Raw genomic sequence first — 64,482 nt, forward strand, 5'->3', positions numbered from 1 at the left:
GTCGGTTTCAGTACAAAATGATTGCAAAACGTTATTCTTTTCCTTTTGAATTTTTCTTCTTTCTCCTTTGCCAACAATCACTTTATTACGTTTTATATTCCTTTGTTTAGTTTTAATTTCAATTATCTAGTACATGTTTCTTAGAGAGTTTCTGGATGATTCTTCATGTGTCATTGTCAATTTTTCATGAAGAGCATTATTTTATGCTTTGCTTTTTCTTTACCACCATACCAACTTTCTTCCCCCTTTTCTAATTCCTTTAATCCACTCCAAATTCTTTTCATCTTACCACGTGTTTTTATATCCTTTAAAGATAGGAAAATCAAGCCTTTTTCAAGTTGATATCTCAATAGGTTATTATCGTAGGAAAACCAACTCATATTTGCTAAGAATGTCTTTGAAAACAATGTCTTCGATCAATTAAAAGTTTGATATATTGTATCGAGAAAAGAAGTTATATTAATCATAATGAGTTTTGGAAATACTCCTTATGTAAAATATTGAAAAATGGACACTCTTCTTAAGTGTGGTGAATGCACTTGTAAGACCTAACTTAACCATAAATGTTGATATTGCAAAGTTAGACGACTTCCCCCAAATTCAAACGTAGGACGTAATTGCATGTTTTATTAGTCGGATTGTGTTGTTTTCTCTTTTCCCTTTCTCTATTGTGAGCCGTCACAAAACCCTAACTTCTTCTCCTTCATAAATACCCTCCTTTAAAAAAAAAACCCAAATTCTCTTTTTTGCATATTTTTTTATTTTTTTGAAGAAAGGTGCATATTTTCTATAAAACTCATAAAAAATATGGGTTATCTTAACAAATCATTATATTTAATATTCTAATTTAGGGTATATCTTGTATTTTGAAGATTTTCTATCTCTGTTAATATATACCATTTTATTGTTAAAAAAATATATTCTAATTTAAATGTGGAAAGGGGATTTTGTTCGTTTTAAGGGCCAACTATTAGTATTCGGACACATGCACGATGGACAAAAGGATAAGTTAAAAACACAACAACAACAACAACAAAAATGGTAGGAAAAAAGAGCAAGATATATAGGTGTGTTATTTGGCCACTAGCAAGACAGAATATGAGGTGGTGATTTCTTTTCTGATTATCAATTTATGCTCTTACCTTTTTAGCTATTCTTTCCTGTTTTATATCGGCAAAATTTCACTTGCACTCCTTTAAATCTCACCTTATTTTTGGATTGGTCTTTAAGCTTTTTTATTTATCATTTATGTTACATTATACTCATACTTTTACTCATAGTTTTAAAACTGGATCTATCATCGATCCAATAAAGTTACTGGGTCATTGGTTCAACAACAGGGCATAATTCTAAAAATCGGCTCGATGATCAACTTAGTAAGGGTATTGAGTCACTGAATCACTAGTCCCACTGAGTCATTGGTCAAACCACGTGATTGAACCAGATTAAATCGAATGATCCGTTCCTATAACTCGGTCTTTTTTTTTTTTGTTACACTATAACTCGGTCTCTATAAAAAAAAGTATTATTATCATTTTTTTGAAATAAAAAATATATCATTATTGAATTCCATTAAACATGATGATTCGGTGATTAAAAATATTAAACACTTATAAAATGACTCAAATGATTTAATCTACAAATTTATAAATAAATAAAATCACCTTATATTTAGCTACATTTTCATATATATTTATATGATATAATATTTTTTTTAACGAAAAATAACATAATATATATAGTATTAGACATGAACAGGTAGATGATGTAGCGGTTTAACAATCAGTATTGGACAACTATATATGTACATGATTTGATTTCTGCTACTCAGATTTTTCAATTTTTTCGAATTTTTCTTCAAAGATCCAAAAGTCAAAGTAGTTAAACAGTTTAATTGCATAGTTAACTGCTCATTAACAAGAGTTGAAAACCGGTTGAGTCACCGGTTTAAGCGGTTCTCATCAGTCTAAAAACATGGCCGATCCATAATGCGGCTCAAACCGGTGTACCCTCCAGTTCCCAGTCGGACAAGCCGGTCCGAACTGGTTTTTAAAACTATGTCACGGGGTGTAATGTTTCATTTCTTAAAGAGAGAGAAATATAGACAACTTTTTCAATTGCATAAAACTTTTCAATTCGAACTTAGTTCAAATTCTTTTAAATTACGCTTCTAAGATTTTTACCAAGTTTTACAAATTAAGCGGTGAAATTAACAATATACTTTATTAAAACCTTTACAAAATCAAGAATTTCTAAATGACAATTTTGAAGGAAAATCCTAAATCTAGACTCTGACTATGATCCGGACTCTGATAACACCTTAAAATTGCCTATACCGACGAAAATAAAAATTAGCATAGGGTGAGATATTGATTATCTCAGCGAGCTTCCAAAAAAGAGATAAAGATAATCTTACCTTTGAACAAGAGTTTCAATTTAAAACATAAACATAACTAAGAACTAATTACAACAAATGATTAAACTCAAGATAACTGATATTTTGATAACTTAATTAATTAGGTTACCGAACGTGGGAAAATGTTCGGTAACCTAACCTATTCTTAACTTTATGGTAAGGCGGAGCTATATTGACTCCGGTAAACGGTGCTCCGTTTACCCCTTCTTACATGTCCCTTATAGACAGATAATCCACCTAGCTAGAATGAATCCCAGGGTCGGCCTTAGGTCATAGGCCGTGGGTGCGACGACCTAGGGTCCTTACAGGCCAAATTTTTTTTATGGAGGGGGTGTATGTAGAAATATTTTGTTTATAGGGTATAAATAGCAAAATTCACATAAAGACCCCAAATATTGACATGATGAAGGGCTTGGCTAAAATCTGTTTATGTTTTTTGCCCTTTTGGGGAGATTTGTTATATGTACCCCCGTATAGCACAAAGATTTCTATATACACCCTCCCTGTAAAAAAATTTGGTTGTTCTTAATAATGTGCCAAAAAAATTCGACTAAAATATGCTTTTGGTCCCTGCAAATATGACAAGTTTGATTTTTGGTCCTTGGTAAAAAAATATTTTGAAATCCGTCCCTGCAAAATTTTTTGTTTATCCTAATATGGGCGATGAACATGCTGATAAATGCATTGAAGAAAACTTTGCAGCATGGTTAAAAAGAATATGTAAGTATATTTTGAATACTTTTCAGCATATTGATTACATACATATTATTTTTTACGCGTTCTTTTAGTAACACTCTTATTGTTGGGTGATTTTTGAATAGGTTGACAATCCTTCAAATAATGTGCTAGATCCAAATATACATGCTTTAGCATGGGGTCCTTTAAGAATTGTAAAAACGTGGCCTATTTACTTTGTGAATGGCTTCAAATTTCACACGAAAGCACATTCAATTGGAAAGTCTACTATGAATTGTGGAGTGTGTGTTAAAGGTACGGGCTATGGTGACTATGAAAATGACTTTTATGGTCAACTTGAAGAAATAGTTCAAATTGAATATCCTGGAATACCACTGAAGAAGGTCGTGTTGTTTAAATATGAGTGGTTTGATCCTACAATTGATAGAGGAACAAGGCTTAATAAACAATATGGAATCATTCAAATTCGAAATAATCGACATTATGGAAAGTATGATCCATTTATTGTTGCAGATAAGGCAATTCAAGTTTATTTTGCTCCACATCCAATATGCTCTAGGATTAATGCAGATTGGTGGTTTGTAGTCAAAACAAAGGCAAGAGGTGTGATCGAGGATCAACAAGTTGATGACTCTGCATATCAAGAGGATTTTCTGGATCAAAATATGGCTGGCATCTCAGCTGACATAGATTTGCCTGCAACTTTACTAGATGTTGAGGGAAGATTTGATGAGGTTGATGACCATGAGTTTCTAGTTAATGATGCCATGGACAAGGATGATGATGATGATGAGGAGGAGGAGGCGGAGGAAGAAGAAGAAGAAGAGATGATGGATAGTGGTTGGTGAGCGAGACAATGATGAAGGGTTTAGGGATCAAAGTGATAATAAGGAATGAATTTGTTTATGTTAATATTTCTAATAATTTTTTTACTATGTTCTGCCTTGATGTTTTACTATGTCCAGCCTTGATATGTACATTATGTCAATTGTTTTTCCGGTGTGGTTTTATTGTTAGTGCTGGTCTAATTGCCTTGGTTTGTTGGGTCTGTTTTGCTTGGGAGTTAATCAAATTGTTGTTTTAGATGTCTGGAAAAGGTACTAATAGAGGTGGAAGGACTTTATCCTCTCGAGGCCGATACTCAACTGGTAGAGGGAGAATTGTTGTTCAAGTTACACCTACTATACCATCTCCATTAAATCAATCATTATCACCTGCATAACTTACGCTATCACAACACATAAACACTATACCATCAGCATCACCATCACCAACTCAAACCCCAACACTAACTCCGACCCCATTAGCTACTATACCTCAAAATCCAACTCCGAACACATCAACTACCATACCTCAAAATTCTGAACAAACTTTGCCACACACTCAATCATCTACCATTGAACCTGATGATGATGAAGGAATTGAGCAAGAAGGCATTGAAGAAATAGAGCCGTATGGAAATGAGTAAGTTAAATATTATACTTCTGAGAAATTAATTTTTTTTTTGTTTGTAGAAAATAATTGATGCATGTATATTAACAATTTGTATTAACAGGTTCAATCCATCATCTGCTATTCGTTTCTTGACGAACTCCATAAGAGCAAATTGGATTGGTTTTGTCCTACATGGGGACATGCATCTCTTGACCATAAGTTGTTATGGTTTACTGAATTTAAGATAATAGTTATATAATTAGTAATATATTTCTTTAAGAAGAATACTTAGCTACAACGCTCTATCATATTTTGGTAGCTAAGATGAATATTAGTGTAGAACAGTACAAACAATGCACAAAGTACTTTATCTAAGTGTTTTTTTCATTAGTTAGATGTAATTTACTAAACAATTAAAGACTCTTGAAATTTTTGAATTTCTAACATGTTAATTGGGTGCAATTTTGTAGAAGTATTGTAAATGGCATCCTAAATATGATGCTAAGATTCGACGATTTTTGAAAACAAGGGAGAAGCTAGATTCAGAGGTATGATGTTTCAAGAGAGGAAAAATTATGCAGAAAATTCTGAATACAAGACAAAGTACATCCCTGAACCAGTATGGAATCAATTAATACATTATTGGGCATCCGATAAAAATTTTAAGAATTTATCAGTGGCAAACATTGCAAATCGTGCTTCAACTCAAGGCCATTCATACTGCTGGTTCTATATCTATGGGTGAGAAGGAACGTAGGATGGTAAGACACGTGATATTTTCTCATTAATTTGTGAAAAACATATTGAAAATTTTCTCATTCAAGTTATGGAAAAAACGTAGGAGAATGAAACAGAAGTCAAGCCTCCAGTGGAGGAGGTATTTGCTATTTTCCATATCATAAAGGATAAGAAATGGGTTGATAGTAGAGCTGAGCATGCCTATGTAAGTAGCTCTTTAGCATTACATATTTATCTATAATTTAGTTATGATAATAGAACTGCGAAAGGCAGAAAGCTGGCCACCACACCTGGTATCAAACAGATCTGCTAACAAAGCAGCCTGCGCACGACAACTAGCCGAACCAAAACCAGACTTATCTATAATTTTACTAAAATTACAGATTTTAATTGGTTGTTAGTTAAATGACTAACATAATTCAAAATTGCAGGGAGCTTTTAAGAAGAGAAAAGCAGAGCTTTTGGAAATATCTATGTCTCAAAATCAAGAGAAATAAGGATTGTCTTCTGAAAGCCATAATAATATGCCAGATGACTTGACTATTTGGAAGGAAGTAGCTCCTAAAGGTAAAAAAGGAAAATTATATGGTTTAGGTTCTATAGGAACAAATACTTCGAAGTATACTATTGGTTCATGCTCGAATGCCTTTAAGGAAAAAAACATGGAACAAGAGCTATTAAAATGGAAAGAAAAGGTAAAAGAGCAAGAACGTATAAACCAAGAGCAAAAACAAAAATTGGAGCAACAACAAAAAAGAATTGAGTCAAATGAAAGCATGCTTGCAACTTTATTTGAAAAGTTGAATATGCAATTACCTCCAAACTTTGCTTGTGCGACACCTATGCAAGATGAACCAAATGATGTTGGTGAAGCCTCTAATGAAAATAATGATGATAATTTTGGATTTGAATGATAAGTTTGGCCCAACTTATTTTCTGTTGTTCAACTGTTTTGTGGTTGTTGCTGCCAGTTTCTCTTTTTTTTTAATGAATTATGTGTTTGACTGCTGCTGTCTTGTATTTGGCTTTGTCATGGGAGTTCCTTTTGGTTGGAGTTATGTTTCCAAACCTGTTTACCTTGTTTTTTTGGCTATTTCCTTTTGGTTGGAGTTATGTTGTCTCCCCTATCCCTGCTAGTGCACTTCATTGTGTTACTTTTATTGTTGAGTACTGACTAATGAACAATTTAGTCATGTTAGTTTGTGATATACTGTGTTAGAACATTGAGCACTTATATAAATCTAGTTTATATAATTTTGTTTCAGACAATGAGCATTTGTTTACTCTTGAATTTTTATTTATTTTTATTAGATTTAGTATGTATTATTGAATATCAATTTTACATATTGGAATTTATCCCAAACTCATTAAAAAATATGAATTGTGGCAATTTTGTAAAATAAAAAAAAAATTATAACCACGATTGAAAAGCGTGGAAAATATTTTAAAGCAATTTAAATCCGTCCGAAAATCGTTTGAAAATTTATCTAGAATCCGTCTCAAAATCGTAGGAAATTAAATTCAATTCCGTCTGAAATCCGTAGGAAATTAAATTCAGTTCTGTCCGAAATTAAATTAAATTCCATCCGAAATCTGTTTGAAATTTAGTCCAATATCCCACAACTGTGTTTGTGCGAAAACCGTACGAAATCCGTCTGAAAATACGATTTGCGATGCGGCTTTTTCGGACAACGCCCAATCTGTCCGAATTCCGTCCGAAAATGCATTTCCGTCCGAATTCCGTGGGAAAGTTCCGTAAATCCTGTCCCAAAACCGTCCGAAATTTCGTCCGAAAATGACCTTTTTTTAGTAGTGGAAACTGGAAGTATCCATTCATTCTTATTGTCCTTGAAGTTCTTTTCTGGTTTCTACACGTGGTCAGACGAAGAAAAAACTGTACTCAGATCCTTTGATGGAGAACACAATAGAAGACAACAAATATGACGCGGAGTCTCGGTCTCTCAGGTTCTTCTGAAGTCTGAAGGTCTTCCGAGTCTGATGGGGTCTTCTGATTCTGGCTAGGTCTTCTGATTTTGATGATCTCCACATAGTCTGATGATGTCAATCTTCAACTTCTGAGAGGCGTCTTTTTCTTCTAATTCAATATGTTGACTTCTGGTTGACCTTTCTCCAGATCTTCTACCATAATCTTTTAAGCTTCTGTTAGTGCTTTTGATGCTTTAATACATGTTTAATCTCTTGATGGATATATTATATGATCCTGCACACTTTTTTTTTTTGAAGAGACTAAAATGAAATATATTACGACAACTTTTGGCCCTCCTAGTACAAGATGTACCCAGGAAGAAACACCAAAAAACAGAGAATATCAGTCAAATTTACAAGGCATCACCAAATGGCAAAAAAGTAACCAAAAGAACAAAAACCAAAATTAACCTATACCAAGAATGGTAAACGGATTGAGCCACCATCCATGATAGTTGAAGGAAAGAGAAGCGTTCCTCACCTTCACCCACCTAAAAGATACCGCCTTAATCTTGTCCACCACCTGAGAAATAGATTTATCCAATGCATTGAAAATTCTATTGTTTCGTGCTTTCCATAATTCCCACGTTGTTGCAAACCAAATAACTTGTAATAACGATTGCCTGGTCCTCGCAGCACCCCCAATATGACTAAATTGAAAAAAATGATCCACCACATTAACAGGCATAACCGTAGAAACACCAATCCACCTGTAAATATGGTTCCAAACACAGCCATAGAAACTACAATGTAAAAATAAGTGTGAAGATGTTTCTACCAAGCCGCAACCTCCTACACAAGATTGAGCCTCAACATCAAGGATTTGACGACGAAAGAGATTGTCTTTGGTAGGCAGTCTATCTCGGAACAAACGCCACGCAAAAAGCAGGACCTTCAAAGGAACGTCCTTATGCCGAACGAAGGGTAGCGGAACCGCAGAATTAATAACTTGTAGGCACTAAGAACAGTGTAACTAGAAGAAGAATCCAATCTCCACAACCATCTATCATTCCGAGTAACCTGCAAGTTAATGTTTTCAAGTAAAAGTCTAAGTTCTTCTACCAACTCCTCCTCCCAAGCAAACAATCTACGTCTCCAAATCCACGCTCCACCATCTAACCCCCACCCTAAACCACACATAGCCGCAACTGTTTCCTCCTTCAACATCGACAGATCAAATAAACGCCTAAATCTGACCCTTAACGACACACCACCCACCCAAACATCAGTCCAAAAAAGAGTATTAAAATCGTCGCCAACGGAGCGGCTAACATGACTAGTGAACCAAAAATCATCACGCACCATGCAAATGTCCCTCCACCATAAGGAGCCATCGCGGCCCCCTTGGCATATGCGCCCCTCCTCCACACCATAACGAGCCGACAACACCCGATACCACAAGTTATCCCTATCCACCAGCAACCTCCAACACCACTTCCCTAATAAAGCACTATTAAACTCCCTAATTCTCCTTACCCTCAAACCACCAACCTTCTGACTCCGACAAACAGAATGCCAATCAACCCAACTAACTTTTCTGTGGTCTACACTACCCCCCCCCCCCCCCCCCCCCCCCCAAAAAAAAGAAATTATTTAAAATAGATTCAATAGAGGAGACAATACCTAATGGAGCTTTGAAAAAAGAAAGAGCATATACCGGCAGAGATGACAGGATAGACTTCAACAAAACCAGATGACCTCCTAGAGACAAGTACCTCGATCTCCAACCCAACAGTCTAGAGTTTATCCGATCAATAAGAGGATCCCAAAACGACAAACGACGTGCATTACCACCAATAGGCATACCAAGATACAAGAATGGAATAGACCAACCTTACAATTTAAGACTAATGATGCCTCAGCCAACCAAGAACCAGAAACGTTTACCCCAACCAACATACTTTTAGAAAAATTCACCTTCAAACCAGACAAATCTTCAAAGAGAAAAAGAGCCGCGCGCATGGATCGAATATTGGCCCAAGATTTTACTCCCAAAATTAATGTGTCGTCAGCAAATTGCAGGTGCGACACTGCCATGTTGTCACGCCTTCCCACTTTGTAACCAGTAAAAAGATTATTGACAGACAACGATTCCATCAACATATGAAACCCCTCAGCAGCTAGCAAAAACAACATAGGCGAAAGAGGATCACCTTGTCTCAATCCCCTTTCAAAAAAGAATTCATCTGTTGGAGACCCATTTACTAAGACTGAAGCAGAAGCAGTCCCAACACACTCCTTAATCCATTTGCGCCACAAAGTCGGAAACCCCATCTTCATCATAACTTCCTCCAAATAATTCCAATCAAGGGAGTCATAAGCTTTTTCGAAATCAACCTTAAAAAGAATCAGCTCCTTCTTACATCTTTTAGCTTCATCAACTACCTCATTCGCCACCAAAATCCCATCAAGAATTTGTCTTCCTCTAATAAAAGCTGACTGTGTATCCGAAATAACGGAGCCAATTACAGAACGCAACCTATAATTAGCAAGAACCTTCGCCAATATTTTGTATAAACTACCAACCATAGATATCGAACGAAAATCATTAAGGCATTGAGGGTTATCAACCTTAGGAATAAGCGCAATAAAAGTACTATTTATTCCTTTGGTCAATTTTCCGTTCCTATGAAAATCCACCAGAAAACGCATCACATCCTCCTTCAGCATGTCCCAAAACTCCTTAATAAAACCGAAAGTAATTCCATCTGGCCCCGGACATTTGAAGTTGTCGCACTCCGATACAGCATCCTTAACCTCATCAATCGAAAACGGCATGATCAAGGTTGTCCCTTCACGATGAGATAACAACCGAAATTGCAACCCATCCATACTAGGACGAGTGACGTTACATGATTTAAAATGGGATGAAAAATGAGAAAAAACCGCAGCACGGACATTGTCAACCCCTTCGACTAACACGCCATCAACAAGAAAAAACGGGATGGAATTTCTTCGTCTACGACAAGACATAATCCCATGAAAAAACTTTGAGTTCGCGTCCCCTTCTTGTAACCACTGCAAACGCGACTGTTGCCAACAAATACTAGCATTAACCCTTGAAAGAGAGAACAACTCCTCCGAAAAACCATGCAACTCCGCTATCTCCTCCTCCAACAAGACCGAATTCTCACCCTTTAACTCAATAGCTGAAATTCGGTCTTTTAAAATTGTAATACGAGACGGAATATTTTTTGAGTGACGCTGATGCCATTCTTTTAAAGATAATTTAATCAGTTTCAATTTTTCTTTTAGGACGTAACCACCCCAACCTTCTACCAGAAAAGAACTCCACTTTTCTCGAACAAAAGAATTATATCCTGTGAATTTCTCCCAACATTTCAACATACGAACCGGTTGAGGTCCCCAATTATCATCATCAATACATAATTGCAACGGACAATGATCAGACAAGCCTCTAGCTGAAGCCACCTGAAAACAATTTGGTCACGTCAAACACCACCTTTCCGATAAGAGGAATCGATCTATACGGCTCATAGACTTCCCATCCCCCCGATACCACGTGAACCTGCGACCCTGGAGTGGTAAATCCACCAAACAAGAATCCTCAATTAACCGGTTAAAAGACACGCTAGCAGCTGATGTCACGCTAACTCCCACACTTCTACGTTCCTCCACATACCGAACAACATTAAAATCCCCACACACACATACATTATGATCATACAAAGATGTCAACCGAACAACCAAAGACTCCCACAGAATCTGTTGACGATTAGCAGCACAAGGGGCATAAACATTAAAAATAGTAAACTCATCTCCTGACTTCACAAAGCGGCCTTGAATTCCTAAAACATGTTCAAAGAAAATCGTAGACCACACCTCAACCTCCTTGCTGTCCCATAGCGTTAATAAACCTCCGGAAGCTCCCACCGAAGGTTGATAAGAGAAATTAAAATGAGTGTTGTTCCAAAGAGAATTACACACCATATTATTACATACTTCCAACTTTGTTTCTTGAATGCATAGAATTAACGGGCATTTCTCCCTCACCATCTGACTAACCTCCCTCTTTTTTTCAACTCCACCTAATCCCCTAACATTCCAAGAAATTATCTTCATAACAAACGCCACACACCACAGCCACTCCACCCCCCACCACCTCCCAACCGCTACTCAACCTAAACCCCTCTCCCATCACCCTCTTTATAATTTCTTCCCACCCTTGACAACACATCAAACATATTATTTTTGTTCCCTTCAAAATTCAAACCCACTGTCTTGCCTATTCCTCGAACATCATCTGCCTTTACCTTATCATTGCCATGAACAACCAACCAATTAGACCAGTCATTATTATTTACAGATGCTTGGGATCCACTTTGAGGAGATTTATCAGAGAAAGAAACAATCCCTTGAGAGCCACCAGCCACCTTCTTCCTCTTCTTAGTAGTCTTACGTAAAGCGCGAAGCACTTCCTTTCTATCAGCGTCAGGGAGACGCGCAATATGTTTCAACCGACGGGCACAGTGACGCAAGTAACCCCCACCCTTCTTGTTTGAAACTCTTGGGGCAGCAACACGACCTTTGCTATTAACTTTTGTTGGAATTGAAAAAGTTGTCCCTCCTTCTATTCTCTTATGTCTATCGATCCAAGCTAAACTCCACGGACCAGCCTGTAAATTCTGAGTTCTGCCTAGAGGACAGGAGGAAGATCGCTTCACCACACGCTTATCAACACTAGGAAAGAAGCGCTGCACATCAACATCCCCTTCATCGCCAAGAACCTTGTTTTTAAGAGCTGAACCATCAGGATCAGGCGCTAAATTCAACACAGAAGGCGAATCCTCATTACCTTCCCGGACATGCACAAAAACGGGAGAAGGATTAGGTGAAGTCTGCTGTTCAGTCATCCCCCCCATAGTTGCGGACTTGTTCAGCATTTCAGGAGCAGCTTCAGACATTTTAGCCCGCGAAAGACCTGCTGAATTTTGTATTTCTCATATAAATGATGCAAAAGTTGCTCAACATCGCCGCTATTTGCCATTTCCTCCATGCCGACATCATGGTTTGAGACATCATCAGCATGTGACACATCATCATCACTCAAACAAGCATCCTCCCCCAAAGAAAACCCACCTTCCTCAACAATTTGAAAATCAAAAAATTCACCATCCACCAATAATGTTGCAGATGTTTTAATAACATTTAAAGAAGATGTTGAAATTAAGACGCGCGCATAATCAAGCCGCCCTTTATCGAGTGTCATGTCATCAAGTCTCAACAAGCGTCCGCAATCATAAACACATAATTTGAAGAAATCCAAATTCCAAGCGTGCAAAGGTACTCCATAAATCCAGACCCAAGCTCCCCTTTCACGAACCACAAAATTCTTATTCCATTTAATCGGCGGCGTGAAGAAATTGTCAAAAAATTCAGCAGCTTGTGCAATAATACCGCGTACATCCTCATCGTTATCTGTTGTTAAGAACACTTTATCTGAACCCAACGGTATAATATTCAGTTTATCAAACCCTGCATCAAAAATCCGACGTTGAACCACTGGAATAGCATCTCCGTTCAACACTGATACCACCACACCTCGACTAGCCCATGCTACATCATGTTCTGTGGAAAAATACTTTGGGACATACCCCTTATTAGCACCCTTCACCTCTACAGCCACCTTCCCACCACCATCTAATTTCTTCCCTTTGGCACCACCTAAGACTCCTCCGTCCACCACCTGAACCATCACACCCTCTGAATTTTTAACACCCTCACCAGCACCATTGCCCTCCTCCTTACCTCCTACGCCCTTCCTAGCCTTACTCTTTTCTCCCTCATACTTCTTAATACCAATGTTCATTTTTTCTCCCTCTACCCTCTCCCTACGTTCACCTCTATTGTTACCAAATCTGTCGAAACTAGCTTCCTTAGCAACCACCCTCCAATCACCAAACCACACATTGTTCAACGCCTTCAATAATTTATGTACATCTCTAACCTTTCCGTAACGCACAAAACCAAAAACACCACCGTTCACATTACGTTTCCGCGCCAAATACACATCTTCCATTAATCCACATACCTCAAAACCTTGTCTCAATTCAACATAAGTAATATCATGAGGAACATTGGTGAAATAAAACGAAACGAAAGCATTATTCATCGTTTGTAGTTTATCGTGCTGCCCTGGTTGTTGCTTCTGAGGACCTGGATTGCGTGTCAGCTGTCTCTGTTGCGAATTCCCAGCAATATGTGATACAAAATCTTGTTGATCGCGAGGGTCATGCAAAATTGAACGCGGTTCCAGTACATGAGCATCTGCATAAGTCAAGCGATCATGAACCCTAGGTCTGTCATGTTTAACGTACTGCACCGTAACCCTTCCATCCTGCGATAACTCCTGATTGCCAAAATCAAAATCTTCATCTGTTACAAAACCGTGATCAGAATCATCCCAAACCCTAACCCTAGGCTGTCCCTGTCGACGATCCCTCGAACCTTCATGCCGCTGATCCTCCCGAAGCCTGTCCCGTTGTCTATCCACCTGTACCTGCGCTTTCCCCTTCCGCGGTCTCACATCAGACCAATCACCCCTATTCCCCCCCTTTTGTGGCACCCTGCTTGGCCCCCGACCCCCCTGTAGTACCTTACTTCCGGTGAAGGTGAATACCGACGTGACTTGCCTCTTTGAAGGCGAGGATAGTCACCACTCTCCCTCTCCAGACCACGCTCTCTCTCTCTCTCTCCCTCTCATTACATATGCTTTTTAAGAATTATTTTTTATTCGGAAAACCCAAATTTTAGTTTGATCCCGCACACTTGAATAGGTATTAGTATATCCAATCGTTCTTCAATACTTTGTTATCCTCAAAACCTTAGAGGAATTGTACAAACCACTTTTGTTCCAACAAATATCATTTTTTTTAAAAGAAAAATCTACATATTATATTAATATGGGAAATATTAATAGATATGCAAAATATAATTCATTTCCTGTCAACAAAAGATAGCTATACTTTTAAAAAAATAATATATACCTATATAAATATTAATATACATATTACATGTTAGTTTTTTAGCTTTTAAGCGGTTGAGTCATAGATTCAATCTAATTTAATCTGGTTAAAATATCTATAAAATTAATTTTAAGAGCAAGTCATCTAACTGAGTTATTCGATTTACTCCGATTCAGTATACAGTTCAACTAATAACCTAGTGGTTCGACCGTTAATCCAGTAACTCAATATCCCTGTAAGGCGATGATCAAAGCGAATTTTAAAACTATGATTGGAGTGATACCATAGGAGGTTTTCTATGGTAGGAGATATACGGCCCCTTTCCTTGGTTTGAAAATTAAGATAGTCATGTGTTAAGACAAACCAAATGTTACATACTGACCACCAAAAATGTTAAGATAATTCAAGAAAAGGAAGGAAACCTTGTGCTGTCATGGCAAGTGAATGAAATAAAACATGAGAAAAATGTAGAGTTGGAAGAAAAGCTACCATGACAAAATAATTAAATTGAAACTATGTTATGATGTTTAAACAATGGAGTGGCACGATGAAGCCACAAAATTTAAAATTATTTTACGCCGCAAAAATCAAAATTGACTTCGTAGCAACTACAATGATGACAATCACAACGATCACAACCGCCATTCAAAACCATGATTACATGATAGGTTTACAAAATTATTGTTGTGATAGTAAGCATTTATTTTTTATGATTTGTAATAAAATAAAATAAAGAACAAGTTTATGATTGGTTTTCTAATCTGTATTTGGAGTTTGTGTAAATGACCACTTAGATTGCTTTTTGTGTCAACCCTCAAATCACAGGGGAATGATTCCTGGTAATTTCAAATTCGATCGAAATATAAGTAAAATTGGATTAAAAATTATTGCATCCGTGAATTAAATATAAATTTTCTGAACTATATATTCGTCTTAGAAGAAATTCGTTAACCACTTTAATCTATCATTTATCATAATTACTCATTGACATAAGGGATTGAAATACACTTTTACTTAAGTAATGTTTAATGGACACCCTATCAACTCATTCTACACCTCGGGTGAACCTCACATTCTCACTCTCTTTGTTTTGTTCCTTAGAAGATATGAATATGACCCCACATTAGATGTAAAATGAATGGATGAATAAGGTCTCCACAAACAATTACTTTATTTTTTTGTACTTTTTTTAGTTGTTGATACAAAGGATTGGAGTACACTTTTACTTTCACGTAAAAGTAAGTTTTTCACAAGGTAAATTAACTTCATATGTGCGTTTAAGTTCCTTTCCTCCTTCATCACATACATGGCATGACACATTAAACAAACTAAGAGATACATACATATATATTTACCATCTTTGTATGGTTACATTTTTTTTGGTATATTTTTATATGATTAGTTATTAATATTCATCATATATGCATGCAACAGCTTAGCTGCCCTGCAGCCACCGTACAAACAAGATCATCTGCTCTTCTGCACCTCCCTCCCTCCCTCTCCCTCTCTCTCTCTCTCTCTCTCTCTCTCTCTCTCTCTCTCTCTCTCTCTCTAAAAACATTTTTATCTTTATCAAATTACCGTCCTCTCCCTAAAAATAAACCCATTGATGAATCAAATCATCTGCCCTAACATTCCCACACACAACAAAAAACCTCACTCTCATTCATCCATATATATCTCACTTTCTCTATATAAACCAAAACAAACTATCACACTTTTCACTCCTTCCACTCCAAACAACACTTTTCACATTTTTCACTCATTCCTCCATATGTCTTTCACTACTCTCTCTTTCCCTCCAATCATGCAAGTGTTGAAACCAACAACACAAATGGAGGCAGCACAACCACCACCACCTTCTCCCTTCAAGCTCAACACACCACCCTGCGAAACGGTGTTCCACCTGACTTCCTCCAACGCAGTGGTGATCTTCAGCATGAGCAGCTGCTGCATGTCGACAGTGGCCAAACAATTCCTCATCAGCCTTGGTGTGGCTCCCACTGTTGTGGAACTGGATAAGCAGGCTGATGGGCCTGCCATCCGGGGTTTCTTGCACCAACTTGCAGCTGGGACTGGGACTGACCAGCCTGTTCCGGCTGTCTTTATCGGCGGTAAGTTCGTTGGCGGTGTACAGACTCTCATGACTAATCACCTCAATGGAACTTTAATTCCTCTTCTTAAGGAAGTTGGAGCTCTTTGGCTCTAAAATGGGGGATGATATGATTTTCTTAGAAAATCATCTAGTTTTATATGAAAGTTATATATTTAGTTGAATATTAAAGCAATGAGTTAAGGTGTACCAAAAGTCATGTTTAGGTATTTCTAAGTTCTAACTTTTAATGCATATTTGCACTTATGTTTTTAAGCATTGCAAAACAAAGATGTGGCGAAATTTACTATAGTTCATTTTATATTTTACCAGCAAATATATGATAGGTCAATTTCTTTCTAGTTTTGAAATTGATTTTTATAAATACAATTAGCTAGCTAGGTGCTAAATTATGTGTGTTAAAAGAAAATGTAACAATGTTTAATTGATATAGTTAAAATGAACAACAAAAGTAATAAAAAAAAACTTGTTTTTCATGCAACAGCTAAACACTCTGAGCTAATTTAAAGAATTTATTATGGTCATCGGATTTTGGTTTTGAACATGTGCACCAAATTATCTATATTAACTTTTGCAAATTTAAAGCAAATTTGATTTGGTGTTTGAATTGTATGCAATAACAATGCTTTTTAGTGATTTATTTATATATATAAAAAAAAAAAAAAACATGAAAACATTGAAGTGTGAACAAATTTATAGCTGTGTGCACTATATTTGTTCTCTTTATTTATGTCGAAGATATTAAAATAAACACTAATTTTAAGTAAATAAATAGTGATGTGCATTTTGTACCCAAAAAAAATAGTGATGTGCATTTATATGATTTTTACCATAGATCATAATTAGTATATTATAGTTATTCTCATTTTTATTTAGAAGATATAAAAAAAAAACTAAATTTATCTAATTGATTAGTGACACAATTATCTCAAAAATGAATTGTACGCTTCAACGACATTCTTTCTTGACTCATTTCGAAAAAATAATATACCAGTGATTAAGTGACACACATTTATCTCGTTTATGATTTTTATAATAAATTATATAATTAAAATATTATAATTATTATCATTTATATTTAGAAAATATAAAAAATTAAATTTAATCAATTGACTAATGATAATCAATTTTTTTTCTTTCTAAATAATGATAATCAATTATCTTGTGTATGAGTTATACCGTCTAAGGAACTGATTAAATAAGTTATAATAATTTAATATGATATACAAAGATGAAAGTTTCACTTACTTTGTGAGTTAGATAAAAGAAGGGCATAGTTTTTTTTTTGGGAAGAAGGGCATAGATGGTTTGTTGATAATTATAAGTTTTGTAAGATAAACAAATAAAATTGATCTTTATAGCCTCAAATAATAAAATGTGTCACAAGTTGAGGGGAAAATTAGAAGGATACAATAGTATTATTAGTGAGAATTTGGTTTCTCAAGTTTTATAGGGGATATCACAAGGATTTCCTAGTATATCACCTAAAATAAAAATCGAGAAACATATAATTAGCATAATAGGTTTTATTTGAACTAGACCATTGACCCGTGCTAACGCACGTGTCATTTAAAAAAGATAATATTCACTGAAAAAATAAGACATTGTAGTTCGCGTGAATCTAAAAAATTTTGTGAATCAAAGCAAAATGTCAATACCAAAGACTTTGTTATTGTTCCATAATTCTAGTACGTAGTTCCTGTTACTTTAAAATAACATATAATTTTAGTTTATTTGCACCAAAAAATTACTTTAGAGATGTGGATGAAATCTCTTAGTTACTTGAATGAAAGAAATTAGGATTAGGAATTTAGTTTGTTTCCACCCAAAACATATTTTAGAGATGTGGATGAAATCCCATACTTATTTGAATGAGAGAAATAAGGATTTTAGTTTGTTTCCACCAAAAAGTTACTTTAGAGATGTGGATGAAATCTCTTGGTTACTTGATGAGAGAAATTAGGATTAGGATTTTAGTTTGTTTCCACCTAAAAAATATTTTAGAGATGTGGATGAAATCTTTAGTAGTTACTTGAATGAGAGGAATTAGGATTTTTAGTTTGTTTCCACCCAAAACATATTTTAGAGATGTGGATGAAATCCTGTAATTATTTGAATGAGAGAAATAAGGATTTTAGTTTGTTTCCACCAAAAAGTTACTTTAGAGATGTGGATGAAATTTCTTAGTTACTTGAATGAGAGAAATTATGATTAGGATTTTAGTTTGATTCCACCCGAAACATATTTTAGAGATTAGGATTAGTAATTGTTAGTAATAATGTTACTAAAAGTGTCACCAAAAGGTAGTAATTGTTACTAATAATGTTACTAAAAGCTATGCTACTAAAATGCTTCAATAACACATCAATGCTACTAAATATAGTTTGAGGAGCACAAACACAAATATATAAATTAAAAAACAAAGCAAGCAAGGCTAAATTATTTATGAAATTCAAGGGACATTTGCTAAATTCAAAGACAAAAAAATAGATGCTTCCAAAACTCTAAGAAACTAAAACTTAAAATTCAAAGTGGAAAGGTGTTGCACAATTTATCTAAACATGGACTAATTGTAAATAACATCAGGGTAGATGGTATCATGTGACCCAACCATCGGAGCACCCCCTCTGATCTTCACACCTTCACGGAGCCTGCGAGCTTCCACAAACCTATTCCAACGCCGTCCTATCTTGAAGTGTTCATAAGGAAAAGTTGCAAAAGTTAGCTCACACACCCATAAGTTACAGCAATCGTCGATAATATTCACAGTTGTCTTGTCTGTATCAAGCATCTGCGGAACATTGCCGGTGTAAAGTAGAATCTGCAAAATTAAAAATCCAAGTAACTTATATCAACTAAACGGAAAAGGAATAAAAGAAGTTAAGGTGGACACGAAAAGTGTATCATACCATGCAACCTTTAGTAACATCATACTCAGTTAATTTTTTTTCGAAATCAAGAACCATGTCAGTGATATTGTGACGATAAGCGAGAAGAGATGTTATTGGGGGGAGATAGTCATCGAAAGTTGCTTGCAAATTCATCTTGTCAAGAAGGAAATGCATAAGGGGATCAAAAACCGGGTAGGGGATACTCTTGTGAAACCTATCAGTCAACTGTATATCAAACTGTCCGTCACCAACAAAAACCAAGGTAATTCAGGCACCAAGATCGATTCTGTAAAAGTCACAAATCGCTTTCCATCCCTTTGTGAGAAAAAATGCTCTGTTTACTCTGTCGACCAATACTTCAAACTTGTTGGACTTAGGATCAGTCAATATTGCATAGCACCCAATTTGATCTCCAAAATCACCGCCAAACATGTTTGGCAAGCATACTGCACCCTAAAAAAATAACAAACAAAAACATCACAAACGTTCATAAAATAGAATGCAAATAATTAAGAATAGGTATATTTTGCAAAAAACACATACAACATCAATGTCATATTCAACGATATATGATCTGTATTTCAGTCTCAGCTTGTTGATTGCTTTGTCAAGATCGGAAAGAGGGTTTTTCACCAACAGACCTACAAAAGATTAAAAGGGATTGAAAGAATGATTTATACTTTACAACATCAAGGAATAAGAGCAAAAGTCTATATATTTAGTATCAACCAGAGTGGAATGAAGATATTGTTATCAGTGAGGCAGTGGTATGACAGCAAAGTCTGAATGTTTCTGGAAGCCATGTTGATTAAGAAATTTCGGTTTAAGAGAAATGTATGGTTTTAGAAAGAGATTTCGGTTTAGGAGAAAGGATTAAAATATATTGGTGAGGGTTTGGAGGAGGGGAGTTAGGAGATATGGTTAATGGAAATCAATTAGATAGGTTTTAGGAGGAGTGAAGTTAGGAAATCATGGTTAGGCTTTGAAGGAGGGGAATTAGAGAATATGGTTAGGTTTTGAAGGAGGGAAAAGTTGCTAAAATATTAGGTTAAAATTAGGGCAACAAAGCTTTGTTTAGGAATAAGAAGACAAGAATAATCTGATGGCATGTTGATTAATGAGCTTGAATAACAGTTGTAAAGTAATATTTTTTTTGACATTTTAGAATGTGAAAATTGAAAATCAAAGAGAGAACCCTAGAAAGTTCTTAAATAATTAACCTTGGCGTTTAGTTTTAACGGAAAATGAGGCAAAAATTTAGAAGAACCGTTAACACTAGGCATGCAGATTGTACTGTGAAACAAACAAAACCCTAGTGATGTCATATTTATGTCCGTTAGTCCGTACTAGTAAATAATATGTCAGGGAAAGGACATGTGTGATGTGTTCTTTCTGTATCATAGTCTTCATATGTAACTAATTAATAACATGCGGATTGCAAAGTGAACTAGTGTTACATATATCTAGAGTTTTATGTACCATGTATATATGATGAAGGATTCTAATGATTATGTTGTTAAGAGTCCCACATCGATTAGGAGTTGGTCTGACAATTTGTTTATAAGTGGGGGGCAATCTTCACCTCATAAGTCGGTTTTATGGGGTTGTGTTAGGCCCAACCACGATTTCTAAGTTGGTAGCAGAGTCTCTTCACGATTCTTGGGCCACCTATTATCGAACCACCCGTCATTTATGTTCATACTTCAGATGTGTAATCCTGAGCGTGACGGGTGTTAAGAGTCCACATCGGTTATGCAGCCTTAGGCAAATTGCATGGGGTTAATTAATTCTCTAGCACCATGAATTATTAATGGCAAAAAGTATTCTGGTGACTGTTTAGTGAGACAATATCTGCACAGAAAATGTCACTGATTTTTGTTGTAATCAATGATTACAAATTTGTGTCTGATTTTGGGAGGGTATGCTTTCAGTTTTTTATGTTTCTTTATTTTGGGAAATATATATGGAGGGTGAAATCATGAACAAGATATGAAATTTGACCAGTGATTCTTATTTCCATTCATGGAAATTGTAACACATGCCAGACACATGTGATGTGAACGTGACCTTTTTTAAGGAAAATTCAAATCTCTTCATTCTTCATCTTTGACTGCCAGTGGTATACTTGTTGTGTAGGGTATTGTTCATTTCATATTTTTTCGGAATTTCCACATTTTTTTTAAGAAACTATCTCTAACACTTGTTAATTGTTATATACATTTTTTTTTTTTATAATTTTATACATTATTCAAAAAATTAGAGTGTGACCAATATATATCTGTAGATTGAATTTGATTTCTAGTTCCTTTTTATTTTGGTATTTCTTATGTTAAGGCTACATATTTTTAAATGCATCTTGAAATAAAAGTTATTTCAAAGTTATTATAAACTTTTATTATTAAAAATGGAACCGTTGTGATATTCCAAAGAGTTTCATCCTTTAAATCAACTTGTCGCTAATATTTAAATTCTTTGAATATGCTACGAGATGTTATATAGAGACACCTTTTGCAATCATCCATATTTTGATGAGATTAAAATTATTTACAAAGAGGCACAATGCTAACTCTTTTTTTTTTACAATTGTCTTTTTTTTAGTTTTAAAGCTAAGTAAGTAATAAGTACACAAAAGAAAAGAGGCACAATTGTCTAATTAAAAATGTAGGCAAAGGCAATTACGTAGAGGCACCATGCAAGCTAATCAATTTTTACAAAAGGTTACCTAGAGCTCTTAGATTATTGCTCAAAAATTAATAGAGCTAACTTTTGCATAAAAAGTGATAGGTTACTTCGATAAATCTTTGACTTGTATTTCTAAGACAAAATAACTCTTTATGCATACTTAACCAATGTATTTATAACACTTGTTAGCATGATATTTTTTAATTTAGAAAAAAAAAGTAATAATCACTATGTAATAAATAATAGGGTTAAAGGTGTTTTACCCCCTGTAATAAAGGTCATTTCCGGTTTCCCCCTATAAAATATCTTTTTTGATTTACCCCCTGTAAAAAATAATTTCGACGAAAAATTTACAGAAGGTAAATAAAAAATATATATTTTATAGGGAGAAAACCAGAAATAACCCCTATAAATATGTTGCAAATTTTGTTTTTGCCCAAACTTTATAATCCTGGCTCCACAAGCAAAAGGGTGCGATATCAAGAGTGCTTTCGAACATCAGGGTTGGTTGTCTTATTTTGAAATGTTCAATGATCATGCGTATACAAATCTAGTATACTTCTGGGTAATGACTGAAGTTGTTGATTTTTATGAAGCCGGTAGGGAATTAAAGCTCAAGTAGAAAGAGTCTAAAGCTAACAAAGGGAAAAGTCATCAGGAGCTGGATTTGAAAGAGTTTTATAGACTAATTTCTAAAATGTCTTTTCAAAGTATTCTTTTAAAGGATAAAATATCTACATGATGATTCCATTGAATGCATGTGTGAAGTAATAAAACAGAATGCATGTCACTACAAGAAACATTGAAGTTAGCTAGGAATTATACCGAGGAATTAAGTTTCCTCGCTAGCGACATTGCATACCGAGGAAAATTTCCTAGGTAAGCTTCTTTGACCGTTTGACCACTTTAAAGCTTTCAGCATGTGTGTTAGCGAGGAAATAGAGGTGTTACCGAGGAAATATTTCCTAGGTAAACACATGGTACAAAATGCAACAGCTTTTTGCAGGTAAAGGTAACATGGCAGCTGTATTTTCACGTTGGAGAGTGAAAAAGCCCAGCAGATGCAATTGATATTAGCAGGTGAACGTTGAAATGCATTGTTGGGTTATTTAATTGGCTTTATGTGTGTGTGTGTGTGTGTGTGTGTGTGTGTGTGTGTGTGTGTGTGTGTGTGTGTGTGTATATATATATATGTCTTTGAACACTTCTCTATTACATTTTCCATTCCATATTTTTGACACTTCTCACTACAATTTTATTTTCCATCTCTACTATTCAACAATTGCTCTTGCATGTGTTTTTTCTTCATATAAGGTAACTATTTTCTTAATTGATTTCAACTTTTATATTTATAAATAAAATGTTAATGTAATATATGTTATATTATTTTTTGCAGTTAATATTTAGTTCCATTTCCTATTACAAGTTGTTGTTGCTGCTGGCTACTACTTTTTCGATCTGCATTGTCATCAAATTATATTATTTGAGGTTAGTTTTTCTTATTTATTTAAAATTATAAGTAAAAATATTGTTGGGATTAACATTTAAACTGTTTGTTAATATCTATTAAAAGATGTTAGTAAAATTGTTGTTTTTTTTTTAAGGAAGTTAAATTGTTGTCTTAGTTATTGATAAAAATATCAGTTTTTTTTTAGCAAAGATAAAAATATTAGTTAGTAAAAATAATGTTAGGTTAGTAATTATTTTAGTTATTTTTGCTGGAGTTTTTTTTCTTCTAGTTTTTTTTATTTAATGTTAGAACAGTTAGTCCCTATAAAAATAATTAATATTTTAAGTTTCGTTCCTATAAAATTTTAATGATAATTTTAGTTCTTCAAAAAATTATAAATTTTAATAATCCTTATTTTTAGAACTTTTTAAAAAAATAGATATTTTTAGTCCTCCAAAGTAATCCTTATAAAAAGCAAACAGTGGTCATATTAGGTGAGTCATCAAAGCTATAACAGTATAGAAATGTTGGTTAGTAAAAAAGCTAATTTCTAAGGAATTGGGTTGTTAATTAAAAAGAAATATATTCTTATAGAAAATATAAATTAATTTGAATTAATGTGAATGATGCAGAAGATTATAATTTTTAATAATAGTCATTATTTTGAAAACTTTTTACAAAAAATAGATATTTTTGGTCCTCCAAAATAATCCTTATAAAAAACAAATAGTGGTCATATTAGGTGAGTCATCGTAGCGAGAACAGTATAGAAATGTTGGTTAGTAAAAAAGCTAATTTCTAAGGAATTAGGTTGTTAATTAAAAAGAAATATATTCTTATAGAAAATATAAATTAATTTGAATTAATGTCAATGATGCAGAAGATGGATCAGTATATTCTTCATCGAAGTTGGATGTACGATAGAAAAAGACCGGGAAAAAGGACACTTAAAGCTCAATTTAAGGAAGGAATTCGTGAATTTGTTGCTTTCGCCATGTCGCAAGATATTTTTAGAAGTGAGGGAGGGATTAGATGTCCGTGTCTTAAATGCACGTGTAGGTTGATTCAGAGCCCAAAAGATGTCATATAACATTTAGAGGATGTTGGTTTTATGGAGGATTATTATCTGTGGAGACATCATGGTGAACAAGAGCCGGATGAGTTTGATGTTAATATGCAGGCTTCAAGCAGTGGAGCACATACATAGTGTGAAAACTTTGGCCTCATGGAAGATATGGTCGGTGACGCTCTCGGGGTGAATTTGTCTTACAATGAGGGCATTGAAGAGGAAATAATCCCGAATGAGAAGACGTTGAAGTTTTACTCAATTATAAAAAAAGTAAATGAACCGTTGTTTGAAGGGTCGTCTCAGTCGAAGTTATCCATGTGTGTGAGGCTTTTAGCTGGAAAGTCAAATTGAAATGTACCCGAAGAATGTGCGGAGTACTACACAAAAATGATGAGGGATTCGACTCCTGTACCAGAAAATTTACCATTAAGTTATTATGAAGCTAAGCAATTGGTGATGAAGTTGGGATTGGAAGAAAAAAAGATTGATTGTTGTGTTAACGGGTGCATGTTGTTTTACGACAATGAATTTGGTAAGACTGATGGCTCGTTGGAGGAGTGTAAATTTCGCAATTCACCAAGGTATGGAGTGAGTGGCGATGATGTTGATCGTAAGAAGAAACGAGTCGCAATCAAGTCAATGTTTTACCTGCCAATAATACCAAGACTGAAGAGATTGTTTGCATCAATGCACACGGCTGGTCATATGACGTGGCATTATTACAATAAAACTGATTCAGAGGTGATGTGACATCCTTGTGACGGAGTGGCGTGGTAGCACTTTGATAAGGTACATCCTGATTTTGCAAACGATCCACGTAATGTGAGACTTGGATTATGCTCTGATGGATTTACTGCGTATAACACAGCGTCGGTTAGGCCTTATTCTTGTTGGCCAATAATTGTTACCCCATATAATCTTCCTTCTGAAATGTGCATGACAAAACCTTACATGTTCTTGAGTTGTATTGTACCAGGACCGTCGAACCCAACTGACAGTATTGATGTGTTTTTAGAATCCTTAGTTGATGATTTGAGAAGGTTGTGGGTTGGTGAAGTGACATACGATATTGCAAAGAAGGAGAATTTCACATTGAGGGCAGCTTTAATGTGGACTATTAACGACTTTCCTGCATATGGCATGTTGTCTGGATGGTCGACTCATGGTAGATTAGCTTGTCCTCATTGCATGAAAGATACAAAGGCATTTTACTTGATAAATGGACGAAAGAATTCGTGGTTTGACTGTCATCGTTGCTTCACACCAGACGATCATGAATTCCGGAGGAAGAGGAATCAGTTTAGGAAAGACACGATTGAAAAAGATGGTCCACCTCCTAAGATAACATCAAATGAAATATTCCGTAGATTCAGCGCTCTATGGAGATTTCCAGATGTTGGCCAAAGAGTCAGATACGAAGGATACGGTGTAGAACACAATTGGACCAAAAGAAGTATTTTTTTGGATCTCCCTTCTGGAAAGACAATTTACTAAGACATAATCTGGATGTTATGCACATTGAAAAGAATTTTTGTGACAATATAGTTAACACAGTGATGAATGTCTCTAGTAAAACAAAAGATAACGAGAAGGCTAGAATGGATTTGCCAGAGTATTGTAAGAGACCAGATATGGAGTCAAAACTTCTTCCAAATGGAAAATATCTGAAACCCAAGGCTGTTTATAGTTTAACCAGTGCTGAAGCGAAATCTGTTTGTCAGTGGTTAAAAGAATTGAGGATGCCAGATGGATATTCTTCTAACTTGTCAAGGTGTGCCGACGTTGAAAATGGAAGATTGCGCGGGATGAAAAGTCATGATGATCATGTTTTCTTGGAGCGCTTCTCTACCACAAAAAAGAGCTTTAATATCGCCCATTTAATAGCACTTACATAAAAAGTGCTATCAAAGCACTAGAACAGAGCCCCTAGAATAGCACTTTGAGGAAAAATGCTATTAATGCAATTAATGCGGAACATTATGTTAGCACTTTTATGGAAAACGGTATTAATGCCATTAACGCTGAACATTATGTTAGCACTTTTATCGAAAACGCTATTAATGCCAATAGCCAAAAATAGCGACTCTGATGTACCAAGTGCTATAATAAAAAGATTAATTGAATAAAATCTATCATATCTTGGTGTCGAACCTGTGACCCCCTAGTTTGCTAATTAGTAATAAAGAAATAATATAAATGAACGTAAAAAAAATGAGATCAAAATTAAAATTAGAAAAAAAACACAGTCAATCCATCTCTACCTCATTCTTCATCGTGTTCCACTCCTCTTTCTCTACATATCGTCGATATCAAACCTCCCATCCCTCCCATGGATTTCATCCATAATTCTGCGTCGAACCTTGGGTCTTCGTTCCTACCCATCCATCGCCTTCTTTTTCACAACCACCGCCTTCACCCCTTTCTTTCTCTTTGATCCTTCTTTCTCCAAAACCCCTTTTTTCTTTCTGCTAGGGTTAGGAATTTTACTCCTTCCTGCTCCACGTATCTTAATTTCAATAAAATATTCCAAATCTCTAGTTGAAGAATCTTCTTCTCGATGACCTCATTCTTCATTACGGATCTCTATCTACGGGTATCCACAAGAAGAGAAAATGCAAAATTCAATTAAGGTTTTTTTTTTCCCTCGCTCTAATTTAGCTTATTCATTTGTTTTTGCTTGTTTGTATTGGTATCGGTGTGTCTCTGTGTTATTGGAAGTTTTTCTTCCAATTTTTATGGTTAAATTTCACTAAAAACACTTTAAAGTTGTTAGCACTTTTATATGCTTTAAGGAGGCAATCAACTCTCTCATTTTTATCTGTAGTTTGGTTACTCACCGATTGATGACTAGGTTTTGTTGTATTTTGTTTTTTTATAGAGTTTGTTTGTTTTTATTATTTGTAGTTGTTATTGAGTGGGTACTTCTTTGGAGATGAAATGATATATTCACATGTAGTCAATTGTGATTGACAAAAGTATAAGATTATCCTTCAAAAAAAAAAAAATATAAGATTAGTTCAATTTTTTTTTACGATCCAAATTCAAGTCTAATTATGTGAATCTTGTAGTTTATTTCTTTTTGGAAAGGATCATTCATAATTTAACTAGTGATTATATTGTTTGGTTAATTGATACTCCTTTAATGTATGTTTGTGTTTACAGAGATATTATTACATTATAAATTTATATATGCTCATAAGAGTGTGTTTACGAGTTGAATTTTAGAGGGTTTAGTCTATATGTTCATATATATATTTGATTTGATACTTTATAAAAATTGAAAGAACATCATGATAAATGAGCATATATTATCATGTTACTTTTTTTTTTTTTAATCAAATATATATCATAAGCTTAGCCCTTCGAAGCCTTCCCCTACAAAAACAAAACTTGCAAACACACTCTAAGTGTATTACTTATATTATGTGCCTTCAATTTTCAATGAGCATATATTTGATTTCTATAAATGCAAGTCATATATTCTTAGTCAATTTCCTAATGAAACAAATGAACCTTCACATATTCCTACGTGTTAATTTTCTATCTCTGTACAAACTCAGTCTAGTATGATTGAAAGCCAATGAAAGAAAAATAGATATATATTAAAAATAGCTGAATGCAGAACAAAATATTCTCATAGGAAAACATCTCAAGCTCCCTCACTACTGTATTCCTTTGATTTGAAGTGTTTCTTGATATCTCTTTGCATTGGATTTTGGTATGCAACGTGTGTTCTTCAAGCATATATTGGAGTTTGGCAAGTTTTCCTATTGTATGTGTAGTACAGGTTGGACTAAGTGTTTGAGGCATATTATCTTGTAATATGATTGGAGGTTTTGAGCTAGTACATACAAATATTTATTCCACTTCAAGTATGTATGTTGAGATTTGGTTTTGGTGAGGTTATATCCTACTATAAAATTTACTCAAATGCAACAAGGTTATTTGACCTTATCCCTCACTCATGAATAGGTTTCATGAAGTTGTTGATTAGCTTTTGTTCAATTGTTTCTTGTTTTTTTTTTTTTTTGAAACTAAAAGAATTTTGTCAATGTACAATTGGTGTGAAATGGCCGATGGATTATCCTCCAACCAAACATTATCTAAAATAATATGAGCCTCTTAGGCCAAAATGTGAGCAGCCTGGTTCCCTTCTCTCCTAATGTGTTGAACTTTCATATCCTCAAACAAATGCTTCTTGTCTGAATCCAAAATGACTGCGAAAACAACAATCGATGGGACAAAGAATATTACATCTAATTCCCCCTTTGCTTAAACTTTCTCTAACAGGGATGATTTTGTTAAAGAATCTTCCACACAAGTGTTTTTTGTCTAGGAGTGTTATTGGTTAACCAAATTTTGTCCCAAAGTTTATTATGATGATCTGAACTTGAAGGGCATGTGCTAGTTTGCCTCTCCCAATTTTTTATCTCATAATATCCACTCTTAACAGAGTATTTACCATCCTTTGTGTAGTTCCACATAATTAGTATTGGTTATGGGGATTTTTAAAATAGCTTCCTGATCTATAGGATTAACAATCCTATTAATGAGAGTTTGGTTCCAACAATTTGATTCTAAGTCTATTAGGTCCCTAACTAGCAAAACACCTACTGTCATGTTATTTGGGGTTAGGAGTTTAGAACTGTTTAGACTAGGAATCCAATTATCTTCCCATACATTGATGGGCTTTTCATTCCCCACGATCCAGCAACAACCTTTCTCTAGGATCCATTTAGCATGATATATACTTCTCCATATGTTCAATTGTTTCAAATGCTCTAAAATTCCATATTATTTATAACACTGATTTTTGTGTTTTCAGCCCCTATTAAAACTCAATGTCGATGACATGATTGTTTGATGTAATTGAATTTACTCTCTAGATGTGTTTAGTTCATCGACCCTTTGTCAAGTTAGCTGCACATTTTACTAGACTATGCAATACCTTTGTCTTTGATGGTTAGTTGAACATATGAATTACATACTATTGTTGGTTTAATGTTTTCTAAATTGTATTCAGGTATTGTTGGCTCTTGAGAGGATTGAACAAGATTTTGAGCTAACACACGATGTATTTCAACATGCTCATTGGGGTACTGTTGTGATTACTTCCTCTTCCTATCTTTGTTTGCGACTACATGTTTTTAAAGTTTAGGTTTTTGTTTTTCACAATTCATGATGACTGATATCTTCTTGTATATTTGTGTTACGTTACATGATAGACCGTTTTCTAGCCTTAGGATCAAATTTCTCATATGTTATCTCATGTTTGAACTTTGAACAATTGACATACACCTTTTAGCAAAAAAAAGGTTTTCATGGTATCAAATGAATATAAGAAAAATGAATAATGAAAATTAAGTGCTTATGTGTGTTCCTACTATCTCAATTTAGAGAAATGATTCAGGTAAGAAAATTAGATAAGCGGGATCCCAAAATGCTATCAGAATGAATCAAATGCTATGAGAATGATAATCTGTAAAAGGAAATTTTTATTTGGTTATACCCAAAATACAGTGTTTTATACAATGCTTGTTGAACTTTGTGTAGGAATGTTAAATTTGTAGTGAACATATATTGTTCTAATATAAATTTAGTGTGTATCTATGTGCTTATGTTTTCAATTTGTTCTCAATATACTTATATTCTTGATGTTGTTCTTATAATTAAAATTGAATGATACTTCATGCAGTACATAAAGATTAAATGTATACTTATATTCTTGATGTTGTTCTTATAATTAAAAGTGAATGATACTTCATGCAGTACATAAAGATTAAATGTATACTGTGATTATGATTAAAGATTAAATGTATGTTTTTATTGAATTGACTTTATAGTTAAAAAAGTGAGTATATGTAGAGTATAAGTTTTTCTTTTCCTTCCATGACACAGGTGGAACAATTGGGAAAAAGCTTATGTCTGAAGTTGATAAAGAAATTATTGATCTTTAAAGGTGTCATTTGATATTTGTTAAGAACACTCCAAGTGTAAAAAATCATATACAGGATTGATTTATACTGTTTTGAGGTTTTTATTCAATTTTCGGATAATAATTGATTGATCATTTATTATAATTTTGTGGTACAGTTTGGTTGATCATTTCTTATATTTCAAGAAACTTTTATTTCATGAAAGATGTAATTTTCATACTTGTTATTGGAATTAGAGTTGTATTTAGTTGTTAGGATCTTTTATAATGGTTATGTTTTTTTTTAAGGATTTATAATGAATATGTTGAATAATTTGTATAATGTTTTTTATGTTTAACGAAATTCCTTTTATAAAAATAATTTTTTTTTTTTAAAAAAAGGAGGCTTATGATAGCACTTTCTAACATGCTGCTATTAAAGACAGGGTCTGTAATAGCCCTCTTTTAAAAGAAACGCTATCAAATCTTGTTAGAATTATCTGTGTTAGTCATGGAAAACGTGGGCTATGATGGCACTTTTAGCGAAGGCGCTATTAATGACAGGGTTTCAATAGCGCTTTAAATGTGCTATTATAAGTGCTGTACTTACAATAGCGGGGGATTTAATAGCACTTTTAAGTGCTATTGAAGGTCAAAAAAAGTGCTATTAAATCCCTTTTTTGGTGTAGTTTCCAATTGCGTTTTCTTCATTGCCTAACCATGTTATAAATCCGTTGATTGAAATTAGTCAATTTTTCAGAGACTTGTGTGCTTCAACATTGAGGAAGGATGAACTTATTAAAATGGATCATAATATTCCTATCATTCTCTGTAAATTGGAGCAAGTTTTTCCCCCAGGTTTCTTTGATTCTATGGAGCATCTAGTGGTACATCTCGCGTACGAAGCTTGGCTCGGTGGACCTGTTCAATACAGGTGGATGTATCCTTTTGAAAGGTTCATGGGCTATTCAAAGCGAACGGTGAAGAACAATTCAAGGGTTGAAGGATCAATAGTTGCAGCTTATTGTGCTTGTGAAGCTTTGAATTTTTGTTCTCATTAGTTCAATCACTTGATGTTGACACCAATAAGTGTTAGAAATGAAGTTATTGCCGAAAATGAATGGAGTCCGTCAACCTTATCAGTCTTTCGTCTTCTCGGTAGTCCTTCTGGGTCAGGGAAAAAATACTGGATGAACGATGCAGAGTTACGGTCGGCCGAAGTTCATGTGTTGATTAATTGTCAAGAAGTTGGACCAACCTTCATTACTTTCAAGTATTAAATGTTGGGGAGATATACACTAGTTTTCTAAGATGGTTTAAAGATCAAGTGTTAAATGTTGAGCCCAATATGCATATATTACACTTGAGAGGATTAGCTGATGGTCCGCATAGACGTGTAAAAAAATGGCACACTTACTTTGTCAATGGATTTAAATTTCATACCGAATCATGGACGATAGGCAAAAAAACAATTAACAGTGGTGTTTACGCATATGTTGAACAAGACAACAAAGTTGTGTTATTTTATTGTGAGTGGTTTGACCCGAGGAATGGGACAAAAATTGATCCAAAGTACAAAACCGTTGACATAAGAATGGACAGAAGATATAATGCATTTGACTCGTTCATCTTGGCAAGCAAAGTTACTCAAGTGTATTATGTCCCATATCCTTCTCATCACCGGCGTAAACAAGGATGGTGTGCTGCTATCAAGACAAAATCAAGGGGTCAAATTGAAACAGATGACATAATTTCAAATATTGAAGTAGCTTACCAAGACAATGAAATGACACATGTTCCAGAGGTGATTGAAGTCGACCCAGTTACAAATTCGATCGACAAAGAAGTTAATGGTCAAGAAATTGACGCTCACATGTTGTTTAATGACACTGAAGAGTCAAGCAGCTCTGAAGACAATTTGGAAGAAGCAAATAACCCTGAAGACTATTTAATGTAATGTAACTATTTTATCATTTTAAGTTTTATAATGATACATATTATAACTATTTTATCATTTAATGAAACTATTTATAATTAGTAATAAAAAACAAAAAAGAAAATAAGAAAATTATTTATAATTTTTATTAGGGAAATAGTCACTTTGGTCCCTGAATGAGTGATGAGTAGTCACAATAGTCCTTGGTTGTGCACTTTGTTAGTCAAAATAGTCTTTGATATTAAAATATTTCGTTAATATTGTCATGTTAGTTCTTCAATAGACTTAGTTATTGTCATATTGGTCCTTATACATACTTACTTATTGTCATTTTAGTCCTTATATCAAAATAGATATTGTGAGTATTAAGGGATTATTTAAGCTTTATGGACTATTTTGACTAACAAAGTGGACAATCAAGGACTATTTTGAAATTTTGATACGTCGAAGGACTATTGTGACTACTTGCTATACACTCAAGGACCAAAGTGACTGTTATCCATTTTTATTATAATAAAAAAAAAGGAAAAAAAATATTAGAAAACAAAGAACAATTTTAGCCGGGAATTCTCCCGCTGAAATGAAAAGACCAATTATTTTAATTAGTTTATAATAAATAAAAAAAATAAGAAAGGTTAAAATAAGAGGATATTAGAAGTCACGCATTTGGATTCCACTTGTGTACCATTAAGGTACCAATGGTATATACCATTGACCAATTATAGTGTATCACCTACCAATGTTACTTTATAAATGTTTTATTTGATATACTTTTTTATAGGATGTGTAACACCCCGTTACCCCAAAAGCAATAAAATAACATATAAACATCAGAGTAATTCCACAACGGGCATGCTACATTGCAAATTCAAAATTCTTAAATAGAAAATAAAACTATTTAATTCAACATCATTCATAACTTCAATAATTATGCAGCGGAAAGTTTTGCATTTCAATAACAACCACAACGATTTAAATCTCCAACAATATCCTGGCATTAAGCCTAAACAACAAAAGTCAACCAACAAAGGGCCACATCATCAAGTTCCAAAAATTGATACATAGGAGGAAAACAACAATAAAATAATATAAATGTTCCCATCCCACGTATCAGAGCCCTAGACACGACAATGAGCCACCACCAACTACTCAGGATTACCTGCAAGTTACCCATAGGAAGGGCAACGTTTTCAAGCAGAAGGGGTGAGATTCACAACAATAAATATAGATATTAAAATCATCAATTGAATCTAACACCCTAATCAACAACACATTATCTTGTAAACATATATATATGTATAAGTCACAAGCAACAACAACATCATCAATACACCATAATTACAGTGAATATAAATATATAACACATATTCAACACCAACATCATCTATCAGATAACAACTGAAATCAACCACCAAGACTCATGCAAATGACATGACCACTGCTAAGACACCATCTTAGACTTCTTAATGAAATGCAATTATGCATGTGGTACCAATCAGGACCGGAGCCCTCACCGCTTTTGAATGGTTAAAGCATTCATCAGGACCGAAGCCCTCACCGCTGTTGAGCAACTAGTACTCCAGGACCGAAGCCCTCACCGCTGTTTTATGCATATGCAATGGACCTACTTGTGTATATCTACATACAACTGACCATGCAATGCAACTCCATGTGACTCCAATTAATACAACATGTATGATTAATAATTAAAACATACAATGCATTCCTCATCATCAATCAACATCCAACAGAGATTCAACCATTCAGAATGATGCACAATTAAATAAAATTATGCTTAAACAACAACACTTAAACCTTATCATCCAAGCAAGCAAAACCGCACTCAAAACTGCACAGCTCGCCTCGCGAGCACATCTGCTCGCCATGGCGAGTTCACAAAAACACTAGCTCGCCATGGCGAGTTCAAGGCGAACTCGAGGCGAGTGAAAATCAGGTACTCTCGGGAAAAAGTGACATTTCCCCACTCAAACTCCAATTCTAAGCTCCCTATTCATCTTTTTAACCCAAAACTTTCACCATTCATCATTAATATCATCTAGGTACCTTAAACCGTCCCCAAAACATCTTATAACAACTTTTCAAAAATCAAGTTTTAATCTGGGCTACTCGCCATGGCGAGCTATGAAGTTGCTCACTCGCCATGGCGAGCACAGCTACTCGCGAGGCGAGCGATGAACTTCTGTACGGGCAGAAAACTGGTTTTACCCAAAAATCCCATTTTTCTTCCAATCACTCCCCAAATCAGTTTACAGATGCAAATTAACTTTCTGTATGCACTTAGAACCTATTTCTAACATCAAATTCATGCTTACAACTTCAAAACTACAATTTCATCATAACACCCAAAATCCCCAATTTCTACCAAAACCTGTTAAACTCAAAATCAGACTTTAAATTCTACACCATTGAAGTAAACCCCACCCTTACCTTAATTCAGAATGAAAAATGCACAGCAAAAAGGGTTCCTCTGGTTCTTCTCTCTTGCTCCTGGTTTTCTCTTCCTTGGCTTGGTTTCACGTAAAACTGTTTCTGACTCCCACTTTCTATTTTCTTAACTTCCCACTTAAGAGTAACTCCCTCCTAATTACACTTAACTCCCCCAAATTCCTAATAACTCCAATTAATTCCCCAAACACCAAAATAATTAATATTTCATACTTATTCTAATTATTATTAAATAAACCATATAGTAAAATAATACCATATAAATCACCCAAAATCACACATATAAATATAAGCATATGCATATACTCCACATAAATCACCAAACCATCATATATAAATATAAATATACTCCACATACTTTAAAATTAATTAAATAAATAACTAGGGCGTTACAGGATGTGCCACGTGACACATTCTAATTGGACAATGGTATATACCATTATGATACAGAAGTGCTATCCCACGCATTTGGGGTTTACACACAAACTCAGGAAGAAAAACACAGAAAAGGAAAACTAGAAAGACATGCATATGGGTTTTTCAATCCTTTGCTGTTCAAAGGATCGGAAGGGTTAATTGTTCATCTCATTTTGGTAATTTCGTTCAAAGTCTTTGCTCGTTTTCTCATTCTATCGTTCTCGTTCTGAAGAAAAGCCTTTGCTGAGTCAATCGGTGAGTTCAATCTTGCTCAATCCTTTAGTTTACTGATACCTATTATGTACTTATTATTTAGGGTTAAATTCTTTTTGGGTAATGGGTTAATTTTTCATTTATTAATATTTGGGGATTTTATTTTTATTTTGTTTTATTGTAATGAATCTGGTTATACGTACCATAAATGAATCTCAAGCAAAGCCTTTATCTCAATCCTTTGTTTTATTGTAATGAATCTCAAGCAAAGCCTTTGTTTTATTTTGTTTTATTTGGGGATTTGCTAAATGAGTTTTATGATATGTCCACTGTTTGTTTGAGATTAATAGGACTAATATGCTTCTAGATGTGTAGAACTTAGCAACTGAGATCTTCATGAAAATAATTATTATTCTTTACCCAAAAAACTTGGTAAGTTCAATGCTAAATGAGATTAATAATTGATTTGCTAAATGAGTTTTATGCTATGTCCACTGTTTGTTTGACATTAATGACATAAATTGCTATAAAATTTATCATTAAAATAGGATTAAATTGTTGAACGAGTCACTCTATTGTTGAATGAGTCATTGTTTTATCTTATTTATGTTTCTGATTTTTTTTTTTGTTTGTTCCTATCCTCTTGCACACGTTTAGGATGTGCTTAGGCTGTGCTGTTAGTGTGTTACTTAGTTCCTATTTTGTAGCCAGTTAGTTGTAGTCCTAAGTCTATAAACTTGGCCTTTTTCAGTTTTCATTGAATAAGAGAAACACTTATTTTTCCCTTCCAAAACAGTTTCTGTGTTTAACACAAATTAGTGTTGGAAGGATGAAACTGGCAGCGTTATTAATAATACTAATCATTGAAGGACTATTTTGATATCACTGTTAAGTGGAGAAGAAATTTGAGGCATGTATATTTTTGGAGAACCAAATTAAGTGTCTTGTTACTTTAATGTAGGAATTTATATAGATTTTAGCCAGTATCTGTTTTTCATTTCTTTTGGCAGGGGAGGTAGTTGTTGATTGAATTGATATTTTACCTATTGGATGAATGATTAATGTTAAAATCATGTTTGTTGAAATGTGTTGGAATTCTTAAATTAGAGTAATGATGCTTTTGAATTCATGAGAAAATGATTGATGACTTGAAAATATTTTAGTCCATAATTGATACTGTAAACTCCTTCATTGTATTATGACAGCTATATCTAGGAAAGAAGATAAGGGCAAGAAGGTTGCTTCATCAGAGCCTATTAAAAAAAATTCAAAGTATACAATTGCAGAGGAAGTGGAGCCAATTTGGGCAAGAAGGTCAGAGGGCATTGTTATTCGTGAGCCTAGTAGTGATGGTCGACCTCCACACAGATCTCCTTCGCCGACATATCCACCTCCAGACACTGCTCATTCCACGACATGTCCACCTGCCCATCGTGATACTACTCCATCTCCTACTATACCTGGAGTTTCTCCTAGTATAACTGGAGTTTCTTTCACTCGAGTTACTATGTCTGGTGTTAATCCTCCACTCTATACACACTCACCAAGACATACCACTCCAATCTCTGCAAGGTCTCCTGCTCCATCTCCTAGTATACATGGAGTTACCATGTCAGGTGTTAATCCTCCACTCTACACACACTCACTAAGACATACTACCACCCCCATCTCTGCAAGGCCTCCTACTCCATCTCCTAGTATAAATGGAGTTTCATTCCCTTGAGGAACTGTGTCTAGTGTTACTCCTCCACTACATACACACTCACCAGGATATAATAATACTCATTTCTCTGCAAGACCTCCTACATTATCATCAGATCTTTTACCAGATGTCCGTTTTTTAGAATTTCTTAGTATTAATGGAATATTTATACCAGTACCTGAGGTGCAACAAGAACAAGAACAAGAGCAACAACAACACTGTGAGCAAGAACATCAAAGCCAACAACAAGAAAGGGAAGCAGCACAACAAAGACGAGAACGGAAGAATATTGCTGAAGACCGTTCTTATCGCCCTCATTGGATGGCCGAAGACCATTGGCGTGCCTTGTTGTCCTATTGGGCTGCAAATGATAGATATAAAAAGCGCTCCACGGCTAATAAAAGGAATAGAGCAAGTTCTAGACAAGCTCGCCACACACAAGGTTCTGTTACTAGTGCAACCCACGCGAGACATATGGTAAAAATATATTAACTTTGTACATGTTTTTATACGTATATATTTAATTATTCAATTATTCAGGTTATGTAATTAATTAACTTTTTGTGATAAATTAGGCAAAAGATCTTGGAAGAGATCCCTAGTAGACGAGCTTCATCGAGAAAACCATATTATACATGGTACAGATGTCTACGTTGATGATCGCTCCTATAATACACAGGTGAATTTATACTTTGATACTATATGCAATACATTAAATTCTGCATTGTTTGTTACTATATATGAAAACATGGCAAGTTTCTTTTGCACTGCATCACATTGTGGGTACTGCCACAAACATCTTAATTCCAAATAACCTATATATGTCGCTGTTAGTGTCTCTGTAGTTATTGGTGCAGTTTTCTTCATAGTCGTTACTGTAACAGATGTCGTTGTCGTCATTAACGTCGACTGTCACTACCTACTTTTAATGATACTACTTTGCTGGATTTTCTTTTTAAGCTTTGTGTTGAATATTTAAGCTCTGCAGAGCATCAAGTTATCATTGTGTTGAATTTTTTATTTAATTTAGTCTCATTTCTTTTGATTAAAAAGGATATGTTCTCTTGACAAAAAAAAAGAGAGATAATCTAAATAGGAAGCAATTTTACCATTCTTTGTATCTCTCATCAATATGGCGTTATTTTTTGATTTGGAATTCTAGTACTGTTGTGTATTGTGGCTGTTCTGGTTTGGAGTGTTTGTGTTGTTTGGTTTTGCAGTTAAGAGTTATTAAGCAATTTCCGTTTATTATTTATGTATACAGGTAGCTTTTCGGGAGGAGGTACGACTATTCTTGGAAGAGTCACGAGAATATTCGACCTATGAAGAATTGCCTGATGCGATCAAGCTGGAACTTTGGAGGAAGGTATCAGGACCCGGGACAAAGCATAAGTGGTATGGTCTTGGTCGGTATGCTCCCCTCATGGAGCATGGATCTGTAATCAATGAGTCTTCATTTGGAGAAGGGTCTTCAAGTAACCTGGAAACGTTGCCTCCTCATGTGATTGCCCAGATAAAACATTTGACACAGGAGTTGCAGGCTCGTAAGCTAATGGAGCAAGAGTTGCGGGACAAGATGGAACGGGACGCTGAGCAATATAGAGCATTTCAAGAAAGCGTTGATCGACGGTTTGAGGAATTGATCGCAAGCACATAAAGGCGACTTGGTGTTGAAGAAAATGGTTCAGATGAGTCAAACAATCCCAACATTGAGGAGGATGAAAGTGATGACACCAATTAAATATGATGCTTCAGATGAGAAGAATATTTTGACTACTTTATTTAAATATGATGCTTTAGATAGTTTTAGGCTAGTTTTGTGGACTATGTGAATGCTGCAGTTTGATATTGCAGCAGCTATGTTCTTCTGTTTTGGCTGTTGTTGATGCTGCAGTAGCAGTTATTAGGTTTTGTTTTGGCTGGTGGATCTGTGTTCGATTTTGATGCAGGGATATGCTATTGTAGCCCTTTGTGTATATTCCTCGCATCATTATTGGGTCTTGTTTTTGGGGTTTTGGTGTACAGCTTATATACGGTCCTTTTTGTACTTTCTTCCGCGAGTTGCGGGTGTGTCTTACACCCTCTCGTCGATGAATATATTTTCCGTTTATTTGGATATTTGAAATGTAAAATAATATTTAAAATTATTATTTAATTAACATAATTTTAGGGGAAAATTTGTATATTTTTTGGGTTTTTTTTTATTTTTTAGTAGTTTTCCGAGGAATATTTCCTAGGAAACAAAAATTAAATATCCTAAATTTTTCAAAAATTTTTGTTTCAAATAAAAAAAAAATTGGCAAAACTTTTAAATTTTTGGCGCAATATTTTGAATTTTGAATTTTATTTTTAATTGTTTCAAAATATTTTAAATTTTGTTTTTTATTTTTAATTGTCACATCGACTGAACAATGACAGTGGTGGCAGGTTTTTTGCAGGAACGTTTCCTAGGAAATTTTCCTAGGTGTTTTCCTAGCTAACAACTTCCTCGAAAAATCCTCGAAAATTTCCTAGGCACAACTTTAAATATACCTAGGAAGTGTTTCTTCGAAAACTTTCTAGGAAAGCCTGCATACCTAGGAATTTGGCTTCTATTCCTAGGAAATGTTTCCTAGCTAACTGTTGTATAAAATGCTACGAAGACCTGCAAAACAAGATCAATAAGAAAGATCTGAGACGTGCTGGACGCACTGTCCTCAAGGATTTTCCGCGTGTAAAACGCTAACCCTTCCAAGATATAACAGACCCTTCCCGGCAAACCGAGGATTCAGAACTGACAAGAGATATGAGACAGGTAGTGTAACCAGAAAGAAAGATGGAAGTGTGAAAGGGATATGTTTTGTTGTTTACGTGAGTTGTGTTTTTTCCTGTGTTTTAATATGTGCTCCTCCAAACAATTTATATAGGCCATTTCCAATAACAAACTGCTGAGCATAATAAAACGTGGGATGTACACATACTCGGCACTGCCACTTCTTGGCATAAAAATAGGGATACTAGTAAAACTAATTTATTGTGCACGTTATAGTGATGTCAAGACCAAGTAAAACCAATGCAAAGTAATTGAAAAGGAAGTTCCACAAATCATGGCAACCTGATATTCTGCCAAATCAACTTCTTAGGAATAAGTCAACAAGGCTAATTTTCTTAATAAAATTAGTTAAACCATTTTTATAATAAATAAAAAATGAATAACTTTTGAAATATCTCAAATATACAACACTAACTTCATTATTTCTTGTAGTGTGTGTAAAGTAATAAAACAATTTAAAAATTTATAAGTGTTATGATGTGACAACACCATTGTATTTATGTGTAAAATGATTTTTTTTTTTTTGAAAGATTATGTGTAAAATGATTGTATAGTGACAAGATTTACTAATTAAATTCTATCTAAAAGTATTTTATATTATTAGTACATACAAAATTAATGATTGTTCAAAAAAAATAAAAATTAAAGAGTTGTGTTATTTGAACATCCATATATGTGACAACTTTTATGACAACCAAAATTTTACAAATGAAATAAGGTGAGGTAGTGGCACAAAAATCAAAGCAATAGAGAGAAAGTAAAAAGATAATATGAATATGAGAAAGAAAGTTATCACTAAAGTTGTAAAAAAATGGTTCTTAAAATATCATTTCTCAAATTAAATCCATCAAATCAAAACATTTCGAATTTACTAAGAACACCAAATATCAACTAACTTCTAACGACTATACATCAACCGTATTTAATTATGTCGATGGCTTGGCTCAATAGTAACCAATAACGCGGATACGAAAGTCCATCAAATTTGGCCAACCTTTTTCTCAATAAATATAAGGGTGTCCAAAATTGACTTTGTTTCCTTGCACATTCTTTTTTTCCTTAGTTTTTAAGTTTTGAATTGGATTATTTGTCAAAGAAAAAAAGTTTTGAATTGCATTAATAATTTTATTTTGAATTAATCTCCGACAACAAGTTTTGAAGGAAATGTGGTCAATTTTTTTGGGTTACTATGATATTTACTAGTACGAAGTTTTTACTGACGTTTAACAATGATTAATCTCCGTCAAAAATCTGTGGAGTATACTATGTAGTTTCTTCTCTTTCAATCAGATTTTTTTCATATTTATGAGTCGAAAATCGAATCTCTGATCACATGCTTAAGAATCCAAATCTCTTATCACTTGGATCAATCCATTGTTGGTAAATCTTTAAATTACTCTTCTTCTTTTTTTAATTTTAATTCATTTTTTAGTGTGCTTTTATGTTTTCTTTGTAAAAATTATGAGATCCGGAAGCATAAGTATTCTGGTGATTTATATTTTATCATATTGTTTGTAGAAATTTGTCGTTGTATGCTATTAACTTGGGTCATATGAGTTTTTGTTCATAGATTTACCCTTTACGTTTTTAGCGATGTTGATTCTAATGTATTCTATCAATTTGAATGAATAAATATCGTTTTGTTTATGTAAAAAACAAAACAATAAAATGGTTATTATTATTGTATGCTTTATGAGATAAATATCGTAAAGTAGTGTAGTTTAATGGTTATTATTATTGAGTTCAAGTATGCTCCATTTAGCCAATGCTCCATTTACTCCATTTAGCCTACAAATGCATGACATGTGGCAAAATAATAATCAAGGGTTGAGATCAGCGGCGAAGCTAGCAATATTTTTATGAGGTGGCCACATATAATTTTTTTTAAAAACATTAACAATGAATTTAACCATAAACAAAAACAATTCACAATAAATAGTACTTATATAAAATGTACTTCATAAAATACACTTAAAGCAATAAGAAGGAATTATACCAAAAATGCAAAAGCAACGGATTTTACAAAAAAAAAAAAAAAAAAGCAACAACAGAACAAATGATTGCACGTAAAAATCGACAATGGAAGAAATTAAAATTGATAGTAGCTATTTACGAAAGTCGAACTTGGCGATCCTTCAAAGACTCAAATTCATCTATAACTGCTTATGAATTTAAGTGACTTGCAATGTCTTTTTCAATGTAAATAAAGCATTGTTTCCTTTCATTTGTCCAATATGTTTACTAATAAATTAATAATATTATAATTTTAATATAACAATACTAATAGGATGGATGTTGGGACTATATGATATATGATTGGAACTAATAGTTACAGATTAAAATTTGTTGCTATTGTAATATTTTCTTTGTTTAATAAAAAATGATATTATTAGGGATAGATTCTTCAATTTCTGCGAAACATGATCAAGTAATTCAAAGTTCAACTGAAAAGTAATCAAAATCAGACAAAATTATTTAAACTAAAGTCGAACATGGGGTAGCCAAATATATATTATTAGGGGTAGCCAAATATAATAATATACCTACTACTCATTCAATAATTTTTTTTTTGGGGTAGCCATTGCTACCCCTTGGCTATACTAGGAATTCGCCCCTGGTTGAGATTAAAAGTTGAAATTTAAGGGTGTTTTAATTATAAAAGAATCCAGCATCACCCCTTTGCAATTCACGGTCTCTTTTCCTTCCACTGCCACCGGACGCCGCCCTGCACTACCCTTCTGTTTTATCTTTTGGAATTTCAGAATTGGAAACTCTTAAATGAAATTGGTGGCCGCATGAGGAAGGTGGGAAGAGGAAGAAGGAAGGAAAAAGGATTGTGTATGGTGTACTTATTTTGTTAATTTTTAATCTCAAACCTTGATTACTATTTTGCCACATGCCATGCCATTTGTAAGCTAAATAAATAGAGCATTGACTAAATAGAGCATACCTGAAAGTCACAAAGGTACTAAGAACCACTACACCACTTCTATTTGTTGCGATAAATTGTTGATTAATATTGATTATATCTTATTTCAAAATACCATATACTAAAACTACACCATTTCCATTCACATTCGAACTTGTATTTTGTTTTTTTTTTTGCATAATTTGTATTTTGCCATTTTTTTTAATAACTTGTATTTTGTCTTTCTTAGAAAAAAAAAAAAGAAACATGTATTTTTTTTTTTTGGAGAAGCTAAAATGAAATTATAAAACCAACCAAAAAGCAGTTCCGAAGCACAAGGTGTGCCTAGAAACTACTACAAAAATACAATGTATGTACACAAAAACAGAAAACACAAACCAAAACAATTAGCCTATCCCAGACAAGCTAAAGGGCTAGACCACCACATCTGGGTGCCAAACACAAACACGGCATTTTTAGCCTTCAGCCACCCTAGAGATAACAATTTGATCTTATCTAACAGACGAGAAATAGGTGTTACAATATTATTAAACAACCAGTTGTTACGCTCATTCCACACAAACCACGAACACAATAACCAAATAAGTTGCATTAAAGAGCGTATAGCTTTACCGCCACCTGTCATATGCATAAACTGCACCAAATGATCGGAAATATTATTAGAATCCACCCCATCGAATCCAATCCACTCACGGGCCTGCTGTCATAATGCCGCACTCACTGTGCACGAAAGAAAAAGATGTTGTGTTGTCTCCACGTGGCCGCATCCTGACACACACACAATGTCTGATGCTGCAATAGCACCGCGCATAGCCGGGTTAGCTTTTGTTGGTAAGCGGTCTCTAATGAGTCTACAGGCAAATATCGAGACCTTCAGCGGAACCTGTTTATACCACACCAATTCGAGAGACGTGTCCACCTGAGAAGTATCACAACTAAGTAACAAGTCATAGGCGCCTCGCACAACATATCCATTAGCAATGTCTGGAAGACAAACCCATTTATCTGAAATGTTTGAAACCAACACAACATCAAATAAATATAAACCTTCAGTGGTTCGACCAATGATCCAATGTCTCAATATCCCTTCTGAGTCGATGACCGAACCTAGTTTTAAAATTATGCCTGAATTCATTATTATTGCATGCTTTATGAGATAAGTATGATAAAGTAGTGTAATTTACTTGGTCAATATGAATTGTGTCCGATTTGGGAAGCTTTTAAATTTTTTGACTCAATTATGAAATGGTTTTTTTTTTTTTTTTTTTATCAATCTACTAGTTAATCTAAAATCTCTGGATTATTTTTCACTAACGTAAACTCTCTTAATTTTATTTTATTTTTTGAAAAAAGTCTCTTGAATATTACTCTTAGTCTTGAGATAATTTTTTAATAATATTGTATTTCAAAATGCGTAGGAATCTATTTTAATCAGATATCTTTTACGTGTAAATGTAAAAATACTTATCTTTTAACTCGAGTAAGACTATACATACAATATATGACAAAACTCCTCATAACATATAATTGAGTTCGATTCAAAACCTCTAATTAAATTAAAAAAATCTCTCACAATCAGATTTAAGTGATGTTGGGTAAATTAGGTTCAATCTTACTAATGTATAATCTTTGTTAAAAAAATATGATTAACAACTTTTAATAAAAAAATACGATTAACTTTTAATATATGTCTCATTCCAACCACGTTTTTCATGCAAAATATTCACACTCAAAGTCTAGTTTAAAAAAACCTGAATTCCGTTTAGTTTGTGGTGTCCGAGGTTCAAACTTTAGATCTTATTTATATTATTATATATTATCCTTACCAACTGATCTAAACTCACGATGACTTAATCCTATTTTGATCATCGATAAAGTTGGTGGCAAAATTGTATATTTGTAGGACGGTGATCTCTAAAGTGATAAAGAATAAAATTAATAATATAAAGAAAAAAAAGGTAGTTTTGTAAGGATAAAAAAACCTCTTTCTTTTTGGACAAGAAACATATGACTAAGATTTTGTAGAATATTCTTGCTCAAAAGGGTAAAAATAAAACCATCAACAACGCCCATAATTTTTATTTTCCTTCATCAACTCAACTATATTTTTTCCATTTATTTATTTCTCATTCGTTATTATTCATACAACTGCTTCTTCCATATACAAAATATTTTCGAACAAAACGACGCGTGTTTCGCTACTTCTTATTACTATTTGCACCGTTGTTAGTTTCTTATAATAAACGGGTCACGAAGCCCGACCCGTTTCACCGATCTTCTTCTCCGACGATTCTGCACCGGAGAATAAAACGCGTTGACTCGCGATTCAGCGTGTTGACTCGTTTCTCTTATAGCGAAAAAGAAGAAAAAGAAGAAGCGTGATGGTGAATTCAGAGTTGAAGAAGAAAGAGAAGGGTTTTGGAGGGAAATGGGTTTGGGTTGTTATTCCTCTTATTGCTGCCATTGTTGCAATTTCCATTTCTTCAAGAACTTCTTCAAAAATTTCTCTTTTTGGTGTCATTGGAAAAGCGTGTCAGTGTGCTATGGTATATTCAATTTCTCACTTCAATCTTTTTTCAGATCCATGCATGCATGTTTTTGTGTTTTGCTGAATTGTGAAATCTTGAATCTTAATGCATTGTGTGATTCATGTAAATTGTGTTTTTTTAATCTTGATTTTGATGATTTATTTCAATTCTTGCTTTGGATTCTGTTTGAATTATTTTCTGCCCCATGCAGTGTTGTCAAATAAGCATTTGGATTGACTTATTTCAGTTTATCCACTGACATAAACATTTGTGAGACTGAGAGAATATATGAAAACAACTTATTTTCATAAGTTCTCCAAAATAGCTAATGAAAATAGCTTATTGTTTAGATCAATGAAGCACGGATACGGACACAGACACATGACACGACACGGACACGGACACGCCGACACCGCTAATAATTTGAGAAAATCACATAATTCAGTGTAATTATATGTGTACGTGTCCGGTGCCGGACACGGCTAATCCAAGAAGTGTCCGTGCTTCATAGGTTTAGATGAAAACAATGTTATTTTCGTCTTTTATTATAGAGGTAGCTTGTACATAAGCACTTATGCTATAAGCTGATCCAAATGGTTTATGAAAGTAATGTGTTTGTCTACGGTAGAAATCCAGGGAGGTGTTTTGCATAAATTGTTTTCTGTGTTTTGCAGTGTTGTCAAATAGGCTCTATAGTGTAGTCAGATTATAACAAACTGCTTATGTTATGTGATTTTGTACATGTTGTCAGATAGCAGCTATAACACAACTGCGTAATGGAATTTGAACAAAATACAATTTTTTGTGATCCGCAATTGATAACACTGGAGATGCGTGGCTAGAAATTTTGTCATTTTCGTTGAATTAATAGTCTAGAATTTATTTTTCTGTGACTGTTGCAGGGTACACCGAAGTATAGTGGTATGGTGGAGGATTGTTGTTGTGATTATGAAACTGTGGACAATCTTAATGAGGAAGTGTTGTACCCATCTCTCCAAGAGCTCGTGAAAACCCCATTCTTTCGGTATTTTAAGGTTTGCTTGTTTTCATTTCTTATGTCTACATTTTGTGTCTGCAAACATCCTCTTTGATATTGTTGATGCTTGTTTTAATTGCGATCGATTAAAACATTAGGTTTACAAGAAACATTTTTGTTTTATTTTCTATGTTGAATTTAGTAGTATTGATTTTTTTTACCTCTTTAATGACTGGTAATGATTGGTAGTATCTGATTCATCCAACAACACAATTTAGAATTGGAATACGAGAGGCCTTTCTAGAAAAGGAGTTTTAATAGAATTCTATGTTCCAGCTTGTTTATTGATTAGTTTTTAAATGTTGATTTGATGAACAATATGAGAAATGAGAAATGAGAAAGAACTCCATCTGTTGTAAAAGCATTATAATCGAGTCAATGTGCTGCCATCTGCATTATCAACTGAATCTTGTGCCTTAGCTCAAACCATTCTATACCAGAATTATGGATTTTAAATATTTAACTTGCTACCATTGTTAAGTATGAAAATCAAAATTACAATGAATATTAATTAAATTGATCTACAAGGTTTGAACTGTGAATGGTGTTGAGGATTATGCTTGCATGATGGGAGATCTGTTTTTGATGTACGGTGTATGGGTTTTCTTTTGGGTGTTCCGCCTATATATGGGTGCCCTTTGCTATGTTGTTTCTGTCTTGCCGGTCTCTGTTTGTCTTGTGCAAGGACTGGGTTATTATAAATTTTTCCGTTAAAAAAATGAATAGCTCTCAATGCACTAAATGTAGAAATGCTGATTACTGAATTGTTTGTAGGCTAAGCTATGGTGTGACTGCCCTTTTTGGCCTGATGATGGCATGTGCCGGTTGCGGGACTGCAGTGTATGTGAATGCCCAGAAAATGAGTTCCCAGAGTCATTTAAGAAGCCTAAGCGCCTTTCGTTGAATGATCTTGTTTGTCAAGAAGGAAAACCTGAGGCAGCTGTTGACCGTACTTTGGATAGTAAAGCTTTCACAGGATGGACAGAAATAGACAATCCATGGACAAATGATGATGAGACAGACAATGGTGTGCTACTCTGTCTGATTACTAGTTCCAATGTGAATATTTTCTGTTTATAGTTGCAGTTTATCACAAGTAACTTTGCAATATTATATAGTATACCTTTTAAAGAGGTATTAGTAGTACAATGGAATTCACATGCAGTGTAAAAAACTTCCATCTTTTACACTGTTAACATATCCAGTTAAATCATTTTATAATGTTTAAAATTGTTATAGAAAATAATTGTCTTAATGGTTGCATTTACAGATGAGTTGACATATGTGAACCTTCAATTGAATCCTGAAAGATATACTGGTTACACCGGTACATCTGCAAGAAGGATATGGGATGCTGTCTACTCTGAGAACTGCCCCAAATGTAAGTCGTCTTCAGAAAAGACCTGTAAATGTTGCACCTTTTTCAACAATCTAATATCTAATCTAATTGGTCAATTGTGAAGTGAATATTAGTCTGTTCTTATCATTTATATCTTGAGTGAAAGATATCTTGAAATGGATCAATATTGTAGAAGAGGAACTGAAACTGATGTCACGAGTATTATGTAAGGTGTGTGTATTTTATAACCAGTAATGTTTGTCTTTTGTAGATCTTTCGCAAGAATCATGCCAAGAGGAAAAGATTTTGTATAAGTTGATATCAGGTCTTCACTCCTCCATATCAGTACATATAGCTTCTGATTACCTACTTGACGAAGCTACCAATACGGTAAATCTTGTGTTCCTCTTCTCTGAAGTAGCTAATGTACTGTTTCAAAAGAAACATTTTTGTTGCTTTTGTGGAATCAATACAGTATTGCAGATTTAATCATGTAGGTAGTCTTCAGTTACGTTTTTGATATTCAATGTTAAAATAATATTTATTCAGTTTTGTTTTGGTGTAATGGACCTTGTAAAATGCTTTTTTCTTATGCACTAAAATTATTTTTCATTATTATAAATTGTTTCTCTAATGCAAAGCATTTTAACTTCAGATGATACTGACTTCTTTCCTTCCTTTTTATTATTGCAGTGGGGCCAAAATCTTACATTGATGTATGACCGAGTCCTTCAATACCCCGATCGTGTCAGAAATTTGTATTTCACTTTTCTCTTTGTCCTGCGAGCAGTAACCAAAGTGAGTATAGTTTGCCTTGATTTTAATTGATTGATCTTGATATTATCTTTCTTCTAGAATTTTCAGTAAAATGTATCTTGATGCAATATACATATCACTGTAGGCTGCAGATTATCTTGAGCAGGCTGAGTACAACACGGGTAACCCTAATGAGGACCTTAAAACAGAATCCTTGATAAAACAGCTACTTTACAAACCCAAGCTTCAAGCTGCATGTCCAGTTCCATTTGATGAAGCTAAGTTGTGGAAAGGACAAAGTGGACCTGAGCTAAAACAAAAAATTCAACATCAATTCAGAAACATTAGGTATTAACTAAAAAGTAATGGATGAGACTGCTATTTTAACTAAATAACATCCTTTGTTGACTTGCATAGTGGACGTGCTTTATGATGCTAATGAATGTGTAGGAAAGACCACAGATTAACAGATTTGTACTATGGTTTGCAAATTTTTTATTTTTTTTAATAGATTTGGCTGAAGTAATTTTTGTCCTATGGTATAGTTCTTCCTTCCATTGTCCGTGTTTTAGAATTTGATTTTTTCTCATTTTCTGAAAGTTGGTTTATCTGGAATTCTTAATTGCTTATCCGAACACATATTTATCTTTATACTATTAACAAACACTCCTTGTATCTGCTTTGTTGTATTACTGCTTCAATTTACACACTAATATTTGTCTGACCCATCGGCAATGGAATTATTTCTGTTGTATGCAGTGCGTTGATGGATTGTGTAGGATGTGAGAAGTGTCGACTATGGGGAAAGCTCCAGGTTCTTGGTCTTGGAACTGCATTAAAGATTCTCTTCTCTGATGATGGTCCAGAAAACATGGTTCAAACAGTAAGTACATTTGATAGAGTGTTGTTTTTGCTTCCTTTATGCATATGCTACGTTAAATCAATTTGCTACTGCATTGACCTTTAAATTTCTGCCATTTAAATCCTGAAATGAAACATACATATTTTCTTAATTCCATTCACCTGTCCTTCCAGACATATGAAATTGTAATCTAGTGGATTTTTATCTCTTATATAATTGTGAAGTTTGTAGATCTTTCTGTGGCTAGTATGTACTTCAAATTTCCAGTTGTTTGCATTATTACAATATGGGTCATCTTAACTTGTGCCCTAAGGGCACAAGTTAAGGAACTTAAAATGGAAATAAAAAATAAGTTTTATAATGAAAATATAATTTGAGACTTTCAAGACATTAAATGCACAATTTCCAAGTAAATTCTTCTACATTTGGTTTCTTAACTTATGCCTCAAAGGCACAAGTTAACATTTCCCTTACAATATATATAGTTGTTTTGTGTTTTCTTTCCATGTTTAAACTTTCAACACCCTATAGTCTTACAAAATTGTATGATGGTACGAACCCAAATCGAAGAGAACTACAGATTGAATTATTGATTACAAAAGTAGATGTATTACAGAAGGAAACCTCCTGTAACCCTAGAGCAAAAGGGAGACAGAGAAGATACATTTCTTTCTCTGCTTAAATTATAAGGTTTCCAACTAAAAAGATACCGAATGCTCTCCTTTCCATTTTCTCTCCCCTATATTTCGTTGCCTATCCCCATGCTCAGCTCATATATGGGGCTTAGGCCCAACCCGCTATGCTAAGTTCCTCACAAAATAAGGATATGATAGTAGTAATTCGAACAAAAATGCATATTTATGTAGGTAAGAGAAATTTACTATACATTTCGTTTTCAAATATTTTTTTTATCACTGCTTGCTACGAACAACTGAACTGAATTGACGTTGCATTTGATGGTCTTTCAGCTACAACTACAAAGGAATGAAGTAATCGCATTGATGAATCTTCTCAATAGACTGTCAGAATCTGTCAAATTTGTTCATGAAATGGGACCTACTGCCGAAAGAATCACGGAAGGACATCTTTTTGGCCATACAAAGCTTATTAGCTCCTTGAGAAAAATATGGTCCCGTATACTTCAAACTTAGAGGTGACGATAACATTCTCTCTTCTGAGTATTTGTAGGGTATTGTTGATTTACTTGTTTGATGTAGATAACTGAGCATTTCATGTTATTTCTGCAGGAAGCAGTTGGTGTGACACTTGGGTTTTCTCTTACTCACATTACTACAAAGATTAGGCTTAGAAACCATGATCATGGTTTGAAATTTTCCAAGGATGTGAAAGTAATGTATGTAACATGTTCACAAAAATAAATAATAAATAATATTTGAATACAAAGATGAGAGTAATAGAAAATGTGTTATTTGGGAGTAGAATCCCACTAATTTTGTGGAACATTCTGTTACAAGATTTTGTTATGTACAAAGTACTTTTCACCAAAAGAAAACGGGAAGAATCACGTTGAGTAACAATGCGCACAGATATGTAGTTTAATTAAGGGAAATATGCTTAAACAGGCTGATCTGTATTGTATCTGTAATGTTATTTACCTATATGTTAAATATGTTTTAGGTCCCTACAAATATGTGAGCTTTCAACATTAGTTCCTACTTAAATTCATTATATTTTAGTCCCCAACATTTTTGCTCTTTGCATGTTTGGTCCTTGCCGTCAATTTTGCGCTGACGGGACTCACCAAGGAAGTCATGTAAGCGCCACATATGAAGCCCTCCTCCCACTCTCCCTTTGTTTTTCAACAGCCATGGGGATCCAACACCACCGGTGACGGCCATGCGATACTCTCTCCTCTTCTTTCCACCACCTCGTGTTCTTGCTGCGATTTGGGAGAGAGTTCGGAGCAAAGTCATTCCTCTTGAGAGATTTGGGAGAGCCAAAACCAAGCAACCAAAACAAAATTAAAAAAAAAAAGAGGAAAAAAAAGCAGTATCTTGGTTCTCCTTTGTCTCACTCAATCTCCCCTGCTCTATATCGATCCTCTCTAACACACTCTCCATCGTGTGCTCTCTATCTTTTTTTCCCATCTGGGGCCAGAACATTATGCAGATGTAGATTGAACTTTGGTTGCGGTGTTTATCTTTTAACACTTGCAATTGGGAGAATATTAATGAATGATTGTAGAGCTTATTGATTTCAATCTTGATCTGCATTTATTTTTCTTATTCCTTAGTTGATATAGAGATACATTAATAGAGTTTCTATTTTCTATTTTTAACACTTCATAATAAATTGTTATGAGTAATGATACAACTATAAATTTTTTATCGTTCAATAAAACAAAATTAATACTATGGTATTAACTGTACCAACGAGAGTAAGATTCCATGACCATGGGATTAACTGTCCGAACAATTGTGTTTTATTCAATGGAGGAACGGGAAACAATACGATGGACTGGATAGTCTCATAGACCAAAATAATCATGGCTATAATGTTGAAGTGGTGGAACAGATGTTTGATCCAGAGGTAAGAGAACCTCATACTTATTACCCTTTAATTCAATCGGTGTATAAGGATAAATTAATTTGGAAGGCGGAAAAAGATGGGCAATATTTAGTGCGGAGTTCATATAGACTTTGTGTTAATACTATTGTAGATAACTCCCATCTTCATAAGCCGAGTGGATGGAACGAAATTTGGAAGCTTGAAGTCCCTTCAAAAGTGAATAACTTCGTTTGGAGAGTATGTCGTAATTGTCTGCCAACATGGGCAAGGCTCACATATAGAGGTATAAATTGTTCGACTACATGTGTTGTTTGCAATCACAACTACGAGGACGAAATTCACATTTTATTTGAATGGCCAAGAGTTGTTCAAGTGTGGCGAAATGGTGGTCTTTTGCAAGATGTAACTGCAACTTTACATCAAGGTTATAACGCTACGACATCAATTTTTCTCTTATTGCAGCGTTTTCCTAAAACCAAGGTTACATAATTTGCCACAATCCTATGGAGAATTTGGAAGCACCGAAATTTAAGATCTGGCAACTTGTTACAAAGACTAACTCTCAGATTTAAGAGTGTGCCAACCATGTTCTGGAATAATGGATGTTGGCGAACATCAAGAAAGATTTTCGACTAAAAGTCATTATGAGAAGTGTTCAATGGTCAGGAGCTGGTGCTGCAACCAGCAACACGTCTAAGACACGTCAACAGCTGTGCACGTGGCAGCCACCACCGGTAGGAAGACTTAAGTATAACGTGGATGCTTCCTTCTCCGCTTCTTCAACAAAGTAGGTATAGGAGTGTGTATTCGGGATGATGAGGGCAGGTTTGTGTCAGCACGAACGTTGCGCGTGGCTTACCCCTTTACATCTGATTCTTAATATTATCTGCATTGGAAAATCTTGACCATGAAGCCTTCTAACAGTTACTGTTAAATTTCAAACCATTCACAAAATCTAATAGTAAAAATCAATAATTGCATGATCAATTAAATTAGGAATGCAAAAATAAAAACAAAATAAATTCAATTAATGGGTGCCAACAAAGTTAGTAAATAACATATCATGTAATATTTTATCAACAACCGTATATCTTAGATCTTTTGCTAGTTTAAGAAATCCTTCTTGCTTGTAGTGAATTACTTAACTTGTTTTGGTCATGTACTCCAAGGAATTACCGCATCATTTTCAAGAATACAATAACATTTGTAATTGATACATAATGCAATCCGAGGAGGCACACACTTAATTTTGTCTCCACAATCCAAGTCATTATGACAGTCATGAGTTGCTGTGATAAAAAAAAATATTACAAATTTTACTAATCAAAAGGTTTGTAATATTATGAAGCCCGGATACGGACACCGAACACGACACAGACACTGACACGCCGACACAGCTAATAATTTTAAAAAAATAGCATAATTCAGTGTAATTACAAGTGTCGGTGTCGGACACGTGTCCGACAGCGGGACACACCTAATCCAAGGAGTGTCCGTGCATATAGGTAATAAGTAAAGATGAGACTTTAAAAGACGGCTTATAGTCAGTGCTTGTAAGGGGAAATGGCTTACTTGCAACAAGATACAGAGAAAGGAAGAGAATCATAAAATAAACAAACTTCATAAGTTTAGCCATATATTGCTCCCTTTGCACGTAACAAATAGAAAAGGATTTGATCACTTTATAATATATAAAGCTTGAGTTTTCTTTACACAAATTAAATATTTTTAGCACACTTATTAATATGTTTTCCCCTTTAACACACTGAATGAGGAGGTCATATACTTTTTTATTTTCAAGAAATATTTTTTATGTTTAAACCTTTCATGATATAAAAAGACAAATCACAAAATAGTGGTATTATATTTGAACCAAAGGACGCCCTTTACCCTTAAAGTATTTAAAAATTTAATTGAATAAAAATACAAGTTATCACAAAATAAACATGTAGATTAAAAATAATCAAAATGTAGAATACATAATTAAACGATGGAGAAAAACATAAGAAATATGCAACACTCTAATTTGTAATAGTGAATGTGCATTTTTTATTTTATAAAAAAATGACTCAAAACCTTGCTTTATAGGATTGTCGGTCGTTTTAAGTGAAAAATTATAGTCAATGATTTATTTCAAAAATATTTTCCGAAAATGACGTATGAATAAAATGTGAGATCTTTATAAATCATTTTCCAACATTGAGTTTATAAATCAAAGTATGTTTTCAAACTTAAGAATTCACCCTATGGTTTGAAATAAGCTCCAAGTGTTTATAGGTGTTTTTAGTAAACAATAAGACTAGTTTTAAAATGTTACTTGTATGATCAAACTAGAAATTCTAGGGCATGTCGCGCAATATTGTTCCCGAAAATGTTTGAATGTTCATCATATTCATAGTTTGTTTTATGAGCAAGATGAATGAAACTGTTTTTAGGGTGAAGATAATTGTTTTTCGACATAAATCAATAATGTAAAACAAGTAAAAGACTTAAAAGTTTAAATGCAAAAACTGAAAGAAATGTAAATTGTATTGAATTAAAGGTAGTTCAACAAATCAAGTTACATACATTCCGACTCTTTTCTCTCTATGCTTGTACTTTGAGTATTTGAATTTTGTAAATGAGATTTATGACCCCCGTTTACTGTATATAAATAGAGAAAAATAACTGCAAAGACCAACTTCTAGCTAGAAATCACATTCTCTTCGAGAGCTTCAGTATGCTTTCCGCGTGTCTGAGCTTTCTGAACCTGTCTCTTTAAAAGGAAATTACACTTTATTTGAAACTTAACTAAATCTGTCGAAACCAAATCTTCGTCGAAACATCCTTCATGTTGAAAGCTTCTTCATCTTTTCTAACAATAACACTGGTAGTTGTGGACTTAGAGGATTTTGTTGTTGCAAACATCATTTTATCCGTCGAACTATATAAAAGAGAAAATTGAGGCTAACTGTATGATAAACAGAGTAACTTTCTTTTAGAAAATGACTGTTAAAAAAAGACAGGTTGATATTACTCTTTTCATAAACGCTCTAAAGAAAGATATCTTAATTGTTCAGATATATCTTGATGATATCATTTTTGCTTGTACTAATGCTGATCTTTGCAAAGAATTCTCTAAGGCTTTGTTTGCGAATTTGGAGGGGAATGGAGGGGAAGATTTGGAAAAAAAGGAATGAGCAAGTAGAAGAAATAGAGGAAAATGGAAAGGAGTGCTTTGGGGGGTTAACTTTTCTTCATAATACAAAACCATCCTCATTTGGGGGAACTAAAAAGTTGTATTGGAGAAGGGTTTTGTGGAGGGTTTTGGAGGGTTAATAAGAATTCTTCAAATTTAATCTATGTTGTTATAATATTTTTAAAATTAAAAATAAAATAATCATATGCATTAATTTATCATTCTCTAAAAACCTACTCTTTTAGAAAATTTGAAAAATTTCTCCATTTTTCCTCATATTTTGCACCCCTCAAAGCCTTTCATTTCCTTCCCCTTCAAACTCCCAAACAAAGCCTAAGAGTTCAAGCTAGAGGATTGTAAACTGATGGCTACACATGTTGGTGTAAGTCCTAGATGTCAATAGTTTATGTTAAACTTATGATATGCATCATGACATTTATTATTGAATAAAATAAGGCATTCTTTATTATATTTGTTATAAGATTAATAAAGTCCCTCGAATAGATAGTTCATGTGATGGAACATTAAGTAAGACTTAATCATGACATTACATTAACATAAAGAACAATATTCTTAAAAGTATCCGAAGTCAAATTTTAATATAAAATGGGATAATAATAATAATAATATTTCATCAAAATAATAATAATAATAATAATAATAATAATAATAATAATAATAATAATAAAGCGTAGAGACTATTATGTACTTAGATTGGTGATCACATCTCATGAGTAATGATAGGAGATGTTAACTATATACATAAGTATAAATAATATGAGTAATATTTATATTGAATTGACCACCATGAGAATACTACACGCTATGTTATGAAAGTGTCATAAGATATTCTCATAGTGATAATAGTGTCTACCACTGTTAGACCTGAAATCACTATGATCCTTAAATATGGACTATTAAGTGTTTTGTTGTTATTCAAACATTATATGTAACAAGATAACTATAAAGTTCGTTAATGGACAGTTGACGAATCATGTTGAGGGACATGAGTGTTCTAAATGGAATTTTCCCCTTTGGCATAATGGGAGATATATCTTTAGGTCTTTTGATAAAACATGCCTGTAAAAATGTATAGCCATGCCGAATTATGTCAATATGAGATATTGGATTTATTCGTTACTCAGTATATTTCAAGATCAAGGAATATAAATATTGACTTCGCGATTCTTCGTAAATCAGGTATGCTAATTTGCTTCTTACGTTTTATTGCACCGTGGGATTTAATCAATTATTAATGTTTAGTCTTTCGGTAGGAGATGAGATGAGTACATGAAGGTGAAATACTAACCTGTTTTGTTTTAGATTTTTTTTTTTGTAATAAAACAAGTTGCTTTATTTAAATGGACTGGTAGGGTGATATTGATTCAGAGGAGGAGCAAAGGGATTATGATGAAACTACAGTTGTTGAACCTCCGGCCACTATAGCTAATTACTACTACTATCCGGACAAACAATCTTGAAAGGATTGGAGATTTCAAAGGTTCTTCTAAGGTTGCCTTGATTAGGGTTGAACTCATTTACTACAAACCTCAAGAGGTTTACGATGCAATGAGAACATTGGCTGAGCCGGAGAACAGTAGGACCTTAATGGATGGATTAGTGTCACTAATATACAAATACGGAGACGAGCGCATTCAAGCACGTGCAATGCTTTGTGATATATATCACCATGCTCTTCATCATGAGTTCACTAAAGCCTGTGATCTGTTGCTTATGAGTCATTTGCAAGAAAATGTTCACCACATGGACGTTTCAACACAGATACTTTTTATTTTAACAGGGCTATGTCACAGTTAGGTCTATGTGCTTTTCGTGCTGGACTGATTTCTGAAGCACATGAATGTCTGTCTGAACTTTATCCCGGTGGAAGGGTGAGAGAATTGCTCGCACAAGGAGTTGCACGGAGTTGTTATCATGAAAAAACTCCAGAACAGGTATTAAATCCGATCCTTTGTTGCATAGCATGGCTATAGTAACTTACTTATTGTGGTCAAGTGCATATATATGTGTACAAAATAGGATTTTAGTAATATAATTGTAATAGATCCGATGTCACTACTTTAAAGAAATTTATGTTTGATTCTCATAGAAATGATTTAAAATCAATGTTGATCTGAATTGCAGTTTAGGGCTGATCAGTTTTGAAGGGCAATATAATTGCTCAACTTCGCTACTTTAAACAGAAATTTGATTTGATTATTGCCTGCAACTGCTCCGTTCTCTTTGCTGTTGAATTAATTACATTTGATATGGATTACAATTCTTGGCATTTATGTGAGTACATTATGCATTAAACATCACACATGCTTGAACACGGTGTTCCCCATTATATTTTGTGATGATATATTACTTAACTGCTTTTGGATATCGTCTCTTGTCTTAGACACTAATATCTTGATAGAGTAATTTGTTGATATTGTTAATTGGAATTTCATATCTCTATGTTTTACTATTTTTTGGCCTTAAGTACTATTATGCAGCTTACCTCCTATTTTGTTTGCCACTTACAATTTTGTCACTCTTAAAAAGGAAATATTTTCTTTATAGAATCTCACTTATAAGAAAAAAGCTTTTGATCAATTGGAAAGGATATGGAAAAAGAAAAAAAGTCTGTTAGTTTGCTATGTATGAAATGGCTTCTTGATCATATAATGGGTTAATCAATGCTTTCTCTCTTTGGCAACATGTTCCTAAATCCTTTTATATGATTTGTTGAATATTGTAAATTTGTAGATTCATTTTTTATATCTTCCAGCAATCTCACTTTGTCTTGGATGCTTCTAGTCTTAAGTCGTTAGAGTTAAAATGATAACCTGTTGTCTAGCTATGTTTGTTTTCATTTATTGTTAATTTTTTTCATTTTTCTATTTTTTCTATTTCATATTCCCATCGGTGGGATCAGTTTATTTCATCTTGTCATTTAACATCACAATTAACTCTTTTTTTCCTTATATTTCAGGAATTGTTGGAAAGAAGCCGGCTGATGCCATATCATATGCATATAAATCTTGAGCTCCTTGAATCAGTGTATCTCATATCTGCTATGGTATTGGAAGTTCCCAATATGGCAGCCAATATTCATGACACGAAGCGTAAGATCATCAGTAAGAATTTCCATCGCTTGCTCGAGATAAGTGACAAAAGAACATTCAACGGTCCTCCTGAAAATGTTAGGGATCATGTTATGGCTGTCACAAGACTTCTTATTAATGGAGACTTCCTCAAGGCCTTTGACAATATTGCATCTCTCGATGTATGGAAATTTGTGAAACACTGAGACTCCGTGCTAGAAATGAAGGACAAAATCAAGGAGGAGGCACTTAGGACATACCTAATTACCTTCTCTTCATCATATGAATCTTTGAGCATGGATCAGCTCGCAAAAAATTTCGACCTCTCTCTTCCCCGCATTCATAGAATTGTCACTAAGAGTGTGATGAATGGCGAGCTTCATGCTGGCTGGGATCAACCATCTGGGTGCATTGTATTCCGAAATGTTGAACACTCAAGGGTGCAGGCCTTGGCGTTCGAGTTGACTAATAAATATCTATCCTTGCAAAGAGTAATGAAAGAGCTACATAAGCAAGGTCAGGCGATGATCGGTTGGATTACAATACCGCTGCTTCAGGTGGCATGCATCAAGACATGTCCTATTCTCAAAGGCTTTCGATCCTTCATGCGTAATGTTGTGAATTCGGACAAAATCACACCAATGAAAACAAAGATGTGTGGAGCAAAGGAAGTGGTAATCAATAGATAAAGTGTCTCCAAGCAACAACAACAAAACAGACCTAGATCTAAGTGTAGAGCAGCACCACAATTCAAAGCAATAAAGATAAGCAATGAAAGAAAGGAACAAACACACCAAGATTGTTGACCCAGTTCAGTCCAATATGACCTAATCTGGGGAGAGAGCAGCTCTCCAATCCACTATGATGAAAGTGTTACAAAAGAGTTACAAGAAATTAGTTTATAAGCTTACACAAGAACAAGACTTAATTTCTACCCATTTTGTGTCACCCACACTCTCAATAATGAATCCTAAGAGAAAACACAAAAGGAAGCTTTTTGATCCTTCCAATGGTGAAATCTCACTACCCAAGGTGTTTACAATGTTTCCCAACCCAAGAGATCCTCACTACAAAGACACTCAACACTAAAGTTACCTCCTTTGTAATCCAAGTTTCTCTCCCTTCAAGCTCTCCTTCAAAATCTACACAAGAACACTTATATAGCAGTCTTTAGCTGTCAAAATCGTGTCACGTTTGTCCAAATCGTGACACGATTGGTGTGTACGACCCAAAGTACGACCAACCTTATCCTGAAAACGTGCCCAGCAAGTTGAAAATCGTGTCATGTTTTCCCAAAATTGTGACACGATTGAGCACCCTAAAAAACCATGCTCACTGCCTGGAAATCGTGACACGTTGATGAAATCGTGTCACGATTTCTCTGTTCTTCCAAACTACAAATTTGAAGCCAATAAACAACACGTAACGTCGCATATACTTCATTATCAGCCCTCTATTTTTTCTTTTCTTGTTTTTCCAGTTTATTATGCACTCTATTTAAAGAGAGATGAAGTTTCTCACCTATACACTGTTTCCTTTTCAACTTTTTGCAATTTTCGCATAAATGAATAGATGGTAAAATGAAATACTCTTGCTGCTTCCATTTTTATCTTCATTTTTGGTTATTTGTTTTCTAATCACATCCAAAACATAGGTTTTAAAATAAAGAATGTATTATGTAAAAATAGAATAAATAGAATAACATCTTACATTTGTCAAAAAAAGAATAACATCTTACATTTTAATATTTGGGTCCATATATATTGTTTCTTTATTTTACTGAAAAAGACTAAAATACGACGTGATAAGAAAGAATAACCACCAAAATACTTATATTGAAAACTGGTCCATGGAATAAGCCGTCTCCAAAACATAACATAGGTTTTAAAATAAAGTAAATAAATAGAATAACATCTTACATTTTTATATATTGCCTCTTTATTTTACTGAAAAAAAAACTAAAACACAACGTCATAAGAAAGAATAACCATCAAAATATAATAATAATACGTTTCTTTGCTGCTGAGCGTTTACAACATCTTAGGAGGTGGTCGAATTGTACTTCGAGTCCGTACTGCACCAGGTATTCTTGGGATGCAGATTTTAGGAGGTCCTTTTCCATTTAAAACCTGATTTTGTTGATCATGGATCCGATCATCCACACATGGATCATGTTGGGCATGTATTTGATACTTCGCAACATCTGCGAGAGAGAAGACAACTGCAAGAAACAAAACTAGTACATGTAAATAAGACATCGTTCCACCTTCTTACCGGCTTTATAGAGTTGGGATTTTATTTTGGGTGTGTGTTTGTTTATAGACTCGTATCCAATATATAATGAGGTCTATCCACATCTTGTTCATTTCTATTTCATTTTAATTTTAATTTTATTTTAATAAAATCTTAAAGAAGCATGTAGTACGACACTTCCCACGTTTTTGACTAATTTAAAGGTTGCAAGACTTCTATTTAATAGGAGACTTTTATGGTCTACGTTTGTTTCCATTTTTGTGGTCAAATAAAAGTCTATGGAGGCTTTTATTTTTGTGTTTTTATATTTCTACACTATGTTGGTGGAAAATTTTAGGACTTGTCGAAAGAGCACTGATACGTGAACATCCTCACGTGGTTGTACCACTTTGTACACCTCCTAGCTGTAAAATTTAGGTTTAATTGCACTTTTGGCCCCCTATGTTTCATGAAGTTGCGATTTTGGCCCCCTAACTAATTAAAACAGTCCATATGTATTGGATCTTTGGCAGTTTTGACATACAAAACAGCCCCCCCTATGTATTGGATCTTTGGCAGTTTTGGCCCCCTAGACCAATTTTAACTCGGTCAACCTGACGTGGCACTTCAAAGCTGCCACGTGTGCATTGTTTTAATTAAAAATAAATAAAAAAAACCACATATAAATTAAAGAATTAAATAAATAAAAAAACAACAAATAATTAAAAAAAGAAAAAAAAAAGAAGGAAATCGTGTTCCAAAATCTGATTCTCCTCTTCTTCCTCTCATCTCTCTCTAAACCACTGATTCTCTCTCTCTCCAAAACCATTCGTTCCAAAATCTTGAAGCTCAATCACCACCATGGATTTGCTCCGATTGAATCTCTTTCGTATTCGAATTGTAACCAAAAACACGAGGAAGTAAAGTGGCATTCTAATTTTTCAAACTCAGGTAAACTAGTTGTAGCATTCAGGAACAAAGTTGATGATATAAATAGAAAATATCATTATACTTTTAATAATGTAAACAGTATGTGATTGTTTTGATTTTTTTGGGAGATCATCAAATTGATAATACATGGAGTTCTTATTCATGCATTCAAGGTAACATGTAGGAGTTATTGTGTCTCAGATGAGGAGTTTTAAAACACTTTTTAACTGATTCAAGAATAGATATTTATACTATTAAAGATTATTCAGATATTCTTGCATTATTCATGCTGACACTGATAATATTGCATTTATAACTGCAAATTAACAAATATCTGAGTAGTTTATAATAAATATATAGATAGGAAACGACAGAGTAAGGGAGGAAAAAAAGAATTTATATGATAAATATATCAGCCTATTGGATTGTTAGGGAACAATGGAGGTGTAATTCTTATTCAAGTTATGTATAAGCAACATGCAACTAATATAGCTGCCTTGTTTTGTGCCCTTTATATATGTCAAAGTGCATGTGATATGCTCCTTTTTCTTTTGATAAAAACGAAACTTTCGTTTCGTTCAATAGAACATTATTTCATTATCGTGCTTGCATTGAACTACTCATCCTTTTTCCACTTTTTCCATGCTTCTGTCAATGGAGCAGGTTCTTGAATCAGTGTTTTAGAGAGAGATTAGAGGAAGAAGAGCTAGAATATGATTTTGGAACACAATTTCCTTACTTTTTTACTCTCTTTTTTATTTATTTTTAATTATTTGTTGTTGTTGTTTTCATTTATTTAATTAATTCTTTAATTTATATGTGGCTTTTTTTTATTTCTTTTCACGTGGCGCCTTTGAAGTGCCACATCAGCGTTGACCGAGTCAAAATTGGTCTAGGGGGCCAAAACTGGCAAAGATCCAATACATAGGGGGCTGTTTTGTATTTTAATTAGTTAGGGGGCCAAAACTGCCAAAGATCCAATACATAGGGGGTTGTTTTGTATTTTAATTAGTTAGGGGTCCAAAGTTGCAACTTCTTAAAACATAGGGGGCCAAAAGTGCAATTAAGCCTAAAATTTAATATAAAATAAAAAGCACAATCAATTAAAATTAAATAGAAAAAGAAAAATAATTCAATCCTTATTTGCTCTCTCATCTCATTTGTCCCTCTTTCTCCCTCTCATTGAAACAAAATCGGTTCACTTCCTCTGCATCTCGTCGGCGACAACCACACAATCAATCTCTTCCCACACACTCAGAGTCGCTGCCGTGAGTCGTCGTCGTGTTCTGTTACAGTCTCCGCCGTCGTTAATTCTGTGTCTTTGTATCTTTCCAATCGGCGTTGCTTCACTATCTCCTTTGTTGGATGGATTGTCTCTGCTTTAACTTTGTTGAAGGTGAACTTTATCTTATTGGTTCTTCAATTTCTGGGTTCATGGTTTGCATTTAGGGTTTTTGATGTTTTGAATTTTTTTCTTCCAAAATTGGTTAAAACATATTTCTCTCTCCAACATCTGATACATGTGTGTGACTAAGTGAGGAATTCTATAATTTTATTGTGATATTGTGAAAGCAAATCTGCACTTTATGGGATACTGTTATAATGAAGAGTTGATAATTAGTTGCTTGTTATATAATTAGTTAAACATCATCTAAATTAACCACCATATGTAGCTTAAAAATAATAACCTTTATTTTTTCTTGAGTTTTCATAACCATATCAATTTAGGATTTTGTGTGAAGGTAGACCACCTTAGGTGCACAAACACATTTCTACCATTCTTAGTTGACATATTTAACATATTGAAAGCAACATTTCTGTAGAATCATCTTTGGAAGTTGTCATTGACTACATCTTTATAAATTGAATGCTCAAACTAGAAATTTCAATCTCTGCTATAGCTCATTGTCAACTACATCTTTGTTTGTATAACTGTCCCAGACTAAAGTTATAGATGCGTAATAAATGGTTCATTTTCAGGTACAGTTAAAGCATATTTTTGAAACAAAATCATTTATAGAAGTCAATAAAAAAGCCGAGTCAAGCTCAAAAGAATCAACTTCAAGCGACTACGTTCAATTTTTTTAATTTTAGTTTTATTATGTGATGTACTTATTCGGCCATGTATAAGATATGATTAACTTATTTAGTTTCAGTTTTATTGTTTGAAGCACTTATTCCACCATGTAAATGATATGGTTGTAATGTTCTACAAATTCATGAGCATATTATAAAATTACTTGTAAATGTACAAAGTATGAACAATCGATATATCAATGTTATTTTGCATTGTAATTGTTTTCTTTGTTGCAATCCTATTTTCTTTGTACTCGAACTAGATTAAACTCGAAAACATAGATTGCCTTAAAATGATAATGTTCTCACCACATTCTATCAGTTTTGATATTTCATTGATAAATTGCCTTAAAAAGATATTGTTTTCTCGAGAAAACTATATATAACCAAATATTTGAAGCGTGTAACCACAATTTTACAAAGGCGTAACCATATATTTTTTCATGCATTTAAAAGTGCTCGTTTATAAGTTTGCCAACCTCACAATAGAAAACTAATTAAATTAAGAGTCTAAGAAACATAGAATATCGGTCACTTTTGATATTTCGTTGATAAATTACCTTAAAAAGATATTGTTTTCATAGGAAAACAATATATAATCAAATATTTGAAGCGTGTAACCACAATTTTACAAAGGCGTAACCATATTTGTTTTCATTTGATTAAAATTGGTTGTTTCTAAGTTTGCTAGCCTCGCAACAGAAAACTAATTAAATTAAGAGTCCAAGAAACACAGAATATCGGTCACTTTCGATATTTCGTTGATAAATTACCTTAAAAAGATATTGTTTTCATAGGAAAATTATATATAACCAAATATTTGAAGCATGTAACCTTATTTGTTTTCATTTGTTTAAAATTGGTTGTTTCTAAGTTTGCTAGCCTCGCAACAGAAAACTAATTAAATTAAGAGTCCAAGAAACATAGAATATCGGTCACTTTTGATATTTCGTTGATAAATTACTTTAAAAATATATTGTTTTCATAGGAAAACTATATATAACCAAATATTTGAAGCGTGTAACCACAATCTTACAAAGGCGTAACCATATTTGTTTTTCATTCGTTTAAAAT

The 64,482-nt window shown here is 33.9% G+C and overlaps 2 protein-coding genes and 3 long non-coding RNA genes across 6 annotated transcripts; 4 read left to right on the plus strand and 1 right to left on the minus strand.

The window, feature by feature from the left end:
* Positions 1 to 15,999: 15,999 nt before the first annotated feature.
* Positions 16,000 to 16,465, plus strand: LOC120578105 (monothiol glutaredoxin-S10). Its single transcript, XM_039830179.1, has one exon. It carries the CDS (start codon positions 16,031 to 16,033, stop codon positions 16,463 to 16,465), a length of 435 nt encoding a protein of 144 aa, XP_039686113.1. The 5' UTR covers positions 16,000 to 16,030.
* A 5,848-nt stretch (positions 16,466 to 22,313) lies between these two features.
* LOC25486713 (uncharacterized) lies at positions 22,314 to 30,563 on the plus strand. Its single transcript, XR_005644117.1, has 4 exons — positions 22,314 to 23,430; positions 24,273 to 27,091; positions 29,485 to 29,557; positions 30,360 to 30,563. It is a non-coding gene; the product is annotated as an uncharacterized lncRNA (long non-coding RNA).
* A 4,850-nt stretch (positions 30,564 to 35,413) lies between these two features.
* On the plus strand, positions 35,414 to 39,224 carry LOC11409000 (uncharacterized). Of its 2 annotated transcripts, XR_005644118.1 has the most exons (4): positions 35,414 to 35,449; positions 36,613 to 37,586; positions 37,685 to 37,788; positions 38,374 to 39,224. It is a non-coding gene; the product is annotated as an uncharacterized lncRNA (long non-coding RNA). The 2 variants fall into 2 exon arrangements; XR_003008953.2 differs by lacking the exon at positions 35,414 to 35,449 and having other exon boundaries at positions 35,504 to 37,586.
* A 5,811-nt stretch (positions 39,225 to 45,035) lies between these two features.
* On the plus strand, positions 45,036 to 51,013 carry LOC11408999 (endoplasmic reticulum oxidoreductin-2). Its single transcript, NM_001420785.1, has 10 exons — positions 45,036 to 45,396; positions 46,281 to 46,412; positions 47,189 to 47,441; positions 47,685 to 47,795; positions 48,025 to 48,143; positions 48,447 to 48,551; positions 48,655 to 48,857; positions 49,269 to 49,392; positions 50,340 to 50,524; positions 50,619 to 51,013. The coding sequence occupies exons 1-9, from the start codon at positions 45,232 to 45,234 to the stop codon at positions 50,520 to 50,522; spliced, it is 1,395 nt and encodes a 464-aa protein (NP_001407714.1). The 5' UTR covers positions 45,036 to 45,231; the 3' UTR covers positions 50,523 to 50,524; positions 50,619 to 51,013.
* A 1,211-nt stretch (positions 51,014 to 52,224) lies between these two features.
* Positions 52,225 to 53,637, minus strand: LOC120578193 (uncharacterized). Its single transcript, XR_005644119.1, has 2 exons — positions 53,473 to 53,637; positions 52,225 to 53,189 (listed from the first exon to the last, which is right to left on the minus strand). It is a non-coding gene; the product is annotated as an uncharacterized lncRNA (long non-coding RNA).
* Positions 53,638 to 64,482: the final 10,845 nt, after the last annotated feature.

Source organism: Medicago truncatula, chromosome 2 (assembly GCF_003473485.1).
Source record: "Medicago truncatula cultivar Jemalong A17 chromosome 2, MtrunA17r5.0-ANR, whole genome shotgun sequence".
NCBI classification, from domain to species: Eukaryota; Viridiplantae; Streptophyta; class Magnoliopsida; order Fabales; family Fabaceae; genus Medicago; species Medicago truncatula.

Excerpts from the sequence above, each read along its gene's own strand:
- LOC120578105 (XM_039830179.1), top strand. The coding sequence starts at position 16,031 with ATGTCTTTCACTACTCTCTCTTTCCCTCCAATCATGCAAGTGTTGAAA.
- LOC11408999 (NM_001420785.1), top strand. The coding sequence starts at position 45,232 with ATGGTGAATTCAGAGTTGAAGAAGAAAGAGAAGGGTTTTGGAGGGAAA. Across the intron at positions 47,442-47,684 it reads TGATGATGAGACAGACAATG|ATGAGTTGACATATGTGAAC; the intron begins GTGTGCTACTCT and ends TTGCATTTACAG. Across the intron at positions 48,144-48,446 it reads TTGACGAAGCTACCAATACG|TGGGGCCAAAATCTTACATT; the intron begins GTAAATCTTGTG and ends TTATTATTGCAG.